At 42.7% G+C, this 71,680-nt stretch overlaps 4 protein-coding genes across 9 annotated transcripts in view; all 4 read left to right on the top strand.

Annotated features, from left to right (window-relative positions):
* Positions 1–20,062: 20,062 nt before the first annotated feature.
* Positions 20,063–30,874, top strand: tmem33 (transmembrane protein 33). Of its 2 annotated transcripts, none has more exons than XM_052060548.1 (8): positions 20,063–20,210; positions 22,442–22,506; positions 23,792–23,886; positions 23,960–24,147; positions 25,960–26,027; positions 27,091–27,224; positions 29,805–29,888; positions 29,970–30,874. In XM_052060548.1, exons 2-8 carry the CDS (start codon positions 22,465–22,467, stop codon positions 30,097–30,099), a joined length of 741 nt encoding a protein of 246 aa, XP_051916508.1. In that variant the 5' UTR covers positions 20,063–20,210; positions 22,442–22,464; the 3' UTR covers positions 30,100–30,874. The 2 variants fall into 2 exon arrangements, with proteins under 2 accessions (XP_051916508.1, XP_051916517.1); XM_052060557.1 differs by lacking the exon at positions 20,063–20,210 and adding an exon at positions 20,338–20,552.
* A 121-nt stretch (positions 30,875–30,995) lies between these two features.
* bbs7 (Bardet-Biedl syndrome 7) lies at positions 30,996–40,653 on the top strand. 4 transcript variants are annotated; one of them, XM_052059449.1, is made up of 20 exons: positions 30,996–31,181; positions 31,308–31,460; positions 31,553–31,618; positions 31,700–31,762; positions 31,849–32,024; positions 33,421–33,607; positions 34,511–34,583; positions 34,952–35,059; positions 35,143–35,273; positions 35,352–35,436; positions 35,970–36,072; positions 36,144–36,336; positions 37,885–37,959; positions 38,042–38,107; positions 38,314–38,453; positions 38,539–38,703; positions 39,419–39,528; positions 39,622–39,725; positions 40,140–40,263; positions 40,341–40,653. In XM_052059449.1, exons 2-20 carry the CDS (start codon positions 31,425–31,427, stop codon positions 40,472–40,474), a joined length of 2,139 nt encoding a protein of 712 aa, XP_051915409.1. In that variant the 5' UTR covers positions 30,996–31,181; positions 31,308–31,424; the 3' UTR covers positions 40,475–40,653. The 4 variants fall into 4 exon arrangements, with proteins under 4 accessions (XP_051915409.1, XP_051915402.1, XP_051915384.1 ...); XM_052059442.1 differs by having other exon boundaries at positions 30,997–31,181; positions 31,311–31,460; positions 38,039–38,107; XM_052059424.1 differs by having other exon boundaries at positions 30,997–31,181; positions 38,039–38,107.
* Positions 40,654–45,861: 5,208 nt separating this feature from the next.
* On the top strand, positions 45,862–52,370 carry ccna2 (cyclin A2). The gene is made up of 8 exons (XM_052061074.1): positions 45,862–46,437; positions 47,488–47,731; positions 47,801–47,907; positions 48,987–49,210; positions 49,281–49,485; positions 51,684–51,797; positions 51,864–51,997; positions 52,065–52,370. Exons 1-8 carry the CDS (start codon positions 46,234–46,236, stop codon positions 52,114–52,116), a joined length of 1,284 nt encoding a protein of 427 aa, XP_051917034.1. The 5' UTR covers positions 45,862–46,233; the 3' UTR covers positions 52,117–52,370.
* Positions 52,371–68,403: 16,033 nt separating this feature from the next.
* anxa5a (annexin A5a) overlaps positions 68,404–71,680 on the top strand; it is a 22,470-nt gene continuing 19,193 nt past the window's right edge. For both annotated transcript variants that reach the window (XM_052060185.1, XM_052060195.1), the window contains exons 1-3: positions 68,404–68,483; positions 70,299–70,383; positions 71,382–71,476. In XM_052060185.1, the coding sequence (XP_051916145.1) occupies positions 68,481–68,483; positions 70,299–70,383; positions 71,382–71,476 (183 nt within the window). In that variant the 5' untranslated portion in view covers positions 68,404–68,480. The remainder of the gene's footprint in view (positions 68,484–70,298; positions 70,384–71,381; positions 71,477–71,680) is intronic.

Here is a 71,680-nt window from a genome sequence, read left to right as displayed (position 1 = left end):
GTTGTCCGTTGTTGGCCATTGGGTCGATTTTGAGAAGACCAACAAAACAGTCTCAAGAAGCTGTGCCTGAAAAGATGCAGGAAGTCTAATACTTTGTTTTGAATTGGCCAGTTTAGGGTCACTTTGGCGGTTTACAGGTGCCCTTCAAAGACAAACTCATACTGGAGATTTAGTCCGATTAACCAAAAAAAAAAAGAAGCAGCGTCTGAATCCAGTTTCACTTGGAATCGTTTAATTTGGTCGCCATGTCTGTCATGATTTCCTCACAGAAAAGTCTCAAGAAGCCGTACCCAATAATAAAGTGGTAGTCTGCCATTTTTTTTTAAGCTACCATTTTATGGTCATTTTTGGCCATTAACCGGAGCCCTAAAAGTCAAATTCCTTCTTGAGATTTTTACGAACTGCAACCAAATTGTAACCACTACACAAGGTTGATGGGTGATGTTCAATAAAAAATTGATAGATTTTGTCATTATGTGTTAATCACTTCTGGCTAATGACTCGCCATAAACCAGAAAACTCTAGTAACTCTACGGCTGTGGAAATTCATTTATTTACGGTAATTTAGCATAATAAAATTTCATAGTGATTGGCTGGCAACTGATTCAGGGTGTCCCCCGCCTACTGCCCGAAGACGGCTGGGATAGGCTCCAGCACCCCCCGCGACCCTAGTGAGGATCAAGCGGTTCGGAAAATGGATGGATGGAAAATTTCATAGCAATATCCATTATGGATAGACCGTTAAAAAAGTCTCGATAACCCATCCCTGAAAACAAATTTTTTCTCACAAGTGGCCATTTCAAGATCTTTTGGGTATTTTCGAGGGTTCTTAAAAGACAAATTTGCCAAGAGATTTTGTTTCATTTCGACCAACTTTGGACCATGTATACTCGACAGATGGGTGACATTAAGCGGCAAGAACTTTTTTGTTTTCATCGTGCCTTTTGGGCAGAGCATGGCCCACTTCACTTTGCACAATCAAATTTGCAAGGAATATTTACAATAAATAGGCTGACAGAAAAGTCTCAAGAAGCAATTGCCGAAAGATCCACCGGAGGTCTTCCATTTTGGTTTTGTAGCAGCCATGTTTAGGCCAATTTTGAAGCTTGTGCACTAAGACGATAAACTGTCCTAATTTGCATTTTTGCCATCATGTGTGGACAAAGCATGGTGGCAAAGTTTGATTACTTGCCATCAAAACATGAAATACATGAAATTTGGTATGCATGTCTGTAATATGTAAACGCATCAAAAACTCGCAAGCACTCATAGGTGTAAAGTCTGACATTTTGGTTTGAAGCGGCCATTTTAGGCTCATTCTAGCAGCTACATGCACTTCAAGAGTACATTGGAGGCTACAAGTGAATACGTCCAAAAGTGTCTCCAGCGCTGTCACAACTCTGACAGCTCGCAGACAAATCGCTCACCAAGCCCCTTTTGTGCGCCGTGTCACCGCCAGCAGCTGGTGGTGGCATTCCCGGCCCTTGGCCGCTGCCCTTTGACCCTTGCAAGGGGTGAGAGGGGGTTGCCCGCTCTCCGGACAGGGCGGTCCGGCGGTCGCCACAGCGCCCGTGATAGCTCAGGTCAGTGGGGGCCAAGTTTCCAGCAACAAAAAAGGCGAACAAAAAGCCCCAAAAGCTCACCATGCCAGTGGGATCATTAGTTGGAGCGTTTGTTTAACTAATTAGCAAGCTGGGCAGGCCCAGGGAGGCTTGTATGGACAACATAGACGTCATACAGGAAGGTGCGGACATCACTCCATGAAAGCAAAAAAAGCTACGGTGGCCTGAATTCTATTGAATTATGATGCATACCGGTAAAGCAAGAGGCAGAAGGCATCCGACCAATCACAGGAAATGTGTATTTGCCCATGACTATTAGACAGAACAGTCAAATTGAATAAAACCGGTTTCCAAAAAGCAGGACATTTATGTGACCTTTAAGACAGATCTCAGCAAAGCCAGATTTAGAGGCACTATATGAACTGTAAAAAATTCTTTTTTTCCGCCTGTGTCTTTTCCACAGAATCCAGGAGAGCCCAGTGTATAGCCGCCATCCAACCTGTAACTGAAGACTTTTGTCTGTCGTCTTTTACACAGAATCCAGCAAAGCCGGCCGGGTGTTTAGCCATGACCCGACCCATAACAGAATAATTTGTCTACCTTTGCGTTTTTCACAGAGTCCATTGAATCATGACATATAGCCCCTATTCCACCTTTAACGGAATACTTTTATCTGACCGTGCCTTTTACACAGAAACCAGCAAAACGGGAAAAAGCAAGATATAGTCACTTCCTCGATACACAAAATACAAAACTGGCCGAGCCATGACAGGAGAGGCTTAATTTATTGCCTGGTGCCATTTATGTAGAACCCACTAAAGCAGGACAAAGCAGAAGAACGTGACGATGTGGAAGTGTACATGGGCGCTGCTCAGGGTTCAAAGTAGCGCTCGGGACACTGAAGTTCAAGAACAGAGCAAACAGCACATGCCAACAAAAGGATGGCCAGAGCATTGAAGGCTTTGTTGCGGTGGGCGGGGCAGGGTGTTTAAGGTCCCGCGTTAAATATGGGAACGTTGAGGCAAAAGGGTGAAAGGGGGTCAAGAAAAGTCAACAGGAGAGCAGTCTTGATGACAGAAGGAATTTGATATCAAAAATAGATAAATCTTGCTGGCTGGGGCAGGCGCACAATGGCCACAAAGAAGGCGAGTGTTGGAGTCAACAAACATTTGTTGTGGGCCATTAAATGCACTGTGTTGACTTGATAACATTTAACACAAAACGTTGGTGCGAGAAAGGGCTGAAAGGGGAAGAAAGAAAAGGGGGTTCCAAGATGCAGTGGGTGGGGTGATCTTGACATGCTGGTGCTAAACGGGCGAGTCACGCATGCCTCCGAATTGTAACACTGACCAAATGATTTCTTTTAATGCCTTTTATTTGCACCGCAAGCTGCCTCTTTCACACAGAAAAAATATATCAAATAGAGCCTCCCTCACACACAGAGCATGCTTTTAGATTTTAAAATATGACCACTTTCATACATATTCTATGAAATATGGCCTTTCATACGGAGAGCAAACAAACTGGTAAAATCATGCAAATATCCTGCAACCATATATAATGTATCATTTTTGACACAGAGTTCCAGCAACCTGATGAAATGTGGCATCTTTCATACAGAGACACCGGAAAGTAAAATATATATATTTTATACATACATACATATATATATATACATATATACATATATACAGCCCGCTACGCTGTGATTCTGAAAAACTACCAAATGTAGCCTATTCCAACCAGAGGGAAAAAATACCACTTGAATTCAGGCATTGTGCAACAACATAAACTTTACATTTTTCACACAGAATTCCTGTAAATTTACAAAATCCAGCTTGTTATACATTGTAAATTGGAGCCACTTTCATACATACTGTATATCCTGCAAAACGTTTTCACACAAAGTTCGGCATGATTAAGATATATAACCACGTTGGCACAGATTTCCTATAAACTATAACTGTTCAGACTGTAGAATTTTTAACATAGCGGTCCTGCAATTTGGTTTGAAAAAAATACTTCTATTCAGGTATCCTGCAACATTAAAATGTGCCCTTTCTTACACAGATATCCTGCAGATGAGATGCACCTGCTCCATACAGAGACCCTGCAATATTATCAAATCCACCTGTCACATCAAGATCTGAAAAACTCCAACAGCATTAGAAAATTAATCCATCCTGCAAAGTAATTAAATGTATGCTTTCACAAAGAGACCCTCAACTCAACCCTCCGTGGTGGAGGGGTTTGTGTGTCCCAATGATCCTAGGAGCTAAGTTGTCTGGGGCTTTATGCCCCTGGTACGGTCACTCATGGCAAACAGGTCCTAGGTGAGGGACCAGACAAAGTCTGGCTCAACAGACCCCTTATGATGGATAAGATAAATGGATCTGAGTTTCCCTTGACCACACAGGGGTCACCGGGGCCCCCCTCTTGAGCCAGGCCTGGCGGTGGGGCTCGTTGGCGAGCGCCTGGTGGCCGGGCCTACACCCATGAGGCCCGGCCGGGCTCAGCCCGAAGAGGCAACGTGGGTCCCCCTTCTCATGGTCTCACAACCCATGGGAGGGGCCAAAGGGGTCAGGTGCAATGTGAGCTGGGCGGCAGCCAAAGGCGGGGACCCTGGCGGTCCGATCCTCGGCTGCAGAAGCTAGCTCTTGGAACATGGAATGTCACCTCTCTGACAGGGAAGGAGCCCGAGCAGGTGTGTGAGGCAGAGAAGTTTCAACTGGATATAGTCGGACTGGCCTCCACACACAGCCTGGGTTCTGGTACCAGTTCTCTCGAGAGGGGTTGGACTCTCTTCCACTCTGGAGTTGCTCACGGTGAGAAGCGCAGAGCAGGTGTGGGCGCACTCATTGCCCCCCGGCTCAGTGCCTGTGCATTGGGGTTCACACCGGTAAACAAGAGGGTTGCTGGTCCGTCCTGGCAGACCCAAACATATTGTCAGGGTTTATTGGGAGCGTCTGGCGGAATCCCCTGTCAGAAAGAGTTCCACTCCCACCACCTCCGGGGGACATTGAGTCCGAATGGACCATGTTCCGTGCCTCCATTGTTGAGGCGGCCAATCTGAGTTGTGGACGTGAGGTGGTTGGTGCCTGTCGTGGCGGCAACCCCCGTACTCGCTGGTGGACACCAGCAGTAAGGGATGCCGTCAAGCTGAAGAAGGAGTCCTATCGGGCCTTTATGGCCTGTGGGACCCCAGAGGCAGCTGACGACTGGCCAAGTGGAACGCAGCTTCGGTGGTCACCGAGGCGAAAACCTGGGCGTGGGAAGAGTTCGGTGAGGCCATGGAAGCCGACTTCCGGACGGCTTCGAGGAAATTCTGGTCCACCATCTGACGTCTCAAGAGGGGGAAGCAGTGCACCACTAACACTGTGTACAGTGGGGATGGGGTGCTGCTGACTTTGACTCGGGACTTTGTGAACCGGTGGGCAGAGTACTTTGAATACCTCCTCAACTCCACCAACACGCCTTGGAGGAAGCAGAGCCTGAGGTGGGCTCTCCTATCTCTGTGGTTGAAGTCACCGATGTGGTTAAAGAGCTCCTTGGTGGCAAGGCTCCAGGGGTCCATGAAAAAAAAAAATATTCAACAACAAACAATACAACAACAAAAAATAATGTAGACACAAAACCAGGAAACGTAAAAATCAAGTCTTGTGTTGAGTCAAAAGCCAAAGAATAAAAAATGATTTTTAAGACAAGTTTTAAAGATGGGCAGCGAAGGGGGGCTTTCAGCGGGAGGTCATTCCAAAGAGAAAAGGCTCCATCTCTCTGAACCTTCGTTGTCGGTTCCTCTAATAGTGTCTGGTCTGCAGACCTCAAGTGTGTGCAAGTGCGTAGGGGCAGAGGAGCTCAGAGAGGTAAGATGGTGCAAGGCCCTTGAAAGATTTGAAAACAAGTAATAGAATCTTAAAAAGAACTCTAAAAGGTATAGGGAGCCAGTGAAGGGATGCCAGAGTAGTATGTGTAAGAAATGAAGAGGATGCAGGATGGTCGTTTGGAGGGAGGAGCCGCTGGTCAGGTGATGGTGCTCTGCTGGGGTCGGAGGGACGACGCTGACATCGGCGGCGGAGTCGACCATGAAGCGTCGCCCAGAAGTCTGATAGAGGACGTGAAGAATGCGGCTCGCAGCAGAGATGCCAGGGGAGTTGAGTGTCGCGCTCACATCCTGACGGGTCTGTTTCCCGCCTGTAAGCACGGTTCGCGACATGTCTTTGCAGAGTCTCCCCACGTGCGGTGATACCAGCAGATGCCAGACGAGTCACCCTGGAAGGGGGAGCACTGTCCAGCAACTTGCTCTGTCACGTTGTAGCTGGTGAGGAGTGAATTGGGCAAAAAAATCCAACGGGGTAGCCAATTGAGGGAAAAAAAAAAATCAGAGGGAGAGTCCGTGGCTCGGAAAAGGGCTGGCTCGCTACCAAAGAGATTCTTGGTCTCTTTATAATCACACTGACTAAACCCCGGTGGAAAGAAAAAAGACGTGGATAGGACAGCTATTGTTTGTAGAAAAATACACGCATATTCATTTGGACAGAAAGAGGAAAAAGGAGAGAAACATACAAATGGATGAAGAGTGTGTCCGTCCGACCTCGAGCGTCGTGACATCTCAACTCAACTAACTTCGCTGTTCTCGTGGCTAGGCTAGCTTATCTGTTGTCATAGATCAAAGCTCTTTGATGTGTAACATCTGTTGCATCAGCACTGATTGGTTGAAGCCAAAAGACGTGCGTGCGTACACGTCCGCGCTGATGCACGGACAGCGGAGAGCAGCGGACTATCGATGCCTGAGTTGCACTTCACTCGAGTGGCGTCGCTACGTTTGCTCCCTCTTATGAATACCAGTCAAGGGGTGAGCAGCAGCATTTAGGACCAACTGGAGACACTTAATGGAGGATTGGCTGACTCCAAAGTAAAGTGCATTACAGTAATCCAGCCGATATGTGACGAAGGTATGAATTACTGTTTCAAAGTGCTCTTGAGAAAGGAGAGGCTTTATACTTGACCCGGATGCCTAAGATGAAAGAAGCCAATTAGATCCGAAAGGTGTAGAGGAGAAAAACAAAACATCTTTGTACATGTTAGTAATATATTTTTGGGGTTTATGTACACTGCACCCTAATCATCCTATCAGTCTCATTTTCCCCCAAAAATATTTTAAAAATAAAATAAAATAAAGCAGGTAAATCTTTAACCTATGGTGCCGCGTGACCTATGTCAGCGGAAGTTGTTCGCGCTCAGCAGTCTGCAATTGCAGCTTGTGATCAGAGCTGTTCCGCTATATCTTTGATCGTTATTATTGTCTTTCAGAGTTTGCTTTGTGTACAATTCCCCGAGGGCAGGGGCAAAGAATAGAAATCTCGAGGGCTGAGGGAAGCACTTTAAAACGGTATGTGTGAGTTACGATAGTCAACAGGCTGCCAAAGTGCATCGCTTACTTCCGTGTTTGGCTTCTCATCATGGCGCGTGTGTGCGCGCCTGTACGTGTGTGCGTTCGTGCGTGCGTTCGTGCGTGCGTGTGTGTGCGTGAGGTAAGGGGCGATCCCGGGAGGTTGGTTGAACGAAAAGTCCGTCTTCGGTCCAAAAAGTTTGGGCACCTCTGATTTTTTTTTTTTTTTTTTTTTTTTTTTATGATGGCGCCCCCTGAGTGGCTGCCTCTCCAGCAGCTTATAAATTTCCCCATTGTGGGACAAATAAAGGATATCTTATCTTATTTAGAGCATTCAATCAGCCTGCCATGCATGTTTTTGGAATGTGGGAGGAGACCGGAGTACTCTGAGGAAACCCTCACAGGCCTGGGGAGAACATGCAAACCCCACACAGGGAGGCTGGAGCTGGAATTGAACCCGGTACCTCTGCACTGTGAAGTTGACATGCTAACCAGTGGACTACCAGGCCGCCAGTACCAATTTTCCAGTCCAATTTAAAATCACTATCCAGTTTAAGACCCTGCAAAATTATTGAGGAAAAAATACCTGAATTCCTGATTCTTACACAAAAGGTTAGTAATATCATGTCGATGCCAAAAGATGGCAGTAAATGACTACTTTTGTCTTAATGAAGCTCCTCAACTCACTTCAAATTGTTTCCTAAGCACCAAGATGCCACCAGATGATGCCAAAGCAACACTTTTATTCTACTGTATTTTAAAAAAAATCTCCAAATGCTCAACCACAAATATTCATCAGTTAACAAACAAGCATGATCATCTCTCTGAAGGCAGCATTTTTATGGATTGTGGAGGTGTACCTAATGTAGTGTCCACAGAGTGTCCTCACGAGTCGCTGAGAACTCTGCGTGACCTTCAACCCTGCCCCCCTGTCCTCTTACCCCTCATCGCCAGTCGCACACAAGTCTGAATTCCATAACTCTTTGGGGGGAAAAAAATCTTCCTTTTTGACAATTTAATAGCGCAAACTAATCACGCGGCTGACACAGGCCATTCATCTGGTGGCGGGCTCACAAAGAGTGGGGCCTGCCCTTGCTGCGGTTTGTCGCAGACGCGACGGTCGGGGACGGCCCTCCGTTTCCAAATGGAGTGCACAATAAAAGCATTGTGCATGGTTAGTGTTTGCCAAGCCACCCAAAATCCAGTGTATCAAACACAAGAATCTTGGCTCCAGATGAAAAATAGGCTGCAGTAGGGCGACGTGAGGTAAGGCCTCAAAATAATAATTGTTATTATTTTTAGGGGAAGAATATTTATTGTGACAGCCCTTTGCTGGCTTCTTTCTATTGGCCATGTTGTTACTCAAGTGATATGTTGTTTTTAAGACCGATACGGATTATTGGTTGTCAAGCAACCAATATTTATCGGGTTGTTCCTATCAAGGTTTTCTACTGCCAATTCCAATGCCGATCGTCCATTAGTGAGATTGAATGACACCGATTCCGATCACATGGATTAGATTCACATTTTTCAATTTGATGATTTTAATAACCAATTCCGCTATCAATTAGAGTGGTCACCAAATGTTTACAAAATTTTCGAATCAAAGACACAAGTAAACCTTTTGAGATTAATTTTTTGCGCTGATTCTCCCCTCGTTTTTTCCTTGGCACATCAGGTTCATAATGATAATCTGAATAACAATAGTAGACTATCCTTAGATCTATTTTCAATACCGCTTATGCTGAACAGGGTCACGAGGAGTTTCTGGAGTCTATCCCAGCTGACTTGTGTCGAAAGGCGGACTACACTCTGAAATGGTTGCCAGTCAGTCGCAGGGCACGTATAGAGATAAACAACCGTTCACGCCCACATGCACGCAGTCACTGAGTGGGAAACTATTCCCACGCTCCCCGCACGCACACATGTCAGAGAAGTGTACCGCTACACCATTAGAGACTATAATTGAATATTTAATATGGTAATATATGTAGTACTATTTATGAATGAATATTTAAGTTGAGCATCAAATTGATTTTTTTTATGTAAAGTCATAGCCATAAATTACAATGCACAGTAAAATCCAAATTGTGCAAGCTTCATTCAGTCACATAGAATTCAGTGACTTGGAATTGGCCACACACCCAGCTCGCAGAGAATAGGCTCCAGCTTAGCTAATAGAAGAATTTGGTTATATGGTTTTGGTTGTTGATGTTGTTGTTGGTGGTGCTTTCTACCATCTTTGTTACTGATTTATTGCTTTATTGTTGTATGTTAGTTGCTCCGTGTACAGCACCTTGTATGCAGCGATGGCTGTTTGAAAGTGCTCTTGTCATGTTCCTGTCCTTGGCCTGGCCAGCAGGTGGCAGACTGAGCAGACTTTCTGGCTGCACACCTGCTGCCAATCTTTCAATCAAGGAACTGTGTATTTAAGAACCAACAATCTGTCTGCTGGTTGTCGGGATATTGTTATGCCTTGATGCTTCCTTGCCCATAGACTGTTTTTTGCTATAGATCTCGTCGTGTTTCGCTCTTGACCTCTCTGTACCAATGGTTTTGTGAGTATTGGATTTTTTTTTTTTTTATTGGCTTTCTCTGGCGTGTATTTTGGATACATTGTTTTTGTTTGTCTTCGCGATCCTTATTTTCCTCCCTTGCCTTTTGTGCAAGCGCTTTTTGTTGTTCGTTGTTTGTGCCCTCTGGTCCTTGTTTTGACCAGCGCTTTGTTTCTACTTTGTCGTTGCGATTTTTGTACATTAAATATTTTTGCTTCGGAGACCTTGTCTGGCGTCTACACTTTTGGGTTCCAAAAACTTGATTCGGTTAGACCGAATCGTGACAGCTCTATGAATACATTTGAGTTGAGTTGAACAAATAAAGATTTTCAAGGGTTGACTATGGAATCCACCTCAAATGACCTGATGTAATGAGGTCCCAGCTTGTGTGATGAACCAGCCAGATGCAGATCCTGTGTCAACAGCCATACCTTCTGCCCCGGTTGTTAGCTCGGTGCGGGGCATCGAAGTCGGTCTGCAATCTGCCAGTTCCTTGATGCGGTGCATGACAAGGCTGCTCTGGTCTCCCTTAAGGCCATCAAAGGTGGAGCTGGATCGACTGAATCCTACTTGGAGCTCCTGAGATGGAAATAATGGAGGTTGATAAGCATAGGTGGACATAAAAGGGGACTGACCTGTGGTTGATGAGACGAGTGTGTTATGCCCATAATCCACCCACAGCAGGTGGATGGACCAAGATATGGGCTAGTGGAGACACACACACACACACACCGTAGGGCAGCTTCCAGGTCCTGGTTTACCCTCTCTGTTTGCCTATTGTCCTGAGGATGGTATCTGGAGAACAGGCTCACCATAGCTCCCAACTGCCTGCAAACCGCTTCCAGACTCTAGAAATGGACTGCGGACTCTCGTTGAACACAAGGTCCACCAGGATTCCATGGAGATGGAAGATGGGGGTGATGAGCAGTTGGGTGGTTTCTAGCGCTGACGGAAACTTGGGCAGAGCCAATTTTTTTTCTCCTCTACAACCCTCGTGATCGACTTGGGATCTAGTCCGCGATCTACAGGTCGATCGCGATTGACTTAATGGTCACCCAGCTGTACAGTGTCGACATGGAATTCAAATTTCTCAGCCTTGACCAAATCTGCCGTTGGAGGACAATACGGACATGCTGGTCGTGCTCTTGTAAATTCCTTGAAAAAAAACATTTATTTTCTTAGTTTTGTTTTTGTCTTGGACAAAAGACATCTTTGAAAAATAAATAAATAAAGGTGCAAGTCACTGAGGGTGTAGTGGTACACTCGGCATGGGATCGGTTCCCACTTCAGTGGATGGTGTGGGTGTGAATGATCATTCGTCTCTGTTCCCTGTGGCTGTTTGGCAACCAGTCTAGGGTGTTCTGCGCCTTTCACTTCAACAAACAAAGTTTTCTGTTTAAACTCAAGTTTTCAAATTTCAGTAGTACTGAAATGTTCATCTTTCACTTGTCTTTAAGTCCAAGCAAAGACAAAAAGAGTAGGGAATGCCCAGCATTTTTCTCCAGTTCTATATTAATCTCTGATTGGCTGTTGGGTGTTAAAAAGGCCAATGCCCATATATGTCAAATTGCAGAATAATTGCTCCAATAATCGTTCTATCACCAGGTGTTGGTCAAAGCAGTGCATATCAGCAGGGACAAGCTGAAAACTATGAGTCATTGTAGAAAATCAGTTTTTAAGAAAAAAAAATCATGCTGATATATGAACTGGAATGAATCGCCCAATGGTTGGCCGCATTGGCAATGCAAAGAGAAGGGGGAGGCAGGGGAAGAATGGGGTGCAGTTTAACCCTCCTTTCCCCAAGTTATGAATTTGTTTCCGAATCAATTTAGCCGTACAGGCATTCTCCCCAAACATTCACCAACAAGCGAAATTGATCTGCTGGGACTTCACCTCTTAGTGCGCCTCAATAACAAAGACATCAAGCACTGTGGATAATTTTTAATATATATGCAATAAATGTTCAATTTGTTTCCCCGGGAAGAAGAGCAAATAATAACGGCACATTTCCCAGCACATCCATTACATGCAAACTGTGTGTGTGTGTGTGTCTGTGATTAATTTGCCTTTTGATTGTGTTGGAGGACGCAATAAAACCCGCTTGACTTTGTCGCACTTTTGACCGTTTTACTGCCTCACAAATATGTTTGCGTCATTTTGTTTCAAGCCCGTCGAGGTCTTTTGTTTTGCTCCCCAGATGGGACCTGGACATTTCCATCCAAATCATGCAAATGATGAATGACGTCTTATTCAAGGTGTCACCACTGCCACCAGCAGCCCTGCGGTGGAGGAACTGTTGCAATAACGCTTCCCGCTTGTGAAATGGAGATTGCTTCGATCCATTGGTCAGAATCAGAATGAGATTTATTGGCCAAGTATGCAAGAAACACACAAAGAATTTGCTTCCCAGTTACAACCCATTCAGAGGAACTGTGACAAGACTGAGCAATAACCAACATGGAGGAGACAGGTCACAAAGCCTCCCATTAACTTTGTTACTTTCTGTTATTTGTCCAACGAAAAACATGCATGTGCAAATGTTGATATTTTGGGAGGCATTTCTTCAAGGTTTTAGTTTTTAAATACATTTTTCCTTTTTATTTTTCCTTTTGGCCTAAACACAAGGAATAAGAAAAAGTCACATATTTTGTTGTTTTCCCCCACTTTATATTCAAAGTTTCGTACCTTTTTTAAACACTTTAATGAAATGAAAACACTACAATGGTGTTATGTTTCTGGATTTTAGCCTGCACTCTGAACAGATATTTGAAAGATTGTTAACCTCTTTGCTTTTGGGCGCAATGCTATGAAAAACATCTATCTCCACTTTTTGTTTGTTTTGTGTTCATCTGAAATAAAGGAACAAAAGTGGGATCGTTGCATTGTGATTGGCTGGCAACCAGTTCAGGGTGTACCTCACGCATATTGCCTAAACACAGCCACACCGGGATGGACTCCAGCAAGCCTGCAATACTTGTGAGGATAAGAGCACAAGAAAATGGATGAAAGGATGAACATTGGGATCCAGGATCATTTTTGCCCACTTTTAACATATTTTGGAAACGATTTTACCAACTTACCGCATACTGTATGTTATCCATTAAAAAGCATGATGTATCCTGAGTTTTTGTGGAAAATAATTTTTGTTGTTTCATTTTGAGGGGAATCCAGGATCATTTTGCCTCCATTTGCAATACCTTTTCAATGTTATATGACGGCCCAATCCAAATCGGATATCTGTACTTTTGACATAATGACCATTTGTGTGGGGGTGTAGTGCAGTGCAGGTGAGGCGAAGGGAGCAATGGCTGTTTTTTTTGTTTGTTTTTAGTTTTTTGTGGGGAGGAGTGGGTCTGTGTGAGCGTCCCCTGATCACAGCGCCTCAAAGTGCTCGGAAGTTGCCCCATCTTGATTCTGATCCCTCTGGGGACTTTTGATGAATGGCCGAGTGAGGAGGAGTGCACGAGCCAACGTGACCAAATGACACATCATGGACGCCTCCCCGTTTGTGCTGACAATCCTCCTCATGCCTTCACATGCCTTCCATTGTCTGTGTGCATGGCCCCTAATTCAAAATATACACACAGTTGAGAAAAGTCAGCTTTTTTCCCTTTCTATCTCCATAGTGTTCTTGCTCACTCCGCCCTAGAGAGCGCTACAAGGAAGGAGGTTCACGACGGCCTCGACTTGCGACACAAATACGTCGTCAGGCTCATTTACCGACGTGCAATTGGATAGTTTTACATTTAGAGACCGTGCTTTCGTATTTTGAACAGTTTTCTTGGATTGTCACATGACTACACGGGGCGTTACGACGTTCAAATTCGGCTCGCCGTAGGATCGGAACTCCGTTGTCGACATTTATCTTGGGGTGTGCTAAGTACCACAAATACACTTATTCAGGTGCCCTTGAGCAATCTCTGAGCTCAAACATAAAATTCTGCCTGTGCATGGTTTCATAAGTTCACTTTTGATTGACTAAACAAAAATGGAATACACACAGTCACACAGATAAGCTACATTTTTTACAGTCATATTGCCTGATATTTGACATTTTCCATTCTTATTTAAATGTGTTTTTTAATTAAAGAATACACTGTCTAAAAGTGAATCAGACATTTCTAACAACAATCTCAAAATAATCAGAATTAAATTATGTTTCTTCAACGGTGTTTCAACCAAACCGTAGGTTTGTTTTTTTCCTACACAGTTCTTGCATTTGAGATTGTGTAGCTGTACCTTATGAAGTGGCTTGTGAGTGTTCACGAAATCCGTCCCCAAAGACGAAAACGATGATTTACGGAGTTGGGATTTATTAAAATCAATCAGAAAAAAAGGCAAGCAATTAAAACGACTTTGGAAACGTGCATGTATATTTCTCTAAAGTTGATTTTTTAATGTCAGTTTGTTCCAGCGAATTCACAAGCCAACCACTTTTACAATTATGAAAACAAATTTACATGAGGTTTGGGTTCCGTAAAATAAATTCAAAAATGAAAGCCATTGAAAGAAGGCTGGAGAAATAGGGTATTATATGCGTGAGTGTGGATATTGATGACGTGGGTTTTTTTGTAATTCAAGATTTTTTTTTCTTTTCATCTTAATCGATATATTCGATTTATTTTTTTAATCTACAGTATATCATTTGCCTGCTTTAATAGAGATGAAAATTGAAATAAATTAGGACCAGCTTGGAAATACCAGAAAATGTTTAAATATATATATTATTAGCGTGCGTTTCAAATACAGACCTTTGTTATTTGAGTGAAAAAAGGGGACAAAGTGTGCCAGAAAAATTCCGCGATATAATTTATTCTGCTCTTATTGACGCTCAGAAATTTCTGCATATTCAACCAAACAAGCGTGCACCACCTGTTTTACGGCATTATCATCGTCATCGTCAACAACAAAAAAAAAACCTTTTGGAACCGAAACTCAAGTGTGCTAATGTGATCCTCTAAAGAGCAACATTGAGCATGTCCTCTTTTTTTTCATCGGCTTCCTTTTCCTCGTTTGTCGGCGCGTGAATTCGTTGGGACTCGAAAGGATCCGCAAAGCGCCCCGCAGAAAGAAGAGAAACGCACATCTTTATTTCTTTTCTCCCTCAACTCTCCATACGCTTTGCTGTGTGCCGCACACGTTCATTTCTGCTTTCTTTCTTTCTTTCTCTTATCTGCGGAGCTAATGATGGAGGGACTTTTTTGACGCAACAATCAAGTAAAAAATAAAAACATTAGCTGTAGAAAATGTGTAGATTGTATTAAAACTATTATTATTAGCCATTCGAGACATGTATTATTGTTGGTAGTCGTAGTAGTAGTAGGAGGAGGAGGAGTATATCAGAAAGTATTTTTTTATAAAAATGTAAAAATGGTATGTCTCATAAAATATAAATATTACAATAATAGTTTTATTATTCCTTGTGTGTTCTACATACCTGGCTAATAAAGATGATTCTGATTCTGATTTTATAAAATGTGCTTTATATTAGAAATAGGTTTATTTTATGTTTCGAAATATTTCCATATTTGCCTGACGAATTTGAAGATTGTGCACCAAGTAATTACAGTACGGTGATAAATGCTAATTTATTCATACTTTAAAATGTTTTTTTTCGTCACGCGCTTTAAAAAAGTTCTATTATTGTTTGATATAGAAAATGCTGAAAGCAATCATAAGTAAACAGAGTAATAATTACTTTTTCTTTTAAACTTTTGTAGAAACCATGACACATTGTCATAAGGAAATAATATATTAATAAGTATTTAGACACAATTTTTAAATCTTTAAAGAACTTTTTATGCAGCATTTATAATAACAAGAACGCATTAGTATTATCGATATGAATGAGGCCAACAATTGGCTGAATTTCATGAAATATTATTTTCTTCTTCGAAATTGTGTACACTCTCGTAAAATTGTCCAATGAAAGAAAAATGTAATGTCTTATTTCTACCATTATTAATAATTCCAAAACTGGTAAAATAATTAACGTTTTCCTGTTTGATTGACCCGCTCAATCGTTTACTCGCCCAAACATTATTAACTGGCTTTACGTACGATTTTTACACGTACGAAAATCAAAAAAATTTTAATGAAAATAACATTTTCGTGAGCGTAAAAAGCGTTAAAGTAAAATTGACTTTTTGTCGAAAAAAAACCACTCGGCAGTACAATTTTAACACAAGGGCATGATTTGAAATTCAAATCCCTACACTGTGCTTGTTAGGATTAGCTCCCCTTTTTTAACGAACCGCATTTGTTTGTCTGAGCTGATTTCCCTCTCGATTCACGAAAACGCATCATCTGTGCTCTATTCATTCATTTTGACATGCTTAGTTAAAACACACACTGAAAAGGAAAACGCATGCAAGCAGCAGGCTGCAGTTCTTACCTATATAACGCGTGTGTGTATGTGCTCGTCCTCCCAGTGCCAAATGCCGTGACCAGCTAGCAGCTATTGCGCAAAAATAAAGCAGCCACATGATTCCCTTTAGCAAGTGCAAACTGTGTCCCCCTGTGCACCATTTTATACATGATGAGCCCCCAGTAATGGGATTATTAAACAAAACGTTTCAGGCGCTGGCGTTAACCTTTTTTTTAAATGCCTAATCAAGTTTTGCAAAGAAATAATTAGATTCTACAGTGCTTACACAAGCTGCCTATATTTTCAAATGGCGTCTGTGAGAGAACGCCAGCATTGTTGGCAGTGAACACTTACAGTTGGAGCAGATAGTGAGGTGTAACGTTTAAAAACATGTTGCGACTGAATAAGGTCTACTTAAAAGGCAAATGTTTTTGGCCACGTTTATATGGGCTCAGTTTTATGTCCGAGAGTGCCCTCTAATGTCGATCTGGCGTAATACTGCTCAAAATTACACGCAATGACTCAAAAGAAACTATTCCACCCACAAACCCACGTAAAAATATATTTAAACAATGCAATCAAAGTTAGTGAGCGTTTGTAAGATATAAAGAGGAGCAAGAGGTAGCTGATAGCAGGTGCTGTTGACTGCGCATGCGTCACCAGTCACCAGCCGAAGCAACTGCACAAAGGAGCGCACAGTTTTGTCGCCCTCGCGAGGCCAGGCCGCTGACTTGTGTATTTATTTGATATTCTTTTGATTCTTGTCTGGTTCAAAAATACTTACATAAAAATGTACTTACCTAAAATCAATACACAGCACACAGTAAACACATAGAAACAATACATATATGGATTAATATGATGAAAATGGACACTTTATAGAAAATAAAACACTTTCAATTGACAAACTGACACCAAATGAACAGTCATATCCTCACAATAACACATATTTGAAAAGCATAATCTTATTTAATCAATTATTTTTCACCCATTCCATCTTTTAAACCACTTACTGTATCATTTAAAGTGGAATAGAAGGGAAGACAGTTGTTCTCCGACATGGGCCTTGTCGACGGCGCATGCGCATCTACACGAGCATCGCTTTTGTGGTATGGGACACGCACCATTGTCGCCCTCGCGAGGTCACTTTCGTGATTTTATTTCATAGCCTTTTACAATACAGGTACACACACGCACGCGCACACTTATACACACGCGCGCGCACACACGTACACACGCTCGTACACGCACACGCATACACACGCACGCTGATATCCATCCATCCATCCATGATTCCATTTTTTGATCCGCTTTATCCTCACAAAGGTTGCTGGAGCCTATTCCAGCTGTCTTCGGGCAGTAGGGAAGGGACACTCTGAACCGGTTGCCAGTCAATCACAGGGCACACACAGAAGAACAACCATCACACTCATACCTAAGGGCAATTTAGAGCGGTTGTCAATCATACGGCCCGCGGGCCGTAACTGGCCCCCAAGGAGGTTCGATCCGGCCCACGGGATAATTTAAAAGCGAAATAATGAATTAAAGACACACAGTGAATATTTTAAATAAAATGCAATTCGTATATTATCCGCTGGGGGCACACTGTTTTAATCACAGTAGAAGACAACACTGTTTTGATCGGGGAAGAAAGCAGCCGTCTCAGTCTGTCACAGAGATAGACCCAACGCAGCAAATGATATAAAAGTGCCAATCAATGCTTCTTGAGACCAAAACAAAGGAAAGAGATTAGATTTTGGTGATTCATAGCATAGTATGGTATCATGTTAATGGTTCGGCCCACTTGACATCGACCGAGTCCTTATGTGGCCCACAATGTGAAATGAGTTTGACACCCCTAATTTATAATGTTCCATTAACCTGCCATGCATGTTCTTAGAATGTGAGAGGAAACCAGAGTACCCAGAGAAAACCCACGCAGGCATGAGGAGAACATGCAAACTCCACGCAGGAAGGCTGTAGTCGGAATCGAACCCACGACCTCTGCACACACACACAGTCATTGCAAGTCATTTAGCACCATGCTCTCCACAAACATGCGGTGCGATAAACCGGAGAAGGGGAACCCATCATCCAGGCGCACACCAGCCCAGTGTCGAACGGCGTTCCGCACGGCAGGGGCGTGGGGAGTGGGTGGCACACTCCCCCCGCCCGCTAACCTTGACCAACCGGGGGGCGGCGGCGCTACGGTATCGGCGCGTCTAGGCGGGATTCTGATTTAGAGGCGTTCAGTCATAATCCCGCAGATGGTAGCCTCGCACCATTGGCTCCTCAGACAAGCACATACACCAAATGTCTGAACCTGCGGTTACCGTATTTTCACGACTATAAGGCGCCATTAAAAGTCTTAAATTTTCTCCAAAATGGACAGGACGCCTTATGGTGCGGAGCGTCCTTTATATGCGGCGAGTTCCAAAATCTGACTGACAGCCGACACGCTGTTTGTATAGAGAAATGGCGGAAGTGACGGTGGCCAGGCATGAAAGAAGTCGGCCAATCAGGGAAGGGTGGGCGTGTATATATACATATATGGAGAGAGAGAGAGAGGGAGGGAGAGAGAGGACAGACAAGCTAGTCCGCCAATGGTGAAGGGTGGGCGTGTAAGTGGACGCCTCAAGCCAGTACCAACACTTGTATAGAGTGTGGCAATGTGCATTGTTGCAAAACAACTCCGGTTTTGGTTTCTAAGAACCCCTGAAAATAAATTCGACAAAAAGACACGCCTACGAAGCTCAGTTCAAACTTAAAGCCACCGGTTATGCTTTTGGCATGCGTGCCCATCTCACAGCAGCGGTGAAAAAACAAGTCAAGCAAATGAACGCTGAGCTTGCCGTTATTCCCGGAGGCTTGACTAAAGAACTCCAACCGCTGGACATTTGCATCAACCGGGCGTTCAAAGTAAAGTTGCAAACGGCATGGGAACAATGGATGATCGGTGGCAAACACAACTTTACAAAGAGTGAGAGGCAGCGCTTGGCGAGTTACGCCACAATACGCAACAACGAGAGGGAACGCGGCGTTTTTGATGGATTACGGTACTTGCACAATTGTTCAATTCTTTCTACACACACACGCGCTGCCACCATGTTTCGCTCTGTTCTTTACTTTCAAATGTGGGAAAGCTTCACACGAGAGAAATGTTGACTTTGCTGTTGCTACTCCTTCTTTCCGCTCGGCAATGCGTAGCAACTCACACTAGCATGTGATGCATTCAATGACAACTGAGCAGTCCTCTGCTTCTGATACAGAGGATGAGGACTTTGATGGATTTCTGGGTGATGATTGATCGATAAACGTGAGAACATTGTACGATGGCTAAATAAAATACACCCGAACTCAGTTCTGCTTTCGTTGCCTTTTTAAAAACGTGTTTTTATCTTATCTGTATGTCTTGGCATGCTACCGTATGCTTCAAGCTAACGTGTTAGAGTGCGCGCATGCATGCCGTATGTTTAAGCTGGCGTATGTTTTACCAGTGTAAAACTGCGCCCATTCGTACGATGCGTCCTGTGTATGTGTAAAATACAGAAATGTCACGCATTACTGAGACTGCGGCCATTAGTACGATGCGTCGAATAGTCGTGAAAATACGGTACTCTCGTACTGAGCAGGATTGCTATTGCGACAGCACGTTATCAGTAGGGTAAAACTAACCTGTCTCACACACACACACACACACACACACACATTTATGCTGAAGAATGAAGATATGTGATTATAAACATATGAATGCATGAATGACTGACTGACTGACTGAATGAATATGCAGAAAATTGCCAACATGGAGGTAAGAATGAATATGCAGAAAATTGACAAACATGGAGGTAATATTTTTTACAAATATAATCAAATGTCACACACTCTCCAGTCACATTTGAACAAAGAGAGCTGAGGCACGTTTGTCTGTGGCAGTACCGGCGAATTAAAAATTGAAAACAACAATTTGATGACCATAATAAACTCATATATTTATTATATTAAGTGTAAAAATCAACGTAATCTATATCTATATTTATATCTAGATCTAGATATGTATCTACAATATCTAGATCTAGATAGAGATAATTTATTTGTATGTTTATTTATTTGTTTTTCATCTGTTCTGTTAAATTTGTGCATTCTCATCCACGCCCCATAGAGTCGAGTCCACTCCTCTCCCGGAAGTGCTCCTTTCTATCATCGCGATAGCTGGCGAGATTGCCGTCATTCAACCAAGAAGGTCAGCTGATCATTCGCTACTCGCGTGTGTGTGTGGAGACGAAGAGCATCGTGACAGCAGCATAGCAATAGCAGAGTGGTTCCACGCTTCAGTATTGGTAAATGTTGACTTGTATAGAACCCTTAAATGCTGACAAAAATCATAATCTCCCATTTCCAAACGGATATGTGCTGGGTTAGATGTCGCGAACCAGAGGGGAGGGAGGGATGACACACGTTAGCGTAGCCTCTGCTAGCTGAACGAGAACATTCTAGATTCACCTGCTTCGAACTGACTTTGATGAGGCGTCGAACACCAAACCAGTGTCGAAAATCAACCCTCCCACCGAGCCCTTAACAGTACGCCGAGGCGTACGCGTTGGTGGAAGTCTCCACCCACTGAGTGGATGTGTAAAACCGCTGTTCAAAGTCGTCTTGTTAGAAAGTAGCTCCGGTGGCAGGTATGCTTCGGTGTGCAGTTCAAACTAGACCCAATCGCGGAAATTGTTACTTCTTGTACGTAATGATCGTAGGCCATAATAATGTTTACCAACAAATCGATTGTGCTGTATTCTAAGTTAGATACAGTACATGTATGTCGTTGGAGATCACCTGCTTCGTCATCACCCAAATGGCTTATGCGATTTTGTGCGCGGGTTGTTTTATTACACAAGAATGGTCCAAATGTTGGTATTCATTAAAAATAACGTTTTTTTCATTCCTTATTTTCTGACATCTTTTCCTTACCCTCCGTCATTCCCTCCTCTTTTCTTTACTTCTCCCACCCTTCTCTCCTTATTTTTCATTCGTCCTCACTTCCACCTTCCTTTCCCCCATGTGTTCCTCCTCGCCTTTCTTCCTCCCACGTTTTTGGCTCTTTTTCTTCCTTTCCTCCATTCTTCCTTTCTTTATTTTTGTTCTAACTCTATCCGTCCCTCTGACCTTCCTTCCTTTCCCTTAGTCTCGCTTGCTCTCACCCCTTCTTTTCTTCCCTTTGTCTTCACCTTCAGTTAATTTGCTAAAACCTACTTCTCTGCCTTCCTTGTACTCTGGCTTCCTTTCCTTCCTTCCTTCAATTTTGTAAATAAAGTAAATGTGATTATGCATTGTAGTTGGCACCAAATGGGATTTCCTTGAATAGAAATGAGCAGGCGGTTTCATGACTTATACTTACACAATCGAAAAACGGTACACATAGAAGTTCAATTCATGTTTAACCTATATTCAAATAATTTAGACATCTGATTGTTTTAGTCCAATTTTAGTCAATGAATACAGCCATTTTAGTCAACTAAATTAATGATACAGTCTGTTTTCCTTCAGCATACATAAAAACGTTTATACAGAAAAGTATCATTCCAATTTGTAACTGTAGGTCATTACCCAAGACACATAATTTAACACGACTGTGTCTTTATTAAACTATGTTTCAATGAAGACAATTTGAAATGACAATATTATATCTTAAAACTAGTTTTCAACAACAACAAAAAATGTGCATAATTGCCCCAGTTTAATCACAATGACTGTAACCATGTTTGAACATTAATCTAAATAAAGTGCAGTACACAGAACTTGCTACTACGATGCTGGTAACAAATAAACAAAGAAGGCTAACATTTACTTCGATTAATTTTTAGAAAAGCACTTTGTGTTGATGTGACTTTTACTCTGTTGCACTTTCCCCTAGTGTGGTCACCTGTGACACTGAACACTTAGCAATGACAGCGTTATTTACCTTGGAGACCATCTCGGAATGTACATTCTGTGGATGTCTCGAAAAATGTGTTGCTTTCTTCTCACGCATGACCGTTCCACATTCTTACACATTCCACATTACTCCAAAGTTAGTCTTTTTTTCCCCTTCCAACGTGGAATGTGAAATGGCACACAAATCCTCTCAGTGCTTTTTACCAGCTATGTATATCATTTCGCACTTTGACCATTGGGAATTTCTCCATTTTGAGACAAATAAAGTTTTTTTTTTATCGTATCTTAAATCTTTCTCATCTTATTTCTTCCCGGGGGCGTTATTGAAGCGGGTGACTAGCTCCCGTTCACTACTCTAGTTGGCCTCTGATTGGTTCTCTTCTCACTTTGTCCCATATGTTCCGTTTTCTGAATGGGTTCATTTCTCCTACCCGTGTATTCCTGCATCTGATTGGATTTTGTCACTGTGGTTTTTCATTCTTTTATTTGTTGATAAAATTGTCAATCAGTTTAGTTGAATGACTTCTATTTTTGTTTTTGTCTGGAAAAAAAAACATTGTGTGAAAAGAATGCCGAAAATATTTAGTCAACGGAATTAAAACTGATCATTTGAGTGTTATTTTTGTTCTCTCCTGAACAGAGTGAAACACACAAGCACCGAAAATGGCAGACAACAATCAAAACTCTCAGAGACTGGGGCCTGTGGTAAGCCAGTTGGTTAACGCCATACTAATGATCGTTTCACATTATCTGTTAAATGTGCCAACACCCAAAATCACAAGAGAAGTATTGTTACTTTTTAGTCGGCAATCATTCCTCTTTGCAACATATGTGAGCATATAACCCAAATTCAAGATAAAAACTGGACACATTTCGGGATAGAGGCAACAAATCAAAGACTTGCTGGGTTGCGACTTTTTCAATTGTGAATAGGCGGGGTTTCGCCTTGTCTTGACTTTGGCACATCCATTACGGCGTCGACGTACTCAAGAAGGTGTCTTTGTACATGTACAATACAATACGATAACAATACAATAAATGCTGATTTATATAGCGCTTTCACAACAGCGGCAGCCGTAACAAAGCGCTTAACAAAACGGTTAACATAAAGTAAAATAATAAATAAAACACGGACACTCGTGCAGTCCTAACCACTTTTCCCTCACACGCTTGGTTGTTTGAAGCAGTTCTAGATGAAAGAGAAGAGGATCAAAGTGTCCTTTAACCAGTGGATCAGACACGTCATGCTCAAAATGTGCACACGTCGGCTACAAGCTAAGTTTCAAAGTCAACAAGAAGCTGTAGCATCCATTGACAAAAAAAAACAGATTGGTTCACTTCTCCTGTCCCATGGAAATCCATTCCAAGCGGCGACTCTCTGCTCCAAATACGCATCGGCGCTCTGCGCCAACGCTCCTCTCTCCTCATCCTCAACTTCAGCAGCCATCCATTTAGCCGCACCAACCCCGACTGTCCAACAGCGCCTACACAGCCACTGAACAAAACGGGGTTGTGAAAAATGCTGCCCATTACAGGCGCAAAAAACACAAGCACCCCAGGTCGGTCCAGCACCGACAGTCAATGACGCCGACATTCCTCCCAATCAAAATCTGTGCTGGTACAGGCGTGCTGCCGAGAAGGCGCAACCACCAAGCACAGATACTTCTCCTTTGACGAATGTCGTGGCCAAAAAGCGCTGAAAACAGTCCATATCAGGTCCACACGATGAAACAACAAACAACATGTGACAAAACAAAAGACAAAAATTCCAAAAAAGAAAAAAAAAAAGCAAGGCTCTTGAAGAGCACTTGCCTAAGGCTGCTTAATCGGGTGCCATCTTGGCGGGTGGGGGGGGGATGTAATGTAAATGTTGTCTATGATAATACTTGCTAGCGGTTGTCGCAAAAGGCACCATTCAAGATGGATCAGCAGTGCTCTGCGAATGTGTGGAGCAAAGTAACAGCTTTTTTTTTTAAATATCCTCCTGTAGCAATTTTTAATGAGCAACAAGCTGGAAACGGCCATGTGGCTGTCCCGCCTCTTCACAGTCTACTGCTCCATCATGTTCATACTACCAATCTTGGGGTGAGTATGCACTAACACAGCCATCCATTGGAGGAACCAAATCTCTTATTATGCGGAACCCCTCTTATTTTAGGCCCAACGCGGCGTCCAGCTTCTACCAGCGAGCGCTGCTGGCCAACGCGCTCACCAGCGCCTTGCGACTGCACCAGAGGCTTCCCAGGTTCCAGCTGAGCCGGGCATTTGTGGCGCAGGCGCTGCAGGAGGACAGCTGCCACTACCTGCTCTACTCGCTTATCCTGGTCAATTCCTACCCTATTACTAGTATCCTTCAATTCAAGGCACTTGCCTGCACAATGAGCTGTAGTGGGTTAAATATTCTTTCAGGCAGAGTTGCCTTAATGGAGAACAACGTATTGTCGCTGTCCTGTGAAACACTCGCATGTCCCTTTTTTTGTCATTTTTAAACATTTTATTTCGCACTAAAACAAAAGTTTTTTTTTAAATGACAAAAATTAACACGTGTTTTTCACAGGGTGGCAATGTTACAAAGGATTCAGATAAGTGGAAGACGAACAGTTTGGTCAGTCTCGATTATTATGCTGCAAAAATACTATTGATAACATGTTTCTGTTTTGATTCCATCCAAGGTTATTGACGTAAATGAAAATGAACACTAAAATTAAAAAAAAAATAGAAACTAAAACGGCTTTGTCTCTTCACAAAATTAACGAAAGCGAATGCCAATCATAGCGAAAATATCCCTTGATTTGATCTTTGTCAGCTTTGTGTGATCATTTTAATTGTAAAACGCGGTGCTGCCTGTTTTACGACAGTTGGACAGCCACACGGCACGCCACCATCTGAAGTGACTTAATGCATTGACAACAAGGTCTGATGGGTATAAAACAAAACAATAGCATCATGCCAAACGTTGTAGGAAAATGACAAGAGTCCCATTTGGGGTTATTTTGCTTATGATTGCGTCTTAGACAAAAGAGAGTGCATTTTCATGGAAACTGATATCATGTGCGGCATCTTGCTTGGGGGGGGGGGACCCCCACGGATCTAAAAGTACATCTGAGAAGTACTCTCAAGAATGTCCATGGAGAATACCTGGACAAGCTAGGGTCTCTGCAAACATCTGTTGATAGCAAGAGAAAACCCCAGCCCAGCAAAGAGACTGCTACAACTGTAACGGATTTATTCCACCAGCCACCAAGCTGCCAGTCAGTAAATACGCGGGAATACCATCAGTGGGAGGACGCACTGGGTGGGAATTTTTATTACGCAATACTTATTGTTACCTTTAAAAAACAAAAACAACAACAACAAAAAACGTTGCACCAGGCAAATTCACCATCTGGCCAAGTACTGTATCAAATGGCAGGCCTTGACGTCTGCTTGCCAAATTTTGAAATGCACTTTGTTGATTCAGCGAGGAGACGTGGCAGTTCAATTTCTTGTCGCTTATGCTTTGTGTGGAAACCCAAATTTTGCTGTATTTTTGTGGAAAGAATGACAGAAGCTGGATGAGCACATCGTGGCAGAGTCTAGTTGACCATGTTTGCCACACTATGAGGAACTTTGGAGTACAAGGCTCACCTTCAATGAACGGCCTATTTTCAAATGCAGCTTTATTTACATAGAGCCCTCACAACCACTGCAGCTCTAACAAAGTGCTTTGCAGAACATTTAAAACACTACGTCCAAGAAATAAGAATATTGATCCACACCGAAGGCACATGGGATTATAAGGCGCACTGTCGGCTTTTGATAAAAACTGAATGCTTTTACGTGTGCCTTTAGGTGCGGTAATAAGGTACTTCATTTTGTCCCCTGGGTGAACATCAATACAGCACGTGTTGGAGGGACGAGGGAGAAAGTTAGTCCCCCCCGCTCCCAGTGCCGTCATATTAAGACCGCCAGTCTAAGAGATTTGAGAAAAATTTTGAGATTGTTTTTCAAGTCAGGAAAAGAGGACTTTTCATATTGGTATAATTTTAATGAGTATCTTTATTTGGCTTCCATTGTTTTTACTTTATGTTCCTCATGTGATGTCGTAATTACATTTACAGCTCTTACTATGGCTTTCACCCCCCTGTGTGTTATTGTTCTTTAATCCATTGTCTTCAGTGAGCATTTTCCCAGTCTTCCTCTTCTCCTTGCTCCATGCGACCACCTTCACCAAAAAGGTCCTAGATGTGAGTTACACCAACGCCTTCCACTTTTATTGCTTTCTTGTTAGAGGTTTGTTGCAGAAAGGAACACATTTTACATAATCCAAAAGTGAGTTTTTATTATTTAATCTATCATCATATTGCTGACACACACACAACACAAAAAAATCAAGTAGAAATTGCCAACTTCCATACAGTAAATTCACTGCAGTATTCACATTTCATCCTGTGAATAGCAAACAATTAAGCCCCCCCCCTCCCAAAAAAAAATAAAGCGAAGTATAATTGCCTGTTATAGTAGTCGGTAAGTGTTTCGGGAAGTAGCCACGTCAGGTCAGGGTTCACTAGGGAAAAAAAAACTTGCACAGATAAATTATGTAAATCAGTGGTTCTTAACCTGGGTTCAATCGAACCCCAGGGGTTCGGTGAATCGGTCTCAGGGGTTCGACGGAGCCTCTGCTATGTTAAGACACACCGGACTCAACATGTCAGTTAGTTATGACACGCCCACTTGGCCATCACTTCCTGCAGATTATCACATTACATTGCTTGTCCAATCAGTGCAGTGGGAAATCTAGTTCGCTCAGTCCTCAATGTGTGATTTAAAAAAAGGAAAATGTTTTAATACATGCTAACTATGTTTAGCAAAAAAAGCAAAAGTGGTCAGACGAACATGTACCACACGGATTCACTTGCATCACGGACTCTGATGGGACTCGGCGTCCTTATCGGCATGATTTGTCATGCAAAGTTGAGCAACTCTAGTCTCGCACCGACAAAACTGAAGGAACACTTCTTGAAACGGCATTAATTTTGTTCATTTTATGCACAATTTTAAAAACTTATGTCTTGAAATTTTATTTCCTTTTTTCTGGTTTTGATAGATGCATTTTTATGTCTTGAATTAGTGAAAAGTCATACAGTATTTTTATTTTTCACTAATGAAGGGTTCGATGAATGTATGATAACGAATGAACCTCGAACAAGGTTAAGAACCACTGCTGTAAATGACGAAGCACAAATGGCAGGGGGTAGACTCCATATCACAGCGTTGTTGTCGTCGTCATCGTCTTTGTCATCCGGACAGTCGGTGGGCCCTGGCAGCCTGATGTTCATCAGGAACCTCCTGGACAAGATGTCGACCAATCAGCAGAACATTCTCAAGTTCATCGCCTGTAATGAGATCTTTTTGATGCCCGCCACTGTCTTCATGCTCTTCAGGTAGTTCACAAAACACGGCACACATGCTCTTTAATTTTTTCTTTTTAACGTGATAATGAAAATAGCGGCTGTCTTAGAACATGTTTTGAACTAAGTTTAAAGATGACTTTGTTATGTGGAGGGGCATTGCTTACACTGCCTCCATCTAACCGTCTCTGGGGAATGATTTTGTTGATGATTTACAAACATTTGTTCAGAGATAAAGTCCTCGAACCGAAGCAATTTTTCCTCTTGAAATAATTAATTTGAATTCATGCGTTCGCCTTTCTGCTCAGCCAGAGCAAACATCCAGCAAGGAGCACACAGCAGAAAGCAAAAACGTGCACATGCTGCGGACTCTGTAATGTCTGCTAAAAATACAGGCCAACGTTAGCTCCTCACTGACGTGCGAACATTAGTCTCTCAGTCGAACTTCCACATACGGTACTTCCCTTGACACAAATTAAGTACTTTTCTGTCAGCCTGTACCTTGGCATTAAATAATTACATTCAATAAATGTTTGGGAACGAGGGACACAAATTGTTCAAGCTTTGTAGGTGGAATTCTTTCCCATTCTTGCTGAATGTACATCTTCGGCTGTTCAACAGCCCCTGGTTGCACTTGTCGGGTTAATTAATTGGTTAGTTGGTTAATTAATTAATATGCTCTGTGGATGGCGGCATATGTTTCTCCAAAACCTTTATGTACATTTCAGCGATAATGGTGCCTTCACAGATGTGTCAGTTACCCATTCCATCAGCATTAACGCAGCCCCAGATCATCACACTTGCTGGCTTTTCAGCTTTGCGTCCACAACTGTCGGAATGATTCTTGTACTCTTTGGGCTGGAGGACACAAGTTCCACAATTTCCCCAAACAATTAGAAATATTAGACTTGTCGGACCACAGACCCCCCCCCCCCCCCCCCCCCCACACACACACACTTTGCGTTAGTCCATCTTAGATGTGCTTAGGCCCAGATAACAGGAAACAGGTCTTTTGGGGTTCAGGGGTCACTCCTTAAGACGTTCTATAACTCGGTGGTGGCCTCAGCCATCCATTATGGCATTGTCTGCTGGTCAGGCAGCATCTCAGCCCGGGACAGAAAGAGACTGGAGCGACTGGTCAGGAAGGCCAGTTCTGTCCTGGGTTGCTCCCCTGACACTCTGGAGGAGGTGGGCAACAGAAGGATGCTAACTAAGCTAAAAGCTATGATGGCCAGTCCCTCCCACCCCCTCCAGCCCGCCCTGACAGCACTTGGTAGCTCCTTCAGCCAGAGACTGTTACATCCGCGCTGCAAGAAGGAGAGATACCGACGCTCGTTCCTACCGACTGCTGTCAGGCTGATGAATAAAAAATAACAATCATAATAATAATAATAATTAAATGATGTGAAGGAAAATGGTAAATAGTACTGCGATTTATCCATTTTGTGTTCATATTGCATTTAATTGAAAGATGTTTGTTGTTTTTTTTCTCTTTCTTCTTTCTTCTTTCTACATACATTCTTGCTGCTGGAGGCTGTTAATTTCCCCAGTGTGGGACGAATAAGATAAGATAAGATATCCTTTATTCGTCCCACACTGGGGAAATTTACAGCCTCCAGCAGCAAGAATGTATGTAGAAAGAAGAGAAAAAAACAACAAACATCTTTCAATTAAATGCAATATGAACACAAAATGGGTAAATCGCAGTACTATTTACAATTTTCCTTCACATCATTTAATTATTATAATTATTATGATTGTTATTTTTTATTAATCAGAATAAAGGATATCTTATCTTATAAGCCGGCGGCGTTTCTGTGTGTTGTTAATAAATGTTTTTTTTCTTTGCGTAGTGGAGTTTTAAGTTGCACCTATGGATGTAGCGCCAAACTGTATATACCGGTACTGACATTAGTGTTCTTCAGCACATGTGGTGATATCCTTTACCCACTAATGTAGGTTTTTGATGGAGTGCGGTCTGAGAGATCAAAGGTTATAGGCATTTCAATGTTGTTTTTTAGCCTTGCCGCTCGCGTGCAGTAATTTCTCCGGATTTCCTTGAAACGTTCTTTTTGATGATTTTATGGGCCATAAATGATGAAATCTCCAAATTCCTTACAGTTGTACGTTGAGGAACCGTTCGACTATTTTCTCATGCAATTGTTACAAAGAGGTGAACCTTGCTCTACCTTTACTTGTGGATGACTAAGTCATTCAGGGAAGCTCCTTTTATACCCAATCATGACACCCACCTGTTTTCAGTTAAATGTTCACCCGTGGGATGTTTCAAACAAGAGTTTTATTGAGCTTTCCTCAACTTTCCTCTTTTTCGCCATATGTCCCACTTTTTCTGGAACGTGTTGCCGCCATAAAAATCTAAGTTGATGAGTGTTTGCTAAAAACAAAGCCAATCAGTTTGAACATTAATTGTATGTCTTTGTTGTGTATTCAATTAAATATAGTTTGAACGTGATTGGCAAATTATTGTCCAGGTGTTCTGTTTTTATTCGTGTTTAACACAGTGTCCCAACTTCATTGGAATTGTATTTGTGTGTGAGCCATTCAAATGTTATGGACTATTGTTTTATTATTTTGTACCTACTTTGTTACCAGTGGCCAGGGAAGCTTGCTGCTGCCTTTCATCTACTATCGCTTCCTCAGCCTGCGCTATACATCCAGAAGAAACCCGTATTGCCGGTAAGAGAGCTACAAAATATATGTTGATTGCTCTACTGTGGTCTCTATTGAGGGTTGCCTATTTTGTTATTTCTTTGCCAGCACCCTGTTCACTGAGCTGCGAATCCTTCTAGAGCACTTCATCATGAAGCCTGCATGCCCCGCCTTCTTCCGTAGAATGTGCCTCAGCAGCATCGCCTTTGTCAGTCGCTTGGCCCCCACCGGAGTCTGAAGTCCTTGCCATCCCACTTACCTCCTACTCCTTTTTTGTGTTCGGCCGCCGCCGAGTACGTGACTTCCGTTTAGGATGAGGACACACTGGCAGCAACAGCGGAGGACATTTTGGTTTTATCGTTGCAATGACAACTTGACAGTGTGCTCCAGTTCCAGACTCAGCAAGTAATGCACTGAAGATTTTTTTTGTGGGGTCCTCGTCCTCTTCCTCATGTCTCATGATGACCTCCACACACACACACTCTTTTGTTATGCCAGAGCACATCAGATATCTTAATGTCATCCCGCAACCTTATTTATTCACTGATGTTCCGATGATGTTCTGACGAGATCTTATGTAACTACAAGTCGAAGCATTGTCAGAAGGGGAAGGAGGCAAAGGTGATGATTTGTGTGTAATGAATATTTAGTTTATTTTGGTCTATATGCTCTTTAAAGGCCTAACCTCGCTACTTTTTGGATGTACAAATTTCACATCTGCTGTGTTTTATAGAATAAGCATAAACAATGGGACATAATGCTGTTGGATTACCTTTCCAAATGTACTCCATGATGCATGTCATCAGTTAAGTGGAGGCTGCACCGCTTTTTAGGGCATTGATTCAATTCCTTTTTATTTTTAATGCATTTACTATCTTCGTACTAATTCTTTTCGCTTACACCTGTCCTGATTTCTTTCTCCCATGTTGACTGTGTCCATTTGCCTAAAGACGAACCACGTTTTTATCATGAGATGGGCACTTAACGATTATGAAATAAAATGTTCGAAGTAATATTTGGCACTGATTTCATTCTGTTTGCTACGCATTCCAAAATAGATTCCGCTTTTCTCCGACTGCGGAAGCAAATTAACCAATCAGGAGTCGTCTTGAATATATGCATGCTGAAATGGTATCCAATGACTGCACAGGTTATTGCAGGCAACGACGTTGCCATGGAAGCTGGTTTAAATGTAATGCCTCTTTGCCCTAAACTCGTCTCTTCTTTGACCTGGAAGATGCTTGCTTTTCCATTCACCAGCTGTATTTTACTTTAAATACGACTCGTTGTCGTCTTTGAAGTACTCACTCGTCCACTCGTGTGAGTACATCGCAAATGATAACTCGCTGACTAGCTAACGTTAGCGTGTCGAGCTAATCTTCTTTGAATGGATAATCCTCATCTCCTCGATCCTCTCCTCTTTCAATGTTTCATTTCAAATGTTAGCAGTGACTTGTGGCTGACGAATGGAGCAATTGCTTGCCACGTTTGTGGCCAGATAAACATCTAATTTGGCGGCTTGTGTCGTTATTTTCCTCCGGAGTCAAATTGCCCCAAATAAAGATGGAGATTAATCTAAATCGAGTTGACTATATCCAGGTAAATATTCTCTATATCTCAATTATTAGTATGTTGAAATTTAAGAATCTGCCTGTACTATACTGTGCCAAATTATTCATCGTAATTTACAGGTTGGCGTAACATCCCAAAAAACACTGAAGCTGCTGCCAGCACTTGGAAAAAAAGCCACCCAGAAGGTATCATCAATTAATTCCAATTCAAACGAAAAATGTATTTCAGTGAAATAAGTGTTCAAATGATGTTGCTCGTTGTTGCAGGTAGCTGTTGCCGACAATGATGGCATCTTGACATGTTTTGGGATGAAGAAGGGCGAGGCAGTAGTGAGTGATTTTTTTTCTTCCCACCAATTATGTCAGTGCTTTATTTTGTATATATTTTGTTGCTAACATAATACCATGTATCCAAGCCTGTCTTCAAAACACTCCCGGGGCAGAAAATATCCCGAATGGACCTAGGTGGAGCGGCTGGAACGCCGCAGGAGAAGATCTTCGTCTCCTCAGGATCTCAAGTGCGAGGATTCACCAAGAAGGGCAAACAGTTCCTCACCTTTGACGCCAATCTCACTGAGAGCATCAATGCCATGTAGGTAGAAACTCCATGACGATTTTAGGCCTAAGTAACCTACGACTCATGGGAAACATAAGAACATTTGACCGAGTACCATCCATCCATCTTCTATACCACTTCTCCTGAGTGATCAAATAAAATGGTTGTGGGTGGAAAAATAGTGCCTGCACCTGACATAAGTATCACAATGTATCCCATTAGAAAGCTAGTGGATTTTGTAGTTTCCAATGCAAACCAGGCTTCTGCAGAGCTTGCCGATGAAATTTGAATCAGGTGTGTTGGAGAAAGGGAACATCTAAACCAGGGGTGCCCACACTTTTTGGACCTAAGATCTACTTTTTGATCAACTAACCTCCCGGGATCTACCCTTACCGGCACGCGCGCGCATGTGCACACACACGCGCACATGCACGCCATGATGAGAAACAGCTTGAGGCATGCGATACACTTTTGCAGCCTGTTAACTATCGTAGTTCACACGTACCGTTTTAAAGTGCTTCCCTGGGCCCTCCTAGATTCCTATTCTTTGCCCGTGCCCTCGAAGAATTGTACACAAAGCAAACTCTGAATGAGAATAATGACGATAATTGCAGACTGCTGAGCGCAAACAACTTCCGGTGACGTAATCACGTGCCACCGTAAATTCAAGATTTATCTGCTTTATTTTATTTTTTAATTATTTTTGTGTGTGAAAATGAGACTGATAGGATGATTAGGGTGCAGCGTACATTACCACAAAACATATATATTACTAACATGTACAAAGACACACAAATGGTTGGGTTTTTTTTTTCTCCTCGACACTCCTCGGATCTACTGGGGACCTGTCTTAGATCTACCGGTAGATCAGGATCTACCTAATCGGCACCCCTGATCTAAACCATAGGTGTCAAACTCCGGTCCTGGAGGGCCGCTGCCCTGCATGTTTTCCAAGTCTCCCTGTTGCAACACACCTGATTCAAATGATCACATCATCAGCAAGCTCTGCGCAAGCCTGCCATTGAACCTGTTCCACCACCTATGATCTAAACCATGCAGGATAGTGACCCTTGATCTAATACAGTTTGATTGTTGAACAATTTGGAATCAATCAAAAATATTTTATTAAAAAACATGTTGCCCAAAAGTGTGTGATTAACAAAAAAGAAAAAACGAACTACCGGTAGGTTGAGACACGCATTATATGTCTGGGAGGAGCTAAATGTATCCTGGGTTATTGGTGGAAATGTCACTCTCTACCGCATGTGCATAAATGTGTACTTCAAGTGCTTTAAAAATGTTTACTGTACATAATTATTCATTTTCACCGACAATCCTCATCGTTCTTATTAATTAACCAAGTGTTACGTATTTTTACATATTGAAAATACCTGGTCCGCCTCCCCTCCATGTCATCCTTTGTCCCGCCCAGGCATGTGTCTGGCGCCGACCTCTTTGTGTGCGCCAGCTACATCTACAATCACTACTGCGACTGCAAGGACCAGGACTACTTCCTTTCAGGGGACAAGATCAACGACATTGTCTGTTTGTCCTCGGAGAACCTGTCTCGCCCTGTCCCTGTGCTGGCGTGTCAAGATCGCGTTCTCAGGGTGCTGCAGGTAGATAAAGCTCCTGCTAGTCCTGATTTTCCAGTATCATTCATTCATTCATTCATTCATTCATCTTCCGAGCCGCTTGATCCTCATTAGGGTCGCGGGGGGTGCTGGAGCCTATCCCAGCTGTCTTCAGGCAGTAGGCGGGGGACACCCTGAATCGGTTGCCAGCCAATCGCAAGGCACACAGAAACGAACAACCATTCACACTCACACCTAGGGGCAATTTAGAGCAGGGGTGCCCAAACTTTTTGGATCGAAGATCTACTTTTCGATCAACGAACCTCCCGGGATCTACCCTTACCGGTGCGCACATGCGCACGCGCACACACACACACGCGCACGCCATGATGAGAAACAGCCTGAAACGGAGTCATGCGACGCCCTTTTGCAGCCTGTTAGCTCACACGTACCGTTTTAAAGTGCTTCCCTGGGCCCTCCTAGATTCCTATTCTTTGCTCGTGCCCTCGGTGAATTGTACATGAAACAAACTCTGAATGAGAATAATGACAACGATAAACGATAAAGCGCAACAGCTCTGATCACAAGCTGCAATTGCAAACTGCTGAGCACCAACAACTTCCGGTGACGTAATTACACGCCACCGTAAATGTAAGAATTACCTGCTTTATTTTATTTAAAAGAAAAAAAGATTTAGTGAAAATGAGACTGATAAGATGATTAGGGTGCAGTGTATATTAACACAAAAAATATATTACTAACATGTACAAAGACACACAAATGGTTGTTTTTTTTTCTTCTCGACACTACTCAGATCTACTTGGGACCTGTCTTAGATTTATCGATAGATCAGGATCTACCTAATGGGCACCCCTGATTTAGAGTGTTCACTCAGCAGTATCAATGATGTCAATATATATTTTTTCCCCATTTACTTAAATTTATCAGGGATCTGAGCTGGCCTACGAGGTAGAGGTGCCCGGACCTCCATCTGTGCTAGAATGCTACAACAAAGATGGAGGCAAGTTAGTCCCTATATATTATGCTATATATTAACTACCGTCCAAATAAAATATTTCTCATGAAGACCGTTGCAACACGTTCCATTCAGCAGGTGTCACTGAAAGCTTTCTGTGGAAACATTCCAGGCAACAACAACAAAAAAGCGAACGAAAAGCCAAGCACAGTTATGGAGTAAATTCTTACATGCTCATTGAGTTTGAAGTCTATAAATTCTGAGTTTTGTTTAATCTTCGAGAAATATTTGAAAGTTGGTTAACAAATCTGTAACACACAACCGTTATGTAACATCTTATACTGCATTTTATTTCACGCGGTTGTTTTCATGTGGTCCCCAACTGAATTGTTGGAACTTTGTCCCTCTCTCAGGAGAGGACATCCTGTATGGGACAACGGACGGCAAAATCGGCCTGATTCACATTGGTGAGGGTTCTGCGGCGACCAAATGGGAGATTGACAATGACAAAAAGAAAGGAGGTACCGTCCGATGCTGTTTATGTAACGTATCGCATGTGCGGCTGTACCTAATAAAGTGGCCCACGATACGGTGCTATTTCAAGGAATTCTCTGCCTCGACGCCTATGACATCACGGGCGACGGTGTGAGGGACGTTCTGGTGGGCCGAGATGACGGGACGGTGACAGTTTACAGTTTTGATAGCGGCAACGAGCCCGTGCTACGTTTTGAGCATGTGAGGGGTCTTTAAATCTGGATTTGATGAGTCTGCGTCATGTAACAACTTGTAATTTGCGTCCTTTGCTTTGCACAGTCTTTGTCAGAAAGCGTGACCTCCATTCAGGGAGGCTGTGTGGGAAAAGAGTCCTATGACGAGATCTTGACTGCCACCTACACAGGTGACACACTTTTTAAGCCACAGACCCCCAGTTTCCTGCACACATCCTCATTTAAAAAATTAAAGCATAAAGTAGATGTTCACCTCACTTTTTAAGCCTTTCAATATCTCCACATAATTGGTACATCACCTCAACCCTCACATCCATCAGAAGGAACAAAATATAGTCTCTTTTTCATGTTTAAAGTCACACACCACAGTTAACACTGGATGGAGTTGGCACACCACCTCCACCCCTGCACACATCTTCACAGAAAAACAAAAATTACCAACATAAAGCAGTCTTGCCCACACTTTTAAGCTACTAATCAAGCATTATTTTCAATCATGCACACGTTATGTCCACGCCAGTTCACCCTAAATTGAAGACTGATACCCTTTGCTGTTGAGGAAGTACACTATAAACGAATACATCCATCCAACATGTCATTATCAGTGCATGTAGGAAAATCACCCCCTTTCTTTAGTGTCAATCGTAAAGTGTATTCTGGCACAGAAATCAAGACCTTTTGGGGCTGTCTTGCATTTTTTCAGGTTGGGTGACAGGTTTGACCACGGAGCCACAAAAGCCTGAAGTGGGTGCTGGAGATGAGGTTAGGATAAGTAAGGAGGTTCAGTCCAAAGTGGAAGGCCTCAGGTAAACTCCCCCTTTGATGACTTTGGTCTCTCGAGCAAGATGTGGAAACTCGAGCCAATCTTTCACCGCAGGGCGGAGCTGGAGCAGCTCCAGGTCAAAGTTCAGCTGGGCCGCGAGCAGTACCAACAGACATCACTGTCCAAGACTGCTGTCTCCGTGGTGCCTGCCTTCAGCATCAACGACAAGTTCACGCTGTGCCAGGACGACGCCAGCTACAGCCTCACGCTGGAGGTGCAGACGGCCATTGACAACCTGCTGCTCCAGGTACCGCCTGCTTTCATATAACTTCAAGGGGACATGTTGGGCTTTTTGTTTTCTCAAAATAAGTACAACGGTACTTTGACTTACTAGTGACCGTTTTCTCTGCAAATGGTTTTGTCTTGAAATTTTGCAAAACCGTAACTTGTGAGTGTGAGGTGGTGGGAGCAAACTTAACAATAACTAACAGATAGTGAACACTTTTTCTACTCAGATCAGTGCTTGAGCCAAGCTTCTCATTGAATTTGTGAAATTGAACCATAAAAACAGAAAATTACACAGTGTATTTCACCGAATTGGTAAAAGTGCACTAGCAACACATGTAAACAGACAATATAACAATACTTAAAGGCAACATTATTCTCTTTATCCTCTGCGAACAACTAATCAACTCTACAGTATATTACTGCATATTAATGACTGCCTTTTTCCGTCTTGAAATGTTTGTTTGTATTTTACTGCAACCTGGTGGCTACGGTATGCGCGCAGAATGAGCTGCATCATGTCAGCGTAGTACTGTATTAAATCATGCAAGCCAATCATGATGCACACTGTTTAGTTCTTTACATTCTATTTCATTAAGTGAATAATAGGATTGGGAATTAATGAGACTTTATCGGTTTCCATCCCATTATCAATCCCTCTTTTTATCAATTTTCTTATCGACTTAACACTGGTTGCGGGGATAAAAACATTGTCATTATCATCATGTTTTGTATATATATATATATATTAGGATATACTTTGTATTTGCAACACGTGAGAGTGTGTGTGTGTGTATATATATATATATATATATATATATATATATATATATATATATATATATATATATACTGTGTATATATATATATATATATATATATATATACTAGCTGGTTCCTGCGTAAGACTGGTAAGGTGGGCCTTCGGCCCACAAAAGTATTTTTACTTGGTTCAACTTTTTGTTCATCTTCATTGCTTATCGCGAAAATAAAGAGATGTTTAGTTCTACTAAATAACTAACAATTTCATTGCAATGCTTGTGGGTAGACAACATTTTTTCGCTAAGATGCCCGCGCGATCGTAGTGAGCCACTGCCTGAGCGGCGCAGTGGCGGCGCGCAGTGGCGGCGCGCAGCGGCGCGGTGAAGTAGGTACATTTTGAAAAGGGACAGACGGAAGGACAGACCGCGTGCGGGACGACGCGCAATATATATATAGAAGATATATATATGCCCTTGAAATTGCATTAAAGGGATGGCAATTTGATCTGAATGGCCTGATCTTTTCTCCGTTTACATATAAAACATACAGTATTTTATTTTTAAAAACAACTGAATTGAGAAAAGATAAATAAAAGTAAACCACTGCAATTGGCTGGCAACCAGTTCAGGGTGTTGCCCGCCGACTGCCCAAAGACAGCTGGGCTGGGCTCCAGCACCCCATCCATCCATCCAACTTTTGTGAGGATAAGCGGATCAGAAAATGGATGGATGGATAAAAGTAAAAAACATCCATTGTGAAAATACGATTCACAGTATCTGAAAGTCCAACATGTCCCTTTTTCTGGTAGAGCAACGTCCCCATCGACCTACTGGATGTGGACAACAACTCTGCGGTGGTCAGCTTCAGCGAGTGCGACTCTGAGGTGAACCAAGACCTCAAAGTCGTTGAAACAAACACTTTTCCTGTTGACTGACTGCCATTTTGAAACTGTCTTTCTCCAGCAGCCTAATGGCAACTTCCTGCTGGCCACTTATCGGTGTCAAGCCAACACCACCAGATTGGAGCTCAAAGTAAGTAGCGTCCCCGATATTGATGCACCACCCAAATCATGTACTGTATACAGTGAACCTAATGCAGAGAACAAAAGTCTGCATAAATAATTGTAATAAGAGTTGGAACACCTTACAGAGACCACCAGTATGACCTCAAAACGCAATATAACTTTGATTATCGCGGTAGACTCTCTGTCACATGCCCATTTGTGTGCGTGTTGTAGGTGAGGTCCATCGAAGGGCAATATGGCACCTTGCAGGCTTATGTCACCCACAGACTGCAGCCCAAGACGTGTCAGGTTCGGCAGTATCACATCAAGCCTCTGTCTCTTCACCAACGCACACACAGCATCGACCAGGACAGGTGACGTTCTTTGCGACACCCTTTTATTACATAATACAATATTAGCTAACTTTATTACACTATTTGTTTTGTGTTGTGGATCCAGGCCCATGAACAGGCTGAGTCTGGTGGGACAGTTTAGTTTCGCAGAGATCCATTCCTGGGTGGTCTTCTGTCTGCCGGAGGTGCCGGAGAAGACGCCGGCGGGAGAGAGCGTCACCTTCTACTTCCTCAACACCTTCCTGGGCACACAGTTGCACGCTACTTACAGGTCAGCAACTGTATGAGACAACAGCACAATCAGATACATACTCTTAAATGCATAGCAGGATATCAAATGCCCCGTGGGCTGTTTATGGTCGCTCCTATGTAGCAACAGGGATTTGTAGCATGTTTATCTTTATTGTAGTTAACATCACAACTTAATTTGCATTTGATAAGCTAAACATTCGAATGCCAAACTGTTAACATTTGAGCCTCCTTCAATGCAGTAGTTAACCACGTTAGATGTTTAAGCTGCATGTTAGCAAAGAAGGTTTGATCAAGTAAAATGTATTATTATACATTAGTATAATTTTGTTTGTTATAATTATAAAAAACTTATAATAATAGTATTATAAGTTAGCCTCTATTCTTTGCATTAGGCTTTCAATATTCTGTAGTACTTGACATAACCACTAGGGGTGGAGCGAGTCCTTGAATAATTTGATTACCTCGATTTAAAAAAATGATTAAAATAATAAATTGTTCAGACTTTTTTTCCTGCCTTGGGTACCCGTCAATGGGTGTGCGCGGTCGGGAAGACAGTCAAGCCAGCTGCAGTCGTTCATGCTTTGCATGTCGGTGACTTGACTCATCTTCCCGACTGGAAGTTGGATAGCCCTGTTTGAGTTTAAATTGCTATAATGCACTGTTGTCAACAATATCAACACAACATCATCATTTATTGTTATTCCAATTATGTTGCACTTATTTTTTTTTTCAAGCAAAGGGGAGGGTCACTTCAAGTCGGACAACATCTCCACCATCTCCATCCTGAGCGACGTCCTATCCAAAGAGGCCACCAAACGCAAAATCAACCTGAACATTTCCTATGGTGGGCTGCGGGTTGATTATTATTCTCCTGCAGTTGGGTTGGGGAAGGGGGTTATGCACATTCAAGTTTCAAGGTGCTGCTGTTCCTCTGCAGATATTAACGACGACTCAGTGAGCCACACGCTCAAGATGATCCACCCTAAATTGGAATACCAGCTGGTGCTAGCAAGAAAAGTTCAGCTCATTGATGCACTAAAGGTATGTCTGAGCATTATGTTTATGTCCATTGTTGGAACCTAAAGCTATTTTCCATACGCATGCGTATCCTATAGAGAAAATGTCAAGAGTTTAGGGCTCCTGAACGTGACTCTGTAAAACTCATCGGGAGCTCCCACTGAAAATCTAGGGGGAAAAACGACCTTCACCAAGTGTGAAGGAATTCGGTGAACATGTCTCATCATAACAGGATCCCCAAAAAAGTCTCAAGGACACATTCCAGTTGGGCAAAGTCAAAGCACACCATTTTGGTTTTAAAGAATTAAAGGGCTCGCACTCCAAATTCCTACGAGTGAATTTACCCCAATCTGAAGCCGGTGTCCAAGACAAATGAATGATTCTAAATTGTAACTTAAATTCATCATCTTCTTATAATTTCCGGTTTTCATGGTTTAGGAGTTGGAGCTTCACGAAGGCAACGCAGACTTCCTGATCGCAGAATATCGCACCATCCTGGACGAATCGGCCAGTCTGCTGGAAGAGTACAAGAGGCAACCGGCGCATCTGGAGAGGCTTTACGGTGATATTTCATCATTCCCATTTGGCATTCATGTTATTCGTCATTATTATACACTGATTTTGTTTTCTCTTCCAAAGGCATGATCACGGACCTCTTCATCGATAAGTTCAAGTTCAAAGGACAGAATGTGAAAGCCAGAGTATCTTCACTATTGGAAATCCTCGATGGTTATGATTTAAAGTCATTATTAGACTTTTTCAGGGAGGCTTAATTATGTTGTTTCCATGTGAGATATTTTTGTATTTTTTGCCTATGTTTAAACAAGTACGATGAGAAAAAAAAATAGATATCCACTGCTTTCACTTTAGATCATGTGTTGCTTCAGTATGTTGTAATATATAATTTTCATACCGGTGTGGTGATCAATAAACCACTATATTGATGATTTTACTTTTTTTGGTGTACATTTTAAATTATGAGTAAGACAATTTGTTGTTTTATGCTTTGCAACTTCACAACATAATTTTCTTTTAAACTGGGCAGCCTACTGCCAGGTGGTATTTTTGCAGTTTAACCTTGTCAGTCTTTCAATAGAAATTAATTGACAAAATGATGTATTTTAATATAATTTTCATTTTTATACCCGATAGAACACTCAAATTACACTTTACATTATAAAACACTGCGATTGGCTGGCAACCGATTCAGGGTGTCCCCCGCCTACTGCCCGGAGACAGCTGGGATAGGCTCCAGCACCCCCGCGACCCTAGTGAGGATCAAGCGGTTAGGAAGATGAATGAATGAATGAATGAGTGAATTATAAAACACCAGTACCTTATGTCATATTAGACAAAAATTAAACATGACAACAGTCAGCCAAGTTATAAAATGACATGTAAATTCAATATTTTTTCAAATATTTATTACAATGTATGTATGCCCTCATTACAAAAAGTGGCGGCCTGCAAGCCACATGCGGGCCCTGACCACACTCACTGGCTCGTGAACTAACCCCTCTATTCGTTTATTTTAACAAACGCAAAATGTCTTCATAAAACGCTGATAATAGTCCAATATATCTTTTCCACAAAAAAATGGGATAATATCTGGTGATATATCACAATACGTGGTTATTTTGTTGCTTGCTTCAAACCCATTGTTGTTGGGTTCGGATAATGGGTCTGGAGCGACGCCACTCGAGTGAAGCGTGACTCAGCAGTCGATAGTCCGCTACTCTCCGCTGTGCGTGCATCAGCGCGGACGTGTACGCACGCACGTCTTTTGGCTTCAACCAAACAATGCTGACGCAACGGACGTTACACACCAAAGAGCTTTGATCTATGACAACAGCTAAGCTAGCCTAGCCACGAGAACAGCTAAATTTGTGAGTTGAGACAATACGACGTATGTTTCTTCTTTTCTTTTTCTATTCAAATATATATTTTTCTACAAACCATAGCTGTCCTGTCCACGTCTTTTTTGTTCCACCAGGGTTTAGCCAGCGTATTTATATAGAGACCAAAAATCTCTTGAGGTCAGTGGTGTCAAACGTACGGCCCACGAGCCGGTTGCGGCCCGTAAAGGAGTTTAATCCAGCCCGCGAGATGATTATGTACACCAGGGGTGTCACACATACGGCTGGTTCCACAAGGAGGTTAAATCAGGACCGCAGGATAATTTAAAAGTAAAAAAAATGCATAAAAGACACAGAATTAATATTTTTAATAAGGTGCAATTCATTGAGTATCCGCTAGGTGACACTGTTTTGATCAGAGAAGAAGACAGCAGCAGCCTCAGTCCGTCAGAGACAGACCCATGACAGCAGACGCTATCAAAAGCACTCTCGCATTTACACATTTAATAGCATTCTCCTTAGTTTGTAAGGTGTAGGCTGAGATTACATGTTATATGCACATGTAAATGGTTTAAAACTTCCTTTCTTTATAAATCTTGTTTAATCTTAAAGTGCATGACTATATTTTTCAATACCAATTACTTGTTACAAGTTTGTACAACCAGTGGGATCAGTTGCAATGCATGTATGTGAATGATGAAAGTAAATTGTTTTGTAACAATTTACTTGATTTACTTGAAATGTTTTGTAAAAGATATGTTCATTAAATTTCAACATTTTCCTAATGTTCTTGTGCTTCTTTATACCAAACAAAGGAAAGACATATTGTTTTAGTTATTTATAGGTTATAAGTATGGTATCATTTTAATGGTCTGGCCCACTTGACATCTACCAAGGCCGTATGTGGCCCACCATGTGAAATGAGTTTGACCCCCCTGCTTTAGGTCTTTTAGACAATTAATCCAGAAAAGTATTATGAAAATGAAACATAATAAAAAATTGTACACATCGGCACGTACTTTATCCATATTTATTATGGCATTTGTGTCATACATGTGGTTAGTTCAAGTCAACTTTCTTGTCAAATGTGCTACATGTGCAACATACAACACATATTAAATTACTTACCTCTCAAACACAGGAGAGAGAGGAGCCGCCATATAAAGAACAGTTAACAAAAAATGACAAAATAATACAACACAACACACAGACAGTCGTGCAATCCCAAACACTTTTTCTGCATACATTTTGTTGTTTGAAGCAGGTGTAGATGAAAGAGCAGCCCAGTGGATCAAAGACGTCATGGTGAAAATGTGCACACGTCCGCTACAAGCTAAGTTTGAAAGCAACAAGAAGCTGTCGCGTCCATTGATGAAAAAGAGATTGGCTGGCATCTCCTGTCCCATGTAAATCCACTTCAATTCCAAGCAGCGACTCCCAGTTCCACATCTGCATCGGCGCCCTGTGCAGACGCTCCTTTCCTCTCATCGTCGGCTCCGCAAGTCATCCATCCATCCGGCCGCAGACTGTATAACAGCACCGACATTCCCGCTGAACAAAGCGGGGCTGTGAAAAATATTCCCCATTTCAGGCGCAAAAAACACAAGTGCCCCAGGGCTGTCCAGTAGTGATGGGAAAATGAAGCCTCATGAAGCAATGAGGCTTTCCATCCAACTGTCAAGTCAAGTCAACAGTATTTATAGAGCACTTTCAAACAGCCATCGCTGCATACAAAGTGCTGTACATGGAGCGATTTAACATGCACAATAAACAATAAGTCAAGTCAACAGTATTTATAGAGCACTTTCAAACAGCCATCGCTGCATACAAAGTGCTGTACATGGAGCGATTTAACATATACAATAAACAGTAAGACGAATCAGTAATAAGTAATAAGTAATAAGGCGGTAGAAAGCACCAAGCAGTAAAACCAATAGCAAATCTAAGTCATGCTGAGTCAAACGCCAAAGAATACAAGTGAGTTTTGAGGAGGGCTTTAAAGATGGGCAGCGAGGAGGCTTGCCGAATGTTCAGTGGGAGGTCATTCCAGAGAGATGGACCAGCAACAGAAAAGGCTCGATCCCCTCTGAGCCTCAGTTTAGTTCTTGGTACGTCTAGCAAAGACTGGTCCACAGACCTGAGGCGCCGGGCAGGGGTGTAGGGGCGTATGAGCTCAGAGAGGTAAGGTGGCGCGAGATTATTCAGAGATTTGAAAACAAAGAGGAGGATCTTAAAAATAATTCTAAAATGAATGGGGAGCCAGTGAAGGGATGCCAAAGTAGGAGTTATATGCTCCCTCTTACGAGTACCAGTCAAGAGGCGAGCAGCGGCATTCTGTACCAGCTGAAGGCGCTTGATGGAGGACTGGCTGACTCCAAAGTACAGGGCGTTGCAGTAATCGAGCCGGGATGTGACAAAGGCATGAATTACTGTCTCAAAGTGTTCATGTGAGAGGAGAGGTTAATAAGACGAATCGGTAATAAAGGCGTTAGAAAGCACCAAGCAGTAAAATCAAGAACAAATCTAAGTCATGCTGAGTCGAACGCCAAAGAATACAAGTGAGTTTTGAGGAGGGCTTTAAAGATGGGCAGCGAGGAGGCTTGCCGAATGTTCATTGGGAGGTCATTCCAGAGAGAGGGACCAGCAACAGAAAAGGCTCGATCCCCTGGTTCAACTGGTTCGTTCCTTGGCCGAAGCATCATGAGGCTTTATTTGTACTACTGCTCCATCATGTGGAAAATAAATGTCACGACAGTGATTAAAATGATACCATGGATTTGATGTAGAGGTAAGATCAGGACAAAAAAAAATCCAGGCCGACCCGGCCCGTTGGTATTTAAGCCCGACCCGGCCCGAGCCCGACCAATTAACTTGATTTGCAGGCCCGAGCCCGAAGCAAAAGCGACATTTCCCATTTCATTTGTGATGACTCAGGAGGACGAGGGGTATTTGGGGATTTGTGATAACAAATTAAAGACCGTCTTTTCCACAAAATCTAAGTTAAGCAAGTCTGTATAATTATTTACATCCTTATTTACATTTAAACGTGTATTTCTGTTTCAGCAGAGGGTACATTAACCGACAATTTTCCATCATTGACTGATTTTTTTTTAAGAGATGTAGGAAAATTTTAAGGCATTCCGTCATTTTGACGGGTTGAAATTGGGCCATTCACCACAGCAGCAGTACATCCTTAAGAATCGAGCGTGGTACTTAGGGAGAAGCAGCGAGACATCATAGAGACATGAAGGTGTTCTTTGAGTTTAGTATAGTACGTGTTGTGATGAGGCCACTTCTGATTTTTATTTATTTATTTATTTAATTTATTTATGTATTATTGAGAACCAAGGCCAAAACTATTCACGGCCTCGTAACGAACAAAAAAAAAAGTAAGAGAGAGAGAACCCCGAACCGACCCGCGGGCTCGGGCGGCCCGATCTTACCTCTAGTCACCTGATAGCTCATTGTCGTCCCGGTGCGCCGAATTTATTTTGATTCACCCGCAAAACAATTTTTTGGGCGGTGACGTAGGAATCCCGCCCCGCGAGGCTTCGGGCGGAGCAACGCGCGTTCCGAGGCATCGGGCGTGGCCACAAGCGTAATTAATTGACACACGCCTCGATGCGCGCTTCGCAGATTTTCTTCCGGTTAGAGCCTCGGTACAGTCGGGCACATCACTACTGTCCAACAACGACAGTCAGATGGCGCCGACATGCCTCCCAATCTAATCAGTGCTGGTAGCCTGGTACACGCATGCTGTCGAGAAGGTGCAACCACCAAGCATAGATTCTTCTTTGGCGAATGTCGTGGCCCAATATGCTGAAACAATCCACAATAGGTCCACACGACGAAACAACACCATGTGACTAAACAAAACACAAAAACAACAAAAAAGCAAGGCTCATGAAGAGCACTTGCCGACAGCTGCCTACTCGGGCGCCATTTTGGAAAAGAAGTTAGGACGTGCTTGGTAGTATGTGGGCTATGCAGTCACACTGATTAATAATTTTCACCCCCTCCAGGATTTAAATTGGCCACCCCTGATCTACATATGATCTCTGTCTAAGTTAAAAATTAAAAGATTGGAAAAGGCGCGTGAATGGGGGGCGGGGGTATTTTGAACTGGAATTGTTCCGGAAAGTGGAGTCAATACTTTCAAATCATTTAAAATAACTCCACATTGGCCGTTGTAGGGTTACGTGCTTTTAAACGCAAACCGGTTTTGAATTTGTAATCAAAGTCGCTTGTCCCCGCTTGGTTGCCGTCGACGTGTTAACGTCACCATAAAGCGGACTTGCGATTGGCCCGTTTCAATCCTCGCGGGCTGCTTGAATGCGAGAAAAGCAAGCACAAATTCAAGAGAACTGAGTGTGGAAACAGAAAGCGGCACCGGGCGGCGAGTCACCTGGCAGGTTGGTGGACTCCGAAATTATGGCACCTTAAAAAGTTTTGGGACTGGTCAAAAATTTTGCTCGTTTTACCGCTTTCTTGCCCCCGCGTATAGTAGCTCTTTCAAGTAATAATAGGCTCTTCGGGTGAAGCCGCGCTTTTATCTCCCACAAGGTCGCAGCAAACTTTCGCCTCCGTATTGTCTTTGATATCGTTGCCACCCCAAGGCGGCTACTGTACTTCACTGGTAGTTTGAGAGGTAGAATTTTTAGAGGCAAAGCCAAAGCATGTCTGGCGCAAACCGTAGCCAAACCAGCGACCTCCACAACCAAGAAAACATGCTGGCAAGACTGCGATGTTCGCTGAAGCCCCGGGCAGCTGACTTGGAGAACCAGGAGAACGTTCCGCCCAAACCGGCGACCACCAGGACCGTGTTGGGGGCTCTGCAGAACAACCAGAGGAGCAAAGCCCAGAACCAGCGCGCCCCGAAGGTCAGTTGGGCTCGCTCCCCACTTATTGTAGCCTCGACAGTTGGTTAGCTTGCCAGCTAAGCTAAATATCCTCTATGGAGCTTAAAAAATGAAGATCGATGTCTCGTTGTCATACTCACTCCAATGCCATAATTGACTTGACTGTTTGGCTCTTGCACGGCGCTTGTTATAAGCGTGGAAATGAGTTTGTTTGCCAAGTTCATATGATTTACCACAACCCTTTTGTCCGCCATTTTATAACTCCCATACTTCATGAATTCGCTCTGCGGTGTGACCCTCATTTTTAAAACATGAAATCAATTCTAATATGCTTTTAAAGAAAACAATTCCACGTTACTTAATTTGAAATTGAACAAAAGTGAATACAGTATCGGAAGCCTACTATACATGATCGTTTCCCTTTTCAATAACAGGACCAATAAGTTTATCACAATGTGGGCATTGTGATATGAACTTATTGTCCAGTATGTCACACTGTCTTAGTTTAGCTACACTATAAAGTCAACGCCTTTACTTAATCAGAAAATCCATTCCCATTGGGACACGGGTCTCTTTCAAGGGTGGTCTGCTCAATTAGCAATGTATGCATTAAAGAGTAAAACATTTTGGTTTCAATCAGAAAACCTCTGCCGACTGTGATCCACCCATAATGGAGACTTGTAATTCTGACCAAATGTACAAAACGCAAGCACAACACAGGTAGATTTACCAATTGAATGTGAGGGGGGGGATGCATTTAGATTAGGAAATTAGTAATGTGCTTATTAAGAAATTGAAGTTGCTGTAAGATTAATTTTTCAATCAAAATCCTGTTGATGCTTGACTTAAACAACAAATGTGAGTGAAATTTCTATTTAAAATTTTGGTCACATTGCGAGCTCTTTCATTATTTGCTTGACTTGCCTTTTATATGGCTACATGATTCTTTGGATTTACATAATTTCACAATGAGATCATACGAAAATGTTGAAGGCTTTAACATTTTAAATGCTTTTTCATATCACACAAATCGATAATGGTCGTTCACATTAAATTATATTGTGTTTACAGGAATCGTCACAGCAGCCATTGTGTAAAAATGAAGAAATCGGCAAAGTCGCCAAGCCGCCTCCCTTCCAAATCCATGTGGACCATCCCTCTGACGCCTGTGTCAAGAAGCCATGCGATGAAATGACCAACAAGGTTGAGGAACTCGCTGAGGACTCTCCACTGAAAATAGACCATGCTGTCGCTCGTCTGCGCCAGCCTCTGGCTACCCTCGACATCCCAACACCGGCCATGGACGTCAGCTTTGGTTAGTAACGTGACTGAAAGTGTTCAAAATGTTTGTTTAAATAATACGCTGAACCTGACTCTTCTTCAGAATCTCCCATGGACATGTCTGTGGTTGAGGGCGAAGAGAAGAGTGTCCATGTCAAGGAGGTGCCAGAATATGCTGCAGAGATTCACACGTATTTGAGGGAGATGGAGGTCAGAAATTGCATGGTGTCCACGTCTGAAATCTAGAGATGCAACAATGATGAAATTAGTGATTTTTAATACTTACTCATTTGGACAATTGTCCAGATGCTCAATTTCATGAATCCTCCATGGAAGACTTCTTTGTTTGAGGTGGAAAATACGATATTTGTTGTTACTTTGGTAAACGCTGAACATTTTTACCCATCTTCTGACATGTTATGGACCAAATCAGTAAAAGAGTCCAAAATCTGTTCTGTCAATTTTGAATCCACCCAATTACAATAATCGAGTTTCAGGCCTTTGAACGTCCGAGGTCCGTTTATCATTCTGTAAGAATGATGATAGACGTTCGATAATCTATTAAACGGTGTACTCTTGGCAGCAAAAATACAAAATGTCCTTTTTTTAAACTTGACCCTCGTTTAGAATAAATCGGCCCAAAAAATTACTTTTTCATGGTGCCGCCTTAAGTGTTTGAAACTTAGAGCACCTAATGACATGAGTCAAGGTGGCTTAAAATAAAGCAAACTAACCTAATTAAGGTCTCACACCTTGTAATACAATATGTGATGTAAACTCTCCAACTCTTTTTGTTGGTTTGTGACGGGAGGTGAAATGTTTATTTCAGTGACGCGGCGTGCTATCTATGTAGTTCTGCATAACTCGGATCACCATGACGGCTTCCGCTCTGCTTTGCAAATATTTAAGATGACTCCAGTGAGTACAGTTATAACATACTTTTCTTTTTGTCACTTTGTACTGGCTGCCTTTCGGAAGCGCAAAACTGCCATTTTCCTAGCAACTAAAGTTTTAAATATTTGAGTTTGTGGTGTACTTGTAGGGTGAACTACAGGGATTTTTTTCCTTCCACCTCATTGCGGGGCTCAGCTATTATCTAGGTTACTATTGTGTTAATCTGTCAGTCAGTGGCAGGGAGAACAATTGAATGTTTGTCCTGTAGATGCTGAAAGCTCCAGGTCAACTGTGCAGTTATCATTCAACAAAAAACTAAACCGATTTCACACGGTGAATACATGGCTAAAAGAACACAAGCCACTCGTTTTAAATTTGTCTCAATCATTCCGCAGGTGAAGTGCCGGCCGAGGTCGGGCTACATGAAGAAGCAGCCCGATATCACAAACGGCATGCGTGCCATCCTGGTGGATTGGCTGGTCGAGGTGGGTGAGGAGTACAAGCTCCAGAGTGAGACGCTCTACCTGGCCGTCAATTACATCGACCGCTTCCTGTCGTCCATGTCGGTGCTGCGCGGCAAGTTGCAGCTGGTGGGCACTGCCGCCATGCTGCTGGCATCGTAAGTTGTTTAAACACTCATCGCTGTTGCTGCTCCATAATGTTGAATTACCCCACACTCGTACGTGCAGCAAATTCGAGGAAATCTACCCCCCGGAGGTGTCAGAGTTTGTCTACATCACTGATGACACCTACACTAAGAAGCAGGTGTTGAGGATGGAGCAGCTGGTTCTCAAAGTACTCTCCTTCGATCTGGCAGCACCCACCATCAACCAGTTCCTCACGCAGTACTTGCTGCACCAACCTGCCAGCAAGCAGGTGGAGAGCCTCGCCATGGTGAGTACTGAATGGCTGCTAAAACACTACTTGAGTAATTTTATTGCAAAGTCTCTGCCTTGTACATGTTCCTGGAGACGCGTGCATCACTCGGTGTAGACATAAATTGAAACTGCTGGTGAGCCAGGAGGAACCCAAAGAAGCCAGATGCGCAATCTCGGCTACTAAGCAGAACTTGTGCAGCACATCCGGTCAATGATGGACACAGCCATCAGTGCACTTTCAATCATTTCATTGAACAAATGGTAACAATGGGATGTCAAGCTTGCATTTGTGAGCAAGCCACCAACCAGACCTTGGCGCTGAGACACTATTGCGTTTAGAATTTGCGCAAAATGTCATTCAGGTACATGGAACTTAATTCCATTTGGATGCAGTCAAACTCCTCTGCAAAGAAATCATGTTTGCAGGAAGACATTGTTTTACAACAGGGGACTTTTCACTGTATCAAATTTTAACTTCCACGTAAACACGAGCACACACACAAAACATGTACTTTTTATTTTTATTCCAATAGTGCATAAGTATGAGCAGACACTTATTTCACACTTCATATCGCCTGCGTGGAAAGAAAATGTTAAATTTACGATCAGCATTTACTTTCACTTCAATTTCTTGCATAATGTCATTTATTTGGCTTCCATCTTTCATTATTACATTATTCTGTCTTCAAGCGTTAGTTCTCTTAACTCCTTGGTAGGCAACGGTCCGTTTTTGTCGCCATTTTAGCAATGAAACGTTCGTGCTGCGTCTGAAACAAATGCTTCCTGTTGCAGTTTCAGAACGAAGCGGTAAAGGTCGCTGAGGTTGGATTATACTTTTGCGGAAGGCTTGTTTTCGTTGTAGTGAATCTATTTCTAAGGATAAGAGAGGAAACTCTCTCGTATAACGGAACATGGGACTTTTCGTTGTAGGGGAGCAGAAAAGTGGAAATGGCTTTCATGCATGAACATTTTTTTCACTGTAGGGGATTTCCGCTCATGTAGTTTTCTTTGGACTATAAATGTTTGAGCGCGTTATATCACATTTTGATGGATAAACGCTTTTGAAATCGGAAGCAATAAATGGTTTATCGTAGGATTGGTAAATGCATTATCTGTCAACGCCCATGGTTTGGTTGTGGGTTGGAGCGGAGTTTGACACCTGTGGATGAAATCTCATCATTGCTGAAATGCCTTTCCTTACTTGATGTTTATGACACTCTAAAGCAGGGGTGTCGAACCAATTTGTGACCATTTGCCTTGGGGAGCCATTATGATTGAAATCAAAGTTGAGAATAACAGTTTATTCAGCTATTTAACTTTGTGTAATGATGCGTTTGGCATCAAGAAAATGTTTACAATGTCTATTACATATGAGTTTGAAATGTTGCTACATCTTAGCAAGCATCATGGAAGTTGCCATGTTTGATGTGCTTTCGCGGGCCACATAAAATGATGTGGCGGGCCAGACCTGGCCCTTGGCTTTGACACATGCGCGAAGGGGCAAGATGGAATTTAGGTTGCCAAAACTTGAGGTAGTCAGCCCCGCCCCCTCCCCATACTCCAGTGAAACTATTGTGGGAGGTGAAATTTGGGCTATTCCTATTAAGAAATAAAATCAAACACACGTTTGAAACTGCACAAACCTACAAAAAATGTACTTTGAAAATATATCCACAATATGAAAACTTGCTTCATTGTGGTGCAGGCTGTGTGAGTCTCTCAACCACACCATCATGACCTCCCACGTTGACTCCTACAACAGCATCCTCTACAGTGAATCTAGAATGCCGCCGCCCGCTTTCTCACTTCACCAACCCCGTCCTTAAACCTCCACTGGCTTCCTCTTCCCCAGCATATTCATTTTAAACTAGTCTATAAAGGCCTTCAAAATCAGGCCCCGCCCCTCCTCACCATCACTATGACAAAGATCCAAAACTGGGGTGGGGGGACCGAGCCTTCTCTGATGCCACCCCCACCCTCTAGAACTCTCTACCATAAATGTACTGACCTTTAATGTTATCTTAAAACTCACCGCTTTAACCCATTTTGCCTTGTTTTTCCGCTTTACATGTTTTAAAACGTGTATATTTTGCTATAACTTCGACTTTTTTTCCTGTTGCTCAAGTCTTAGGTGTCTCAGTACCATGAAAAGCACTCCCAAATAAAACGTGTTAATCTTTTTAACTTCATGGTATACCAATGTTTTGTCTACAGTATCTTGGTGAGCTCAGCCTGGTAGATTCTGACCCCTTCCTGAAGTACCTTCCTTCGCAGACTGCTGCGTCTGCCTACATCCTGGCCAACAGCACAATCACTGGTGCATCATGGGTATGTTTATTTAGCTGTAGACTGCTTTTAAGCTTTGGCACAAAATGTGACTGGCTTGTGTTGCAGCCCAAGTCCCTGGTGGAGAAGACGGGCTACACTCTGGAGGACCTGAGGCCATGCGTGGATGATCTTCACCAGATGTACCTGAATGCACCGCAGCATGCGCAGCAGTCTGTTAGGGAGAAGTACAAGACTTCCAAGTAAGAATTAATGCCACCCACATTTAAGTTTGCTAATTTAACTGACTCTTATCACATGTTCTCTCAGGCATCATGAAGTTTCCACCATTGAACCCCCAACTACTCTACAATTTGACTGAACCCCCCCCACACCCCTTTTGAGATTTGTACTTTATGCCGCTCGTTTTTCCCCTGTGGCATAATGTTGAAGGACTGTTTTTGTACAAATTCCCGATGTCCATAGTGTTTTTTTTATCTGATTTTAATAATCAGACAATGTGTAAATACAAGCTGGTTTTAGGCCAAAGCAGTTGTAATTGCTGGGGTTTTTTCTAAGTCAATCTAGTTGTGTTCAAGCAGGTGAATTTTACACATTAAACATGTTTGTCATTCATGGAGTCGTCTGTCATTGCATTTGAGTGACTGACAAATGGTTTGTCAGGTTATCATGCAGCTCTGTCAAATAAGGCTCTTGTAAATAAAATTTACACTTAAAAAAAACTCATCTGGTCAATGTCCTGCGTATTTTGCTGCGTGACCACAGGGGGGCGACAGAGGATCACTTCACATCATCAGCGAACGCATAGTCTTCAAACGAGCTTGGTAATACTCCATTAAATTTAACAGGGCAATTAAAACATTGCTCGTTTGGCCCATTAAATTTAATGGGGGCAGGGATATTTTTACTTAAATCTCTGCTGTCAAGGGCTAAAACTAACCCAGGTCCATGCAGTCTGGATCACAAATCAAAAGGTAAGTGTAGTATAAGTTTTTGCAATCATTTCAATGGGTTATGTGAAAACTAAAAGCTGAATTACATCAAAATTTGAAAAATGCAGCCTTGCTAAAACTAGTTTGCTACTTGAATGCTTAAAAAAAACGAAGCAGTCTGGACAAAGGAAGCACTCGAGTGAATGTCTGTGCACCCAACACCCCCCCAGCATTTTGCATTCAAATGTACACGACTTACAAACACTTGGGGAAATTTCAGGATGAGCCTACAATGTATTAAAACCTTTTAAAGGTGAACTTGATGTGACTTTCTCTAAGCTTTTGAATGTAACTGTTCATTGTTTCAGTACTTTTTAAACAAGTTGCTGTTCTTCAATGCAAAAATTCACAACAGGTGTTTGATCCTTAAATTGACCAGGTTCCAACAGAGATGCCGAGAGACTGGATGAGTCACAGAGAAAGATAAGTGGGGTGTCCTTTGGCCACATCCCATTCTGATGACCATTACATTGTAAAAAAATACCCTGAGAAACCGAATTTCATTCAACTCCAAGCACACTTAAGGGAGGTGAGAGGCACCGAAGGGTCACGTCAGACCTTTCAAAACTTATTTGCATGCTAGACGACCTGCAAAGGTACATAACCACACCACCGGGCACAAGTGTCATCGTCTTGCATGTAACGGGGAGCATTTAAAAGGGACCAGTGGGACTCAGTGCTCTTCTCTGATGAAAGTTGATTCACATGGAGCAGAAATGGTGGCCACCAATGTTGGAGACGCCAAGGAGAGCACTATTCCTCTGTCACTGTTGTCACCAGATGAGCTTTTGGTGGTGGCAGTGTGGGCAGGTATGACCACTCGGTACTGAACTGCCATACACTTTCTGAATGGTACAGTGACAAGCCCATAGCAACTGAATGACATTATCAGTCCAGTGATTTTGCCGCAACATGAATAATACGGGCCTAATTTCATCTTCATGGACAACAATGCTCAAACTCATTCAGGTTGCATCATCAGGGGACGGCTGCTGGAGAATGACGTACCTCAAATGGAATGGCCTGCACATTCTCCAGACCTGAATCCTATTGAAAACTGATGGGATCAGATGAGTCACCTTGGAGAAGCTTGAAACGCACCAGAACCTCAATGACCTGAGGGCTGTCCCTCAAGAAGGGTGGGATGCCAGGGCTCAGCAAGCAATAAGTCAACTTGTGAACAGCATGAGGCGCCAAGATCAAATCAATGCTCAAGGGCACATGAGTTATCGAGACGCTGAGATTTTTTGCTGTGTTGTACGCACCATCATTGTTAACTTTTGTTTCAATGAATGTTTGAGATGATGCATCCTTCTACTTAAAAGTCCTACTTTCATGATATATCACTGTCGCGTGAACTTTTTACATTTCCCATACATTTCACCTGAATGCCAAATACCCCTAACTTTTTGTGAGCAGTGTGCAAATACTGTATTTTGTACATGTATTGTGGTCGCGTGGTGAGCGCATCGACCTCATAGTGCAGAGGTCGTGGACATACACCAACTATATATTTGGCTCTCGACGAAGGCGGACGCTTTTGCTTTCTGCTCCTGTCCCCCCGACCCTGACCCTCCCCTGCTCGCCACTCAGTCCATGTGCTGTCTTTGTCTGACTTTTCCTAGCCTCCTGTCGTATTTTCATCCTAAAAACAAACATGGAATTGGTTGGCTGGTCTCTCGATGCCATCTACAAAATTTTCTCGATGAGAAGAGCAGTCAGTGGGGACCTACTTGGCCCTCGGGGACTTTTGCTGCTGGGTACACCCTAGAACAGGGGTGGGCAAACTGGCCTGTTGGTCTTTTTAATCCGGCCTGCCGAAGATTGGTGCACAATTAAGGTTTGATTGCATTCATTTCGTTTGGACTTGTAATGACAGGTATTTCAACATCAGGCGCGCAGTTACTTCAAGTTGCAGAGCACAGGGAGGGAGGAGAAGACGAAGAAATAGGGAGAGAGTAATGACCATGGAAGGGAAAGTGATATGTACTGTATCTGATTAAACGAAGCGGGTAACAAAGTACGAAACATTTAAGAGACGCCTGGAGTCGGAAAGACTCAAATCTACGAGACTTTGAAAAACAAGGAAGCGATTCTTACTCAGTCCGATTCTGGCAATTTCCATGCTCAGAGTGAATTGCTTGTGGCTCGAGTAAATGAACATTTCCTAGAATGGTTTGATTGTTATCAAGTGAAAAACTTTCCGCAAACTGGACCGCTAATAAGAGTCGGAGAGCAGTCAAATGTGTAGAGCGTGAACAACAGGGGGCTCAGTACACATCCTTGAGGAGAACCGGTGCTGAGTATGATGCTGGAGGAGAATGTTACATTATTACTGGCATACGAAGGCATTATGCTATCTTCTTTATTTTCTATTTCTAACTTTTGGCCCGGCCCTCCACAATATTTTCTGCTTCTCATTTGGCCCCCCCGGGAAAATAATTACCCACCCCTGCGGCCTAGATCCTGGGAGGAAGCGGAGAATGGTGTGCCTGTCAACACTGTCCGTTGAGGATGTGTTTGACATCCACATTATCGGCCTTCCGATAACAGGTATGCTGCTGTTTGGTGTTAGCAGTTTCCTGATCTATCGCAAAATTCAACCGAATGGAGCGGCTCTATTGGAAGTGAAGAGGCTGCCGGTCAAAGGATGACATAGTGCGGATGTCCAACACTCAGACTCAGACTGTGCTCAACAACAAACTGTTGCGGTTTTGGAGCTTTTCTGCAAGATGGTCACGAACTTGGAGAAACTGGCCTCCGTGCTCAAATATTAATTGAAATCACAGATTTGGCCACGAAAGAGACATAAGCCACGGACTCAAGGCTGTCTTAAATTGTTGGGCAGCCTGCAACCAAAACAACATCTGCTATCTCAACCTTCCCCTGATGAAATTGTGCACGGAAGCTAGTCCCCCACCATGACCCCCTCCTTCATACACTCCCTTGTTTCACCGTCTTCATTGTTTATGTCTTGTGACCTGTTGTAACTGTCATATGCTTGTGCAGGAGTTTTTTGCCTAACTCAAATTATCCTCAAAATGAGGGTAGTTCGAGTGTGGGTTTTTTTCTCCCGCTCTCCCTCCCCTGTGGTTTCATTCTGACCTTCGGGTTGAGTGAACGCTGGTGCGTTTTGGCTGCCGCTGCTCAACCCGTATTGTTTTGTTTTTTTGTTATTGTAAAGTGTAAAGTGTCCTTGGGTGTCTTGAAAGGCGCTTATAAATAAAAATTTTAAAAAAGTATTTTTATATATATATATATATATATATATATATATATATATATATATATATATATATATATAGCGGCTGGATAGCTCAGTTGGTAAGGCATCGGTTTGGCATACGGGAGACGGTGGTTCGAATCCCGCTTGGGGCAAAAATGAGCACATAACACCATCCAGTGTGGGTCCTTCACGCTAATGCCTACCTCATATAATGATGAGAGACAATAAAACGAATGACATGCCGGCTCAGACGTCGCCCGGCCAAACAAGGTCTGCGTCAGGTGCTGGGGAACCAGAGCACCTTGATGAAAAATGGGCTACTGGAACAAAGCGGAGATGGGCGAGATGGGATAACATGGCTCTGTTGGAATGCTACTACTCAAGCAACCCTAGTCAGAGGGGTTACATGCAGAGAATGTGGGCTAAATGGTTACTTCGAAACCCACAGTCACGGTTGACCGCGAAACAACTAGTAGCTCAGTGTTCCAACATCCACAAACGGCAACTGCTGTCACAACTTGAGATTGATGAGGTACAACGCAGGTTCCATGGTGAAGGCCCCCAGGCTGCCAGATCAGAGGAGGAGGTCATACAAGAGATTGGGAGGCAAGCCCCAATGAATGCAGATGATGAGATTGGGGGGCCAGCCCCAATGAATGAAATGCTGAGCGAGGCAGCAACTGACCTGAAAGCTAAGATCATGGCGAGAATGAAAGCTGGGCAACCTAGAAACCGATTACAACGGCTATGTGAAGTACCATCTGAAAGTCTCATAGAAAGTGTGAATGCAGCACTGAGGGCGATCCCTACCGTAACGATCACAGAAACCAATGAGCTGATATACGCTTCAGCATCAGTGATCCTGGAGACTCTGGGCTATAAGAGCAACCATGGAAGCCATGAGATACGTTACCCACCATGGAAAAGACGGTTGGAGGCTAAGATCAAGGCGGCCCGGAAAGATGTGAGTCAATTAACGGAGGCCCAGAGAGGTGTGATGAAAAGGCCGATACCCGAGAGGTACATCCAGATGACCATACCTGAAGCACTCGAAACTGCCAAACAAAGGCTCCAAGCCTTGTCCAGTCGCCTAAAGCGGTACACGAAAGAGAATGAGGCCAGACGAATAAACAGGCTGTTCGCAACACAACCTGCGAAAGTGTACGCTCAGTGGCAGGGTCCTAACAACAGAGCTGACCCACCAAGACTGGAAACTGAAAGGTACTGGAAAGGCATATGGGAGAAGGAGGTTGCACATAACAGCAGTGCACAATGGCTGGTGACCCTGAGAGAGGAGCACAGCAACCTCCCTGAACAGAACCCGGTTACCATAACAGTGGCAGACATACAGGAAAGAGTCTCAGATATGAAGAACTGGACAGCACCAGGCCCGGACATGGTCCACACCTACTGGCTAAAGAAACTCACAGCACTCCATGAGCGCCTAGCAGTACAAATGAACCAGCTGCTGAGGGATGGGACTCACCCAGAATGGCTAACCGAAGGGCGAACCATCCTGATCATGAAGGATCCCTCAAAGGGTGCAGCCCCATCCAACTATCGGCCAATAACCTGTCTCTCCACAACATGGAAGCTCATGTCAGGCATCATTGCGGCTAAGATAAGTGGCTCGATGCCACATACATGGATCACTGAATGCTTGGAGTTGTATAAGGTGAACAGGACCCTAAGAGCCTTCGTTGCGAACTCGATGAGGATGTGGAAAACCACATTTGAAGCCAAGGGCAAGCCACTTACCCAAGTGTCCATCAAATGTGGCATATACCAAGGTGATGCACTCTCCCCACTGCTGTTCTGCATAGGACTGAACCCCCTAAGCCAAGTAATCACCAAGACAGGCTATGGATACCGCCTCAGAAATGGAGCTACGATCAGTCAACTCCTCTAAATGGATGACAAAGCTGTATGCTAAGAGCGAAAGGGACATAGATTCCCTGATCCACACAACCAGGATCTACAGCAGCGACATCGGGATGTCATTCGGGCTTGAGAAATGTAGTCGGATGGTGACTAAGAGAGGAAAGGTCGTCCGCACTGAAGGGGTCTCACTCCCTGAAGGAACAATAGCAGACATTGAGGACAGCTACAAGTACCTTGGTATACCACAAGCCAATGGCAACCTCGAACTGGCAACAAGGAAAGCGGCTACGGCCAAATACCTCCAGCAAGTGAGGCAAGTCCTAAGAAGCCAGCTCAATGGCAAGAATAAGACCCGGGCAATAAACAGCTATGCCCTGCCAGTGATCAGATACCCTGCAGGAATAATAAGGTGGCCAAAGGAAGAGATTCAGACCACGGATGTTAAGACTCGAAAGCTCCTAACCATGCATGGAGGGTTCCATCCCAAATCCAGCACCCTGAGACTGTACGCAAGCCGAAAGGATGGAGGCCGGGGACTAGTGAGTGTGAGAGCCACTGTCCAGGATGAAACATCCAAGCTCCATGAATACATCAAGGAGAAGGCTCCAACGGATGACGTACTCAGAGAATGTCTCAGACAATGGGGAACAGAAGATGAGGTGCTGGAAGAGGGACCATCATGGGAGGACAAGCCCCTACACGGGATGTACCACCGGACCATAACTGAAGTGGCTGATCTCAAGAAGTCCTATCAGTGGCTAGAGAGGGCTGGCCTGAAGGACAGCACAGAGGCACTCATCCTGGCTGCTCAGGAGCAGGCCTTGAGCACCAGAGCCATCGAGGCCCAGATATACCACACCAGACAAGACCCAAGGTGTAGGTTGTGCAAAGAGGCACCTGAGACGATCCAACACATAACTGCAGGGTGTAAGATGCTGGCAGGGAAAGCCTACATGGAACGCCATAACCAGGTGGCTGGCATAGTCTACCGAAACATCTGTGCGGAGTATGGACTGGAAACCCCAAGGTCAAAATGGGAAACACCTCCGAAGGTGGTGGAGAATGACAGAGCGAAGATCCTGTGGGACTTCCAGATCCAGACTGACAAGATGGTAATGGCGAACCAACCAGATATCGTGATTATAGATAAAGGGCAGAGGAAAGCCGTTGTAGTGGATGTAGCGGTCCCAAGTGATGGAAACATCAGGAAGAAGGAACATGAGAAACTCGAGAAATACCAAGGGCTCAGAGAGGAGCTGGAGAGAGCCTGGAAGGTAAAGGTGACAGTCGTGCCTGTGGTGGTCGGAGCACTCGGGGCAGTGACCCCCAAACTAGATGAGTGGTTGCAACAGATCCCGGGAACAACATCGGACATCTCAGTCCAGAAATGTGCAGTGCTGGGAACAGCAAGGATACTGCGCAGAACCCTCAAGCTTCCTGGCCTCTGGTAGAGGACCCGAGCTGAATGAGGGACGGACACCACCCGAGGGGTGAGATGAGGATTTTTTAATATATATATATATATATATATATATATATATATATATATATATATATATATATATATATATATATATATATATATAGCGGCTGGATAGCTCAGTTGGTAAAGCATCGGTTTGCCTTTATTCGGTATATATATATATATATATATATATATATATATATATATATATATATATATATATATATATATATATATACACACACACACACACACACACACACACACACACACACACACACACACACACATATATATACACACATACACACACACACTGTGGCGGCCCGACACTCTGAACCGGTTGCCAGCCAATCGCAGGGCACACATAGATGAGCAATCATTCGCGTTATCAATCACACCTAGGGACAATTTAGAGCAGAGGTGTCAAACAAATTTTTGTGTTGTTACAGTTTCCCTTGTTACCGTTATGACTGAAAACCAAAGAAGTCAAGAATAACTGTTGATTCAACTCATGGTTAAGTTACTATCATGAGAGGTTTGGTATCATGAAAAAGCTTAGTATAGCTCTCTTACTTATTACGTATGAGAATTTACATTTTTGGAAGCATCATGGAAGTTGACATGTTGACCTGCTTTCGCTTGCCACATATGATGATGTGGCAGGCCAGATCTGGCCCCTGGGCCTTGAGTTTGATGCCTGTGATTTAGAGTGTTCCATTAACCTGCCACACATGTTTTTGAAATGTGGGTAAATACAAGAATACCCGTAGAAAACCCACGGCACGGAAGACCCTCTTCCATGCTTGCCCATTGAAAATCTACTTGACGAATAAATCCTTCCGTGGCCTTAACAGGTTGGATTCAAACAAAAGAAAAGCTAAAACTCTCGCATTGTATGTTGACAAACCCCAAAGCTGTACAACTTTAAAATATATTTCCCCCAAATTAAGGTGGGATTCGGAATTTTACCATCTTTGGAATTGCATTTGAAATGAATGCAATTCATCTAAATATAATAAACGTTTTGCTGTGATTTTTTCCCCCCCAGTGACGTGCATGCAGCCAGTGGCATGCCAGTCCCTCCTCCTCCTTCCTTCTTTCCTTCCTTTTGCTTTCCTGTCAGGCAGAGTGAGACAGGAGCACAAGGAAGGGGGACACAGCTGCGGGAAGAATAAGAGAATGTCCATTTCAATCATGGAGACCGACGGGAATTTCATCACCTAGCGCTCGGCTACCTGTCGGAATGTCTGCGCTCCATCCCTGAGAAGTTTTTTTTCCTTATTAGGGGAGTGCATATGTGTGTGTGGCTCCAATGCCGGCCCCCCGCAAATTTCTGCTGGCATCCACATCGCTGCCCTTGCAGCTGGACTGGGGCTGGAACGTGAGTGTGTACCTGGCGATGCTGCTGGGGCTGCTGGGGCTCATCATGCTGCTGCTGTGGATGCTCATCAAGCAGCTGCGCCACTCGGTGGGCAAAGCCACGATGCAGCTGGCCAGATCCCTCCGACAGCCCCCCGCCAACGCCATCACTGCCTCCACCGTTCAGGATCTCCGGCGTGTGCTGTGAACGGACCGCCTCCCATTGCCCCATCTTCTCCTCGTGGACTGATGTAAGGAAAACAAAATAAATTCGATGGACTCCTATTGGCTTACCCTAAAAGGACGTTGACATGTTGTTTTCTGCCTGATTTGAGAAATTGTGTCATTCTATTTTGATGATTAAATGTACTGCGGGTCACATTGAGCCATTGACTTTATTCGTAAAAAACAAAAATGAAAACAAATTATGTGATGAAAACACATTTTATATATATATACACACACACACACACACACACACACACACACACACACACACACACACACACACACACACACATATGTATACACATTACACACACACCCACACACACACCCACACACCAGTGACGGATGCTGGTCTGTCAAGAGGGGAAGCTCAATATCGGCTATCATAAAATGTGTCCGTTTATTTATACATGAATTCTACTCTCCGTTCCTTTTCAAGAAAACTATCTGTGACCCTGTCATACCAAGAAGGCGTCTTTTCCAGGGACTTAACAACTACAGCTACTACAATAAAACCCACCAGAAATAAAAGATTAATTTGTCGCTAGTCATTTTCAACAAAGAGAGTGTCGCTCAGATGATTAGAAGTCTCCAGTTCAACTTAGAACAGAATAAGAATTGAAAGATGCTCCCATGGATGCCTGCACCAAAAGATCAGTGATTGGCTCATTTCCCTGTCAATCAAAAAGACATTCAGCCTAAGAAAGATCATCCAATCATCATACAGAAAAGCTGAGCGTCCGCGCCAGCCGATACACGCCTACTGTCCATAGACTCCCAGAGACGCTGAGCGTCCAATGGGCAAGACAAAACCAGCATTTATCCAACGACTCGTCTCGTTTCAAAGCATTGTGACAACCGACACTGAACTCTCTCGATGCCCAGCGTCCGCGCTGTAGACATTCAGCGTCCACACAGTTGAAAGCAGCGAGAATGAATGAGAAGAGAGTCGCGTCGTAACCAGTAATAAGCTGATTCGGAATCAAAGTTGAGCGCGTTGTAGAGCATACCCAATTGTACTGTATGTACACACATGCAGTATATTTGATCACTTATTTTTTGACATTTTAGGTGAAGCTGAGCTTCCTTTGCAGTCTTAGAGCATTCGCCTTGTTAATTTTTTAAAAATCTTTTGATAATCAGAGTTATCGCTTCAAAAACGAGTAAGTACACACTTTCATACCATTTGATAAAAATGGTCCTCACTTGGAAAAAACGTGAAATCGTGATGTTTTTTTGGCCCATGTTTGGATCGCAAATACAGTAGTTTTCTCAACTTGCAGAATATGACCATTTCATGTCTAAAATTGCGACCTGTGTCATGTGCCCCCGCCACCCCCCCCCAAAAAAAGAACAGGAAAATACAATTCTGCAACATTTCTATTGAAAGTAAGGAAGTAAAAGAGTTATTTCTCTCAATATATTTTTTATTAAAAGTCCCTCCTAAAAAATCTGTATTTTTATTTATTATAATATATATTATATATTATTTTATATATTATAATTATTACAAATTTAACCGTGCAATTGTTTTTCGCATGAATGAACTTTTTTTTGAAGACTGCAGACTTGCAAAATGCTTTCATTATTATGTTTCCCTAAATGTAATATTACATTTTATTTCTTGCAATCTTAAAAATTGATTCTCATAATCTTTTTGTCCGAAAATGGTGTAACTGAAGTTCTTGTAATATTACAAATGTATTTTTATTACATTTACATTTTTTTTCTTGAAAATAGCCAGTATGACTTATTTCTAATAATATAATATTCTAATAATATATTCATAGTTTTCTGATTTTTACCCCTCTATAATTTATCTTGAGAGAATTACACTGTTTTCTCTCTCTCGCTCTCTCTCTCGAGATAGATAGATAGCTGGATAAATGAAACTTAGAAACTTTGAAGAAAACTAGAAATTTTTAATTATTACATCTTTTTCTAATGTGCCTTTCCTCCTTTCTTTGTGACAAAAAATTGCTTGCTGATGATTCATAACAATAAAAATCACCATACAATGCTCTGGCTTATATTACTGTCTCTTATTTCAATGTGAAGTGGAGCCACCCGATGATAATTGGATGACTATCTGCATGAAGTACAATGGAGCATCAGGATATGTCCCGCCAAGAAGTGCCAGAATCTGTCTTGGATCTTCACTCAATCTGATCACACCATTATGAGCTGTCGTTTATTTGGGTTTTGAGGAAATTGCCTGCATACTTGTCTGCAGACATGATTCACAATTTGCTTTAATTGAGGTACACTGAAATGTGAGCGGTGTGTGTGTGTGTGAGTGCGTGTGTGTGCGTGTGTGTGTGTGGTATGAATGTGCGTGCGCGTGCCTGTGAATGATGATGCCCACTCCTCCAAGATGCCTGAAAACGTTCGGACTGAAGCAATTGAAATGATCAGGACAAAAATAAATAAACACTCATCAATAAAACAAATGACATAGACAGATGGATGACACGCGAGTAGGCAAACACTAATCTGAGGGTGCATCCAGTTTCATTTGACATAACACATTTTAAAAAATTGTTCTCATAACGTTCAAATTTTTTTCTACTTTTTGGACGATACTTCAAGAATACATTTGTGAGCCTGTCACAATACTTCTTCTTTAAGATTATATTTCTAAAATAAATAAATGTAACAAATTTGGTATAGTATGTTGAATTCAGGTGGTGGTGGTTAGCGCGCCGACCTCACAGTGCAGAGATCGTGGGTTCGATGCCGGCTCCGGCCTCCCTGTGCCTGCGTGGGTTTTCTCCGGGTACTCCGGCTTCCTCCCACATTCCAAAAACATGCATGGCAGGCTGATTGAACACTCATAATTGTGTGAGCATGAGCGTGAATGGTTGTTCGAGCGTGTGTATTAGGGATGTGAATCTCAGCACTGAGGACGATTCGATACACATCTCGATGCACTACCAGCGATGCGATACTTAAACGATACATGGAATTTTCTGGCGACAGATGCGATACGTTTCACCGTCTTCACGATGTGATACGATGCGATACACATTTAGTTCAAATCAATGCGATCCGATACGATACAGTGCAATTTGTTGTGATATTGTGTGTGCAATTAAACATGATGCAAATACGCAAAGAAAAAAAGTTAAAAAGAAGATGGAATTCAGTATGGTATTGCAAAAAGTAGACCACTTTATTCCTTATAAACAGTAGAACGTGTAAAACAACTTATTTAAGGACTTTCACAATTGGGTTTTGTGCAAAGAAAACGTAAACAATTTGGCACCTGCGACTCACAGCTGTTGCTGTAGTGTAAACACAAACAGACTACTCACTGAGTGTCTTATATGAAATATCCATCTCCATAGGACAGAAAAAAAAATACAATTGAAACAATGTGGCAGTCACAGCCTCAAAGCTGCTGTGTGTATTGTAGCGTACACAGACCACTCTCACTGAGTGTCAAAGTGAAATGTCCAAAAGAGTCATCCATATATAGTTTTTCCTTGCGCGGTCACAGTGAGCTACAAGGGGACCCCCAAAATAAGAGGCGATTTTTTTCTGATCCTGACCTGGTTTGCCAAGTTTCTCCGGTGTCCAACGAGGAACTGGACGGGGAGGGGGCGGGAACCTTGTCGGTGATGTGGTGCCATCGTTTTAAGTGGTCTGCATATTTGTGGCGCTGCCGTTGTATGGCTTCGTAGTGCGACATTCTTTGCAAATTACCGAGGTTTTATCAAGCTTTCCATCTTTCTTTTCGAAGCCGTAGTATTTCCAAACATAAGATTTGAATGTTGCGGGTGTTTCAAATAAAGTAGTTTCCTCGCTGCTGCTTGCGCGAACTTCCATAGTGTTTCGCGAGTAGTGTACTGTACTGGACAGTATGTACACTCACGGCTTCCGTCCGTATTCAACACAAAAACGCAAGTAATGATGGTGCATTCATCGCGCCTAGGAAAGGGCAAATAGGTGATGTTTAACATGAATAAAACGGCGCTTGAATCGGATTTTACCGATACCCACCAATGCATCGTGATGAATCGCGATTTCACCCGTCAATCGCGTCGTACCCAGTGAATGAACCGATGCACTCGCATCGCGCACGTGCGCATCGAGGTATCGATTAATATCGATTATTTTCCACAACCTTAGTGTGTATGCCCTGCGTTTGGCTAGCGACCGGTTCAGGGTGCCCCTGCCTACTGCCCGAAGACGGCCTGGATAGGCTCCAGCACCCACCGCGACCCTTGTGAGGAAAAAGCGGATCAGAAAATGGATGGATGTCAAATTTATTTTTGCAGTGTAACACATTCATTCATTCATCTCCCGAGCCGCTTGATCCTCACTAGGGTCGCGGGGGTGCTGGAGCCTATCCCAGCTGTCTTCGGGCAGCAGGCGGGGGACACCCCGAATTGGTTGCCAGCCAATCACAGGGCACACAGAGACGAACAACCATCCACGCTCACACTCATACCTAGGGACAATTTAGAGTGTTCAATCAGCCTGCCATGCATGTTTTTGGAATGTGTGAGGAAACCGGAGCACCCGTAGAAAACCCACGCAGGCCCGGGGAGAACATGCAAACTCCACACAGGGAGGCCGGAGCTGGAATCGAACCCGGTACCTCTGCACTGTGAAGCCGACGTGCTAACCACTGGACTACCGGGCCGCCCAGTGTAACATGAAATTATCTATTATTTTTAAGTATCAATTGAATGCCAAACGTTGTGGACCTGGTCCCAAATATCACCTCAGCGAGGACCCATATCATTTACTTGATTTACTCAAGGTGACACACGAGAGGCTTGCCTGTGTGGTCATGGAGACGTGCTGTGGAAGATGACACCACAGGTGGACTGGCCTGGGGTTCGCTTTCTTCACCCGATACGCGGCACAGATACCATTTACTGAGCACTCTGAGAAAGAGAAGACATACTGCGACAAGTAAGACTTTTCAACGTCCTCCTTATCTGCAATTGCAACCACATTACGTGTTTGTTATGATAGATGCTAGCATGTCACAGGTTTGGTTGCAGATTTTTCTTTTTTGCCTTCAGCTTTCTATGTAGTAACTGATGTTAGGTAGCTAATAGACTATATTTTAACATAGAAAATTGTAGCTTGTTTGCATTTTATTCTCCCTCCTTAGCGGAGTAGGCTTCCGTTGCAAGGTTATAGCATTCAGTGCAATCGTATGCAACATACTGTGCTGGCGTCCTTGTTACTTTGGTTTTCATGTCTTCCACAAATATAGCCGAGTCACGGCATTCATGGAAGATATAGATATATATATCTATATCTTATATCTATATATATATTGCGCGTCGTCCCGCACGCGGTCTGTCCTTCCGTCTGTCCCTTTTCAAAATGTACCTACTACACCGCGCCGCTGCGCGCCGCCACTGCGCGCCGCCACTGCGCCGCTCAGGCAGTGGCTCACTACGATCGCGCGGGCATCTTAGCGAAAAAATTTTGTCTACCCACAAGCATTGCAATGAAATTGTTAGTTATTTAGTAGAGCTAAACATCTCTTTATTTTCGCGATAAGCAATGAAGATGAACAAAAAGTTGAACCAAGCAACAACACTTTTGTGGGCCGAAGGCCCACCTTACCAGCCTTCCGCAGGAACTAGTTGATGAGCCGCCCAGAGGGCGGCGAACCAGCTAGTAGATATATATATATCAAAGCCCGAATGACATCCCGATGTCACTGCTGTAGATCCTGGTTGTGTGGATCAGGGAGTCTATGTCCCTTTCGCTCTTAGCATACAGCTTTGTCATCCATTTAGAGGAGTTGACTGATCGTAGCTCCATTTCTGAGGCGGTATCCATAGCCTGTCTTGGTGATTACTTGGCTTAGGGGGTTCAGTCCTATGCAGAACAGCAGTGGGGAGAGTGCATCACCTTGGTATATGCCACATTTGATGGACACTTGGGTAAGTGGCTTGCCATTGGGTTCAAGTGTGGTTCAAGTGCGGGCCGTGCATTTCAACCTTCGGCCTTCAGTGACGTCACATACATTAACACAGTATAGGCTCGTCAGGCAGCACTTAATTTCAGGAGCATTTAAAACCATCAAGTACGCATTCACAATTAAGAGCAGGAAACTAAATTTACAGATATTGTCAAAAATACAAAGATTTAAAAAATACTAAATAAAATGCCACCCGAATTACGCTGTGTGATCTTAAACAAGTCTGTCCAATAAATTGCGCAATGTTGCAGTTTCATATAAGACACCAACCACACAATAACAAAACAAACTATTCTTTGAAAATAAAATTAACAGATCATTTGCATTTTGAAAATAGGCTGTACAACAGCAAATAACTGAAAATGTTGAGCAGCTGAGATTGAACGAACTTTCGTGCACGAAGGTGACTACAATGCGCCATTATAAATTGCAGGTGAGCAGATTTATTTGATACATTTTTGTATCTTTGTCGTGACCATTAATACTGGCGAAATAAAATGACAAGAAGAAATGTAAAATAAAATTCATCTACTCACCAATGTAATGCCTGTTCACTGAGATGCACATCTACGCGAGTGTCCCCAAACGTTTTTAAACGCACCCACCGTAGCTTGTAAGTGACCAGCTGTGCTCTGATGTTTCCTTGCTGCCTTGGTAAAACAACTTAAATTGGTGGAAGGTCCGTCTTGAAAATTGTGTGGAAAGTAGTCCTGCACCTGATCGTCTTCTCCTTCGGCCATTTTGAGTCAAAATGCAGCAACAGCTCCCTCTAGCAGGCGCTAATCCAATCACCAAAGGCGCACGTCCAGTGTCGACGTAAGCCCTTTTAGCTGGCCCTGGTACGCAGACTCGTGATCGGTTGGCTATTGCAAACTGACAGTGGCCGTTCATTTACAGCGCGCAGGGGCCTAGTCTGTTTAATCTGAAGTCCCCGAGCAAATATATTTTACCTGGCAACAAAAGATATCTGAAATATGATTGGTTCAAAACTCTACCATAATAAATGAGTTATTTATCGAGTGGCTTTCAATGTTATTTAAAATAGCATTGAAAGCCACTCGACTAAGTGGAAATAATATGACGTAAAGAATATAGAGAATCATTTTGTTGACATATTTATGAAAATAAAATAACAAATTAAATTTATGTTATTCTCAGAAAAGTAAATTTGTTAAATTTACTTTTCAGAGAATGAATCTATCTATCTATCTATCTATCTATCTATCTATCTATCTATCTATCTATCTATCTATCTATCTATCTATCTATCTATCTATCTATCTATCTATCTATCTATCTATCTATCTATCTATCTATCTATCTATCTATCTATCTATCTATCTATCTATCTATCTATCTATCTATCTATCTATCTATCTATCTATCTATCTATATATATGTATGAACCAAGTGGAAATTTGTTGTCTTTCTCGCTGGTAGAAGGTAAGCATTTGATCTTCCTCAATAGGTTTGGACACAACCATATTAGGTGTTTGATGATGCTAGATTTTAGCATCACAAATGTTAACATGACCATAGAACCTTGTGAAAAGTAGCCTGTGAACCAAATAAGTGTGGTCTTGTCTCTTTCAGCTTTGTACAATCATCAGTAACGAACATGGTGAGTTCTTTCTTTGGATTTTATCACGACATCTTGGGTGGGAGCCATCAAGGATTCAATCAGTAGCAAATATGTGTCTGGTCACACGGGCTGCCGTGTGTAATGAAGTGAGAAAAGACAATGGCTTTTCCTTGAAGAGCAGATAATACATTTAATGATCTTATTATTATCACTTCCTGCACCAGCACCTGATAAGCGTTTGCTACTGAATGCGTATTCACTCATCTCACATTGGGAGGTGGGGGCGTTTTGGAATGGTGGGGGGTGGAACACGCTTCATTAGACATCTTTCATGACTTTAATCCTGTTGTCATGGTCACACGTATGTGATAAACACTATGGTGAATGCTGTGACTTTTTTATTGAAATAGTTATGATTGAATGTGCACCTATTTTTTTCAAATTGCTAAGGAATAAATGAAGAAGCTGAAGAAGATCAAAATGCTTTTTAAAACATAACTTCTGGAGAGAAAAAAAATCCTAAATGTGACATACCGTATGTACTTTTTAAAAAAACTTTTTGCAAGTACTGATCTGTCATGTTTAGGTGGATAGATCCGATGCCTCCAAAAGTTTATATTAGAGAAGAAAAAAGGAAATGTACGATTTCTGATAAAAATATGACGCATTATATGTTGCTGTTGATTTATTTAACAGTACACTATTATGTAAAATGGCAAAAAGATGAAATTGAAATCTTTTTGGATGCAGATTTACCCCCCCAAACATTAGGTGTATAGCAGTGACAGATGCTGGTCTGTCAAGGAGGGGAAGCTCAATTTCGGCCGACATCAGAAAATGTGTCTGTTTATTTACACATGGATTCTACTCTCCGTTCCTTTTCAAGAAAATTATCTGTGACGCTGTCATACCAACAAGGCGTCTTTTCCAGGGACTTAAGTAGTGTCGTACAACATACAGCAACTTCATTAAGACCCACCAGAAATAAAAGATGAATTTGTCGCTCGTCCATTTCAACAAAGAGAGTGTTGCTCAGATGATAACAAGTCTCAAGTTCAATTTAGAACAGAATGATAATTGAAAAATGCTCCCACGGATGCCTGCACCAAAATGATCAGTGATTGTGAAATAAATCATCAGTGAAATAAAGGATATCTTAATCTTAATTGGCTCATTTCGCTGTCGATCATAAAAGAGATTCAGCCTCAGATAGATCATCCAATCATCAAGCAGAAAAGCGGAGCGCCCAGCGTCCGCGCTGTCGGCGCTCAGCGTGTGCACAGTTGAAGCTGCGGGAATGAATGAGAAGAGAGTCGCGTCGTAACCAGCAATAAGACGCTGATTCGGAAGAAAAGTTGAGCGTGTTGTAGCGCATATTTAGTCAATGACATGTACACACAATTGTATGTACACACATACAGTATATTTGATCACTTATTTTTTGACATTTTAGGGGAAGCTGAGCTTCCCTTGCAGTCTTAGAGCAATCGCCTCTGGTGTATAAGGATACTAGCCTCGCAACTGGTAGCATGCTAGAACTTCTTGCTCATTTACCCTCCGAAACAGAACCTGACAAAACTTCATTTACCTTTTGATGCTCAATACTTGCTGTTTGCATAGCAGTTGGTTGCATGTTTGTTTTTTATCCTCGTTTTCAGGCTTTCATATACACACAATTTGGCATAACTTCATTTGGCTTGGTTAGAATCACAGTTTTTAACATGCTAGAAAGAGGTGAGCAAACCTGAGCGCAGTTTGTTTTATTTTACAACTACATTTCAATAGAACAAACCTCACAATGAATTATTCACGTCAATTTTAAGAATAATATTTAAATGTATTTCCTTCCTGCAGACGTACCGAGGTAGCGTCCGACCTTTTGTCAACTTTGACGCCGTACACGACGCCGATATCCTCCACCGAGCCATGAAAGGACTTGGTAAGTGCTTAACTCTTTCCTTCGCTGCCATTCTCAGCATTGGTCTTCTCAGAATGTTTCATTTGCATTCGTGTCAGTATTCTTCCCACGTATCTCACTCTTACCATGAGCGAACCACGGCTGTCAGTTGAGTCGACTACTGTACAGTGAAAAAAGATGTCTAAAGCCATTAGAGTGAATAGTGACAATTGACAAATACTCGACGCCCACACGAAAAATGTTTATAATTGCGTATAATATAGGCCATATATTGTTCATTGAAATCCTAAAATGAATACTAAAACACTGTGATATCATTTCAAACTTACAATATTTAACAGTTTGCAAAACACTGTCTAAGTGATTGCACAATCCCACTAGTGCCTTATTCTGGCTGGAAAATTAAAAAAAAACCTGTTGAAACCTTGAAATTGTGTTCTCATTTTAATGTTTTCAATGTGTCTTAATTTTTATTTAGGACCACTGGCGTTTTTAAAATGTATTATTAGCATTACATTTTAAAATATGTTTTTGTTAATGTGCTATCTGATCTGTATTATTTTTCTCATATGTGATGAGTCTCTTTGTAATGTACAATCTGTTCATCAAGTTTATTAAATTAAAAAAAAAAGATGCCACTAGTGCACAGATTCAAATGCGATCAGTTGTATCGATCAATGACTTTGATGATCACTATATTATACGTTTTTCAACTTGACCCTTTTCAAATAATGTAGCATCACCTCAGTGTTTGAGCTCAGGATTGGTATCTGTTCATTCACATCGACCCGTGTTGTTTTTTTGGCTTGTTGTTCCATTTGAGATCTCTCTCTCTCTCTCTCTCTCTCTCTCTCTCTCTCTCTTTCTCTCTTCTGTCTCTCTCTCTCTCTCTCTCTCTCTCTTGGTCTCTTATGATTTTTCACAAAGTATCCATTATTGAATCACCACCGTCGCCTGTTCTACTCTTGGCCCCGATCCCCGTCTTTTTCTTCTTAGCTCATGAGTCATTTTTCCGACAGGGACAGATGAAGACGTGATCCTCATGCTGCTGGCGGCGCGCAGCAACAATCAGCGGCAGCAAATAAAAGCGGCGTACAAAATGGCCTACGGAAAGGTGAGCCTGGATAACAGACAGCCGAGCTGTTTGGGAGGAGGCATTTACTTCTGCCCTTTTGGATGTACATTATGAATGCCATGAAATGAAAAAAATAAACTGCAGAGAAAAAAACATCTTTCCAGCTTCATGGAACAAATCTTAGCATTTAGATCAGGGGTGCCCACACTTCTTGGACCGAAGATCTACTTTTCGATCAACTAA

This window comes from Hippocampus zosterae, chromosome 1, assembly GCF_025434085.1.
Source record: "Hippocampus zosterae strain Florida chromosome 1, ASM2543408v3, whole genome shotgun sequence".
NCBI lineage: Eukaryota > Metazoa > Chordata > Actinopteri > Syngnathiformes > Syngnathidae > Hippocampus > Hippocampus zosterae.
The sequence above is the reverse complement of the archived record's forward strand: the minus strand, read 5'-3'. Positions and strand labels throughout refer to the sequence as shown.

Bases quoted from the DNA above. Each gene is read 5' to 3' on its own strand.
- ccna2 (XM_052061074.1), top strand. From the start codon at position 46,234: ATGTCTGGCGCAAACCGTAGCCAAACCAGCGACCTCCACAACCAAGAA. The intron at 51,798-51,863 runs GTATGTTTATTT...CTTGTGTTGCAG, and splicing joins CAATCACTGGTGCATCATGG to CCCAAGTCCCTGGTGGAGAA. The intron at 51,998-52,064 runs GTAAGAATTAAT...ATGTTCTCTCAG, and splicing joins GAGAAGTACAAGACTTCCAA to GCATCATGAAGTTTCCACCA.
- bbs7 (XM_052059442.1), top strand. From the start codon at position 31,425: ATGGAGATTAATCTAAATCGAGTTGACTATATCCAG. The intron at 31,461-31,552 runs GTAAATATTCTC...CGTAATTTACAG, and splicing joins ATCGAGTTGACTATATCCAG to GTTGGCGTAACATCCCAAAA. The intron at 31,763-31,848 runs GTGAGTGATTTT...CATGTATCCAAG, and splicing joins TGAAGAAGGGCGAGGCAGTA to CCTGTCTTCAAAACACTCCC.
- tmem33 (XM_052060548.1), top strand. From the start codon at position 22,465: ATGGCAGACAACAATCAAAACTCTCAGAGACTGGGGCCTGTG. The intron at 26,028-27,090 runs GTGAGTTACACC...TCATCCGGACAG, and splicing joins TCACCAAAAAGGTCCTAGAT to TCGGTGGGCCCTGGCAGCCT. The intron at 29,889-29,969 runs GTAAGAGAGCTA...TTTCTTTGCCAG, and splicing joins AGAAGAAACCCGTATTGCCG to CACCCTGTTCACTGAGCTGC.